This window comes from Schistocerca piceifrons, chromosome 4 (assembly GCF_021461385.2).
Source record: "Schistocerca piceifrons isolate TAMUIC-IGC-003096 chromosome 4, iqSchPice1.1, whole genome shotgun sequence".
Taxonomy (NCBI): Eukaryota; Metazoa; Arthropoda; class Insecta; order Orthoptera; family Acrididae; genus Schistocerca; species Schistocerca piceifrons.
The window spans coordinates 337,631,954-337,704,042 of NC_060141.1; positions in this window are offsets into that span (position 1 = coordinate 337,631,954).

A 72,089-nucleotide genomic window follows, 5' to 3' on the forward strand; every position below is an offset into this window, starting at 1 on the left:
ACAACGAATAAGTTGAAAGAAGGGCGGTTCGTTTTATATTATCCCGAAATAGGGGAGCAAGTGTCACCAATATAAAAACAGAGTTTGGGTGGCCATCATAAAAACCAAAGAATTTTAAGTTGCGTTCAGATCTTTTCACGAATTACTAACCTTCTCCTCCAAATGCCAAAATATTTTGTTGACTTTCACTTACATAGAGAGAAATAACCAACGTGACAGAACAAGAGACGTCAGAGCGCACAGGTAAAGATTCGTATGTTCCCTTTCCCACATCTTACTGCAGGGTTGAACGGCAGAGAAACATTCTGAAAGATCTTTTGGAAATTTGTGGTAAGTTCCTATTGTACCAAATTGCTGAGATGATCGGTCCCTAGGCTTATACAATTCTTGTTGTTGTTGTTGTGGTCTTCAGTCCTGAGACTAGTTTGAAGCAGCTCTCCATGCTACTCTATCCTGTGCAAGCTTCTTCATCTCCCAGTACCTACTGCAACCTACATCCTTCTGAATCTGTTTTGTGTATTCATCTCTTGGTCTCCCTCTACGATTTCTGCCCTCTATGCTTCCCTCCAATACTAAATTGGTGATCTCTTGATGCCCCAGAACATGTCCTACCAACCGATCCCTTCTTCTAGTCAAGTTGTGCTACAAACTTCTCTTCTCCCCAATCCTATTCAATACCTCCTCATTACTTATATGATCTACCCATCTAATCTTCAGCATTCTTCTGTAGCACCACATTTCGAAAGCTTCTATTCTCTTCTTGTCCAAACTAGTTACCGTCTATGTTTCACTTCCATACATGGCTACGCTCCATACAAATACTTTCAGAAACGACTTCCTGACACATTTATACTCGATGTATACAATTTTTAATCTATCTTAAACAAACTTGCGCTAAGGACAACACACATACCCGTGCCCGAGGGAGGACTCGAACCTCCCATCGGGGAGCCGCGCGCACCGTAGCAAGGCGCCATCGACCACGCGGCTACCCTGCGCGGCTTTGAAAGTTCTGTGTATTTTTTGGCAAACACTTAGAATGAACTGAAAAGTAATCATGTAGATGTAAATATAAATGTAGATTAACAGTACTGTCAGACTGTTCCCTGGAAATACTGTCGTCTTCTGGAAAATGCCGTCTTTGGACCATATAAGGAGACGCAGAAAGACCGATTTTCTATTTGGACCACAATACTCCAGAAGCTCTCTCTAAATCTAAATAAACGTGAGATAATGCCCATAAAAAATAGGAAGATCACAATAGTATCTGATTACAAAATTAGTAGTGAAGGTTTTGAACATGTCATATCGTTTAAATACTTATGAGTAACGCTAAGCAGCGATATCAGATGGGACGAACAAGTAAATATGTATTAGGGAAGGCGAATGAAAGGATTAATTTTTTTTAGAAAGGTGACGGTAAACTGCAGTGTCTATGAAATGAAAATAGCATACAGTAAGTTACTGCGACAAATTCTAGAGCACTATTCCAACGTTTGGGTCATTATAAAGACGACAAAACACAGACGTCGAACGAATTCAGAGAAGCGATGCTATATCATAACAGGTTAGGGTAACAAAGATGCTCGGGGAATAAAAGAAAAGAATGATTAGAAAGCAGTCAAATGTTTTGTGAAATGATTTGTCAAAAAGTAGGAAATAAAATAGAAAGATTTGACACGTCTTTAAATGATGCTCGAAACCATTTACAGCAGTTGTGACGCTCATACCTTAGTGAACTAAGGAGAGCACTGAAAGATATTTCATCAGACAAATATCATCTACTGCTCTTCAAAATTCTAATATGGTAAGTTAATTCTCAATCGGAACCGTATTTGCTGTACATGGTTCTGAGTATCATTCAAAGGCGCGTTAAATGTTATTCTAACATAGTTTTCCTTTTTAGTTCCAAACAGATCATTTAAAAACCATTTGACTGTTTGTTTCTCAACATGCTTTTTATTTTTCAGTTTTGTTCAGAAAGCGTGGATTCTCTCTCTCTCTTTTTTTTTTTTTTTAAGAGCGCACAAACCAAGATAAGGCAGAGAATTTTCAATTAATGAGTACTCGAGTGAGCATTCGGCTCCGAAAGCCTATATCGATAATGTTTCGTTGAATGATTAGCACAGTGACGCTTGTAGATGGCCCAGCATTGAAATCTGCAGCAGTTTGAAGTAGGGTTGCACTTCCGTCACGTTGAACGATTCTCTTAAGTCGTCGTTTGTCCCGTTCTTGCAGCATCTTTTTCCGGCCGCAGCGATGTCAGCGAGTTGATTCCTGATATTCCCGGTACACTCGTGAAATAGTCGTACGGGAAAATAACCACTTCATCGCTACCTCGGAGATGGTGTGCCCCATCTTTCGTGCGTCGACTGCAACACCACGTTCAAACTCACTTAAATCTTGATAACTTGCCACTGCAGCAGCAGCAACCGATCTAACAACTGCGCCAGACACTTGTCTTATATAAGCATCGCCTATCGCAACCCCGTATTCTGCCTGTTTACATATCTCTGTATTTGAATTCGGATGCGTAAACCAGTTTCTTTGGCGCTTCAGTGTATTTGACTAATGTCGAATGCAGAACCACATTTGCCTCATACTGGTTGCTAAAGCTCATGCGACTCTTATTGAATACAAAAGCACATCTGACAAATAATTGATGTGCATCTCATTATAACTGACACTTAAACGCATCGCAGTTAATGTGTTATTTAAACAAAAGGCATTCACAGATAACGTTGCTGGCAGCACAACGCAACCAAACCATCCGCTCCATCGCCCTGTCTCTAAACATACTTTAAGCATTTCAGTGGTAATGTGGAGTGCGCGAACAATTCCCCCTTACCTATAAATTGCTGCAGCCTCCTTCACTCAGAAACATAGAGATAAAAGAAAGCGATGCTGCGCTATGCCTGGCAGCCAGTTATCGTGCAGTGGAGTAGCCTGTAGTGGGCAAGTGGTTACTAAACTTTTCTCTTATTTCATCTGAATGTTTTGCAGATTCTCCTGCCAAAATAGATTTTTAATCTTTACGTGGGAGGTCTGTTTTAACAAAATGGAATCTTTACTGCAAACGTAGACAGCACGTGATGAATAAACGGGAAAGAAGTACTAAATCCCCAATAATAAGACATTAGAAAAAAATATGACTGCAGTGTGAGCTCAGATGGAAACCCACTACTAAGCAAAGAAGGGAAAGGTGGAAGAAGTGTATAGAGGGTCTATACAAGGGCGATTTACTTGAGGACAATATTATGGAAATGGAAGAGAATGTAGATGAAGACGAAATGGGAGATACAATACTGCGTGAAGAGTTTGACAGAGCACTGAAAGACCTGAGTCGAAACAAGGCCCCGGGAGTAGACAACATTCCATTAGAACTACTGACGGCCTTGGGAGAGCCAGTCATGACAAAACTCTACCATCTGGTGAGCAAGATGTATGAGACAGGCGAAATACCCTCACGCTTCGACAAGAATATAATAATTCCAATCCCAAAGAAAGCAGGTGTTGACAGATGTGAAAGTTACCGAACAATGAGTTTAATAAGCCACAGCTGCAAAATACCAACTCGAATTCTTTACAGACGAATGGAAAAACTAGTAGAAGCCAACCTTGGGGAAGATCAGTTTGGATTCCGTAGAAATGTTGGCAATACTGACCTTACGACTTATCTTAGAAGAAAGATTAAGGAAAGGCAAACCTACGTTTCTAGCATTTGTAGACTTAGAGAAAGCTTTTGACAATGTTGACTGGAATACTCTCTTTCAAATTCTTAAAGTGGCAGGGGTAAAATACAGGGAGCGAAAGGCTATTTACAATTTGTACAGAAACCAGATGGCAGTTATAAGAGTCGAGGGGTATGAAAGGGAAGCAGTGGTTGGGAAGGGAGTGAGACAGGGTTGCAGCCTATCCCCGATGTTATTCAATCTGTATATTGAGCAAGCAGTGAAGGAAACAAAAGAAAAATTCGGAGTAGGTATTAAAATCCAAGGAGAAGAAATAAAAACTTTGAGGTTCGCAGATGACATTGTAATTCTGTCAGAGACAGCAAAGGACTTGGAAGAACAGTTGAATGGAATGGACAGTGTATTGAAAGGAGGATATAAGATGAACATCAACAAAAGCAAAACGGGCATAATGGAATGTAGTCGAATGAAGTCGCGTGATGCTGAGGGAGTTAGATTAGGAAACGAGACACTTAAAGTAGTAAAGGAGTTTTGCTATTTGGGGAGCAAAATAACTGATGATGGTCGAAGTAGAGAGGATATAAAATGTAGACTGGCAATTGCAAGGAAAGCGTTTCCGAAGAAGAGAAATTTGTTAACATCGAGTATAGATTTAAGTGTCAGGAAGTCGTTTCTGAAAGTATTTGTATGGAGTGTAGCCATGTATGGAAGTGAAACATGGACGATAAATAGTTTGGACAAGAAGAGAATAGAAGCTTTCGAAATGTGGTGGTACAGAAGAATGCTGAAGATTAGATGGGTAGATCACGTAACTAATGAGGAGGTATTGAATAGAATTGGGGAGAAGTGGAGTTTGTGGCACAACTTGACAAGAAGAAGGGACCGGTTGGTAGGACATGTTCTGAGGCATCAAGGGATCACAAATTTAGAATTGGAGGGCAGTGTGGAGGGTAAAAATTATAGAGGGAGACCAAGGGATGATTACTCTAAGCAGATTCAGAAGGACGTAGGTTGCAGTAAGTACTGGGAGATGAAGAAGCTTGCGCAGGATAGAGTAGCACGGAGAGCTGCATCAAACCAGTCTCAGGACTGAAGACCACAACAAGATTGACGAAGAGCACACTTGAATTACTTATAATGAAGTGCACTTAGATAATTATCTTGCACATAGTGCGCCCCAATGATACCATATTCGGAAATAAAAGATATCTTATTATGAAAATAAACTCACGAAATCTACTTGTGTATATGTTTTCAGAAATACCAGAAATAACAAGTTGAACAAGATATAGTATATCTGTAATCCTACAAATCCAGACGTTGTGTCATCTTCAGTATACGATGGCTCAGTTTTCTCACAGTAGACTGAACAACAACATCTGGAAAATGACTCAAATAAATTTCGGCACAATACGAAACGGCATTCTCATTTCGTAATAGCCATAACGATACTGGCCTTGTTTATCACTACCTGGTAAGACAATAGATTTGTTGACCAATAACCACAGTGTGGTGAGTGAAATGTAAGATTTATCATATGAATTTTACACAAAATGTGAGGTGTCAGCTGAGCTCTTTCGAATACTCCTAAGTTGCTACAAACCGCTCTCGAGACGTATAGAGAAGGAAAGCCCCCAGTAAGACCATGCAAATTGAAGGGAGACGATGTCGTGCCACGAATTACGTCTTATTGAATTAAAATTACTGGGGGTGACCCATTCAAGCATGAAACTATTGCTACCACATCTCACACAGATATACGAGGGGCGTTCAGAAAGTAAGCTCCGATCGGTCGCGAAATGGAAACGACTATGAAAATCCGATAAAGCTTTGCACAGATGTGTTGGGTAGTGTCTCTAGTATAACCCCAGTTAGCATCACGTCGCTCTTCTCATTTCTGAGCTCGCAGTGAGTGCGTAAAGATGTCTAGAAAATAGTGTCTGCCGCCAAGTACGAGGGCCTGGTGAGAAATTTCGCCTGAAGCTATGCAGCTAACATTACATAACTGTCGTGCTGTTTCTTCTTCAAGACAATTCGCAGCCGCATTCTGCAGTGGCAATGAAGGTGCTCCTGCATCGTTTTCAAATGGAAATGTGAGATTACCCACAATACAGTCTGCAATTGTCTCCCCCTGAGTTGCATCTCTGGTCACATGAACCGCTGTCTTTGAAGACAACATTTTGACACAGACAACGAAGTGTAGGCCAGCGTGGAGAATTGGCGGAGAGCACTGGCGGCTGCCTTCTATGATGAGGCTATTGAAAAGTTGGTACAACGCTATGACAAAAGTCTAAGTCAGAACGGCGACTACGTAGAGAAGTAGCTGAAAGGTGTAGCTAATTGTTACAAGTAAAACATTTCTGATGTTCACTGTGGTTTCAATTTGGCAATCAATCGGAGCTTACTTTCTGAACAGGCCTCGTATAAATGAAAGGATCCATCGAACTACAGAGAGAACTAACGGTCACTATAACAATCTGGTTTATTGCCATAAGGCATCGAATAAAATAATTTAACCAGTGAATCAAGCGTACCAATATCTAATAAGTGAACAAGATAATAGGACACAAGCTACACACTAGGCATATGGTGGCTGGCCATTTGAAAGAATAATAAGAAACTTTATCTTGGGTAAGGTCAGTGCCTGCGAGAAAGGTTGGTGATTTGAAGAAATACCCTGCAAAAGCAAGAACGGACACTACTGCTTCCGCAAGCTGTATGACAGGTGCAACTACATGTCTCTGAATATTGAATGTGCACAATGATACCCTGACGCAAAGTAACTAGTTCGCACCCCCTTGCCTCAGTGGCTGCATCAACAGCGCATGCTTAGCGCTCTCGAGTGGTGCGAGTGTGGAGAATTGTTGTAGTAGTGGCTGGAAATTATAAGTGCAGCTGAGCCTCTGTATCTTGCTCTATGTCGAACACATCTCTCTGCAAATATCTTCGGCTGCTGTATAACGTGAAGAGGAGCGAGTGTCTTCCTTAATCTCTATGCCGCAAGTTTGCTCTCTGGCCTTACTCTACGAAGCTTAGCTGATCCTGCCAGCACCGGAATCTCGCCATTCATTTGCAACAGATCTTGCAAGTTCCAATCAATAATAATTTTATGAATAAGTCTATCTACTTATTACTCGCATGGGATTTTGCCATGGTTAACGAGTAAGGAATGGTGCAGGGAAGAAGCCAGAACATCTCTTCAAGATTTCCAGCCAAGACCGACCAAAAGCATTGCATGTATGCATGCGAAGGGACTCGCCTCTTCTACCAAAATAAGTACTGTGAGCCACTCACGAAACCGTTTACTAGGATTTGAACAAAGATTCCTGCGTACCACAGCTTTGCTCAACGGCTGGTTCGTTGGCTCTGAGTACTATGCGACTTAACTTCGGAGGTCATCAGTCGCCTAGAACTTAGAACTAATTAAACCTAACTAACCGAATGACATCACACACATCCATGCCCGAGGCAGGATTCGAACCTGCGACCGTAGCTGTCGCTCGGCTCCAGACTGTAGCGCCTAGAACCGTACGGCCACTGTGGCCAGCCAACGGCTGGTCCCACACACTGAAGCCCTGTTTTAATCTGGCCTTCAGGTCTTATCTAGCTAAAAACGATTCCTTCTCGTTTCTCCCACAGTGTACTTCGTACAATGCACAGCCTAACCTCTTCAACACTTCGGCTGTTCTGGCGCACCAGACTGTGATTCCCTGTTATATACCCACTGGGAGACTACTTTCAGCATCAAACAACTGTACGATACTCCTGTTCCCCTAAGTTAACTTACCCCAAAGGCTGCGGAAATAACAGGCCTCCTTCACCGTATCGAAAAGAGATGAAGAAGTAATTATCAGTATAATCAATGGCAGCAGTGAATATTGTTTACAGCTTTCATGTGGCGTTAAAGAATTGACTATAGCGACTATTGGGATCTACATATTAAGTTAGAAAATAGGTTATGTGACAGTGTGGGCATAAACTGCCCGATAACAGGAGCAATATAACAAGAACCCCCCAGTCAATGTCTTGGCAAGCTAATTTATGAAACACCATACCAGAACACTGTAAGGCACAGCATCAATGTATGAATGAACCGGTAGTATTAAAACTCACTAGTTGGCTGAGGGTCATATGGACTTTGACTTTGGAGAAGAACAGCACAAGAAAAGATTTTAATTATCAATTTCATGGACTATTTCCCAGAATATTACTCAAATAATTAAACATAGGAGATCCATGATGATAAAAATCATCCTCAGCTAATTCTAGCTCTTCTGTGCAAGCTCAGCTTGGCAACACAAATCACCCAAGCACTGCAGCGGTGGTGGCAAGATCTATTGAAAGCAGTAACTCTGACACTAGTGTGTCCACAAGGGTCTCTCCACTAGACCGTGTATCACCGGTCCTTTTTGAAGCGTTTCTACTAGGTCCTTTACCTCAGAGCCCGAACCACATCACTTGACCTGTTTCACAAATTGTGCTCATTTCTACAGTCATTTGCCTTCCTGAACCATAAGTAAAGTTATATGCTTGACCAACATGAAAGTCAGAGTACACACACTAAACGAAAATTTGTTTGGAATTCATGGAATGCTCTCTCATTGCACGAGCGTGTCAAATATGCAAGCAGTTTGCTTTAAAATAGACACAAATACTAAAATGTAACATAAAAAATCTAATTATACAGTGTTACGACCTCATATGGGGGGAATCTTTCAAGATATAACTTTTAAACAGCAGAAAAAATTTATATCTAATTAACTTAATTGTTTATATTTAAATGTGTTTTGTCATATAACTGGAAATTGTGTGTGTTTGTATGTAAATGTGCATGTCATTAGATATGTCTTTTAATTACTGAAATAAGTTTTGCTCATTATAATTTGCAAAATATCAGTCTGCTATTTATGGATTATGTCGAGCGGGCATCAACATAAAAAAGTAGCACGTTATAAGCTTACTTACTTCTGTAAGATAAGAAAAGGTCCTGACGAATTCTGGAGAGTAGGAAGGAAGCAGGAAAAAATAGAAAGTGTGAATTTAGAGCGAGCTCTGCTCGCTTCCCAAAATAGCACCAGACACAGATTGGCAACAGAGGCAGTAATCATTTAAATACTTCTAGTTAGGAAACAATTACGTTTTATGACTCGTATCATTTCTTTTCACGCAGAGGATCGTAACAGATACATTAGCACCATCCTGAGCGCTTGTGCTCTCGTTTCAATCTTCTTTCATGATCTTATCAAGGCTTAACACTGCCACCACCATAAGTGGATGAGAAACGATATCTTTCGATCTGCAGCCTTGAAGTGTTCTATATGAGCAAAACCAGGCAAAAAGTATGAATAGTATTATAAATGCTAATAACGCCTTGAAGATAGCTACTGGCCATATTAACGTGCGTTGTCATGATGTTGTTCATGAGCTTTTATTTTACCGCATAACTGGACGCCACATAAACAGAGTACAGAGAACGACCTATATCAGATGATCAACAACGTTTCTTCTTAAATTCTTCTCCTGCCATGATTGTCTTTCGCATCACCTATGTATCTCTTTCTTGCTCTTTCTATTTTTCCTTCTCTTGGTCCCTAATCAGACACCAGTTTTGTGTCCCACCTGATATCCACTCTTAAGAGATGAGCCATCCTCACTATTCTCGTGGTCTTTGTTGAACTCACGGTGTCAGCTACATCCACGAGGCATAATGTTTTAATTATTATACCGAAAACGTCAAGATCTGTTCCTGAAACTTTGTGGTGGTGTTAGCGTTTGTCTATATATTCACCCTTCAAAGCGACACATTATTCCCAACGATTGATGACTTGGTGGAGACCTTGGCTGTAGAAGCCTGCTTTTTTGTTATGGTGGAGAAGTTCCCGCTCGAAAATCATCTCATAGACATTCTGGAAACGCCTGGCATAGGAGCTCTAGAAAAAAAAGAAGTAAGACTTTTATCCATTATGGATGAGGAGCACTGCGACTGTGATGAATAAAGGTTTCCAAAAATTACTGCAACCAGTCGCCTTTTCTTTGTTCTTCATTTTTTTTTTATTATTCCTTTACTGCTTACGAGCTGCCTAGCGATTCATCATTAGATGGAACATATTTATTAATTGTCTGCAGCCGTGTGGGAATCGTGTAGCTGTAACAAGTTCTATAAACGAAACATGTAAGCACTGAGTGCGGCGAGAATTACATTTTGAGAGAGATCTCGTTGCTTTACATACAGTGATTAGTATCCGTCGGTGGGATGTTAGTGTTCACAGTATACTGGAAAACGTAATGCATGTTTTCCAGTGACGTTAATTGTAATGCACTTTACACACTTAGCCGTAGGTAACACGTTCCACATTCTTCACGTCCCAGCTATACGACTCCCTCGACTCCCTCACTGCTGCAGACAATTAATAGTTATGTACCACCTGATGATGAATCGCTAGACGGTTCGAAACAGGTACTCGAATAATAAAGAAACTGAAGAACGAAAAAAGGCAACTGGATGCCGTAATTTCAAGAAACGTTTAAAGAAAGACGTTCCTGTATGATATGCCAGGAGAGTACGGGGGTTAGGCAAAATTTTATGCCCTAGAGAATCTTTTGTGTGACTCTGCCTTGCGGAGAATGAGCTGGAGCGATGTCGTGGAGCAAGGACGCCACTTTGGACGTCTACCAGTTTCCCTTAACTTTATTAGGACATTTCAGTAGTCTGCTACTGTGACGCTTTGCCCCTTACAAATATAATTTGTTACCAACACGCCATGGCAGCCCCAGAAGACACTCTGCGTCGTGTTGACCGATTGTTGCATCTTCGCATTTTTAGGCGATGATGAATCCAGTTTTCTCTGCTTACTAAGTTCCTTTGCCTAGGGATCTTAATGATACGTTTAGCACTCGTCTATGGTGATTAGTCGGCTAAGGATGTCATGTGGATCGCTTTCACACGGCTGCAAAATTTCCGCTCCTGCCTCGGTTCAAGGAGTTTTTTGAATCGATAAGAGCTATTTGCAGAACCCAGTAGGCGGTGAAGATGACCTACGTAATGTTCAGAATGACGTACGAGATGTTGAAATCTGATCTGTCAGTGAATTTCATTTTCTCCACCATCGGCTCGCCTCGAGTGTGGTACGCCAGTCTTCGATCAATAAGGTCTGCACTTCTCATCAGTTCTTCACACAGAGATCGTTTGCCAGTTCGTTCTCCGCCATTCAGATTTATGTGTCCACAATGAATGCGACGCGTCAACTAAGTACTGTGTGATACGATGGTACACTGTTGCCGTTCATTTCCACCGACTTAGCGTGGACTCGTGAGGCGTTGTTCCCCTCCGAACGCAGAAAACGAATTGCCGCACAACGGTCCAGTTTATCAACTGGCTGCTTAAATTTTACTTTGGCTTCTGTAGCGCCTTGTTACGGTATAGTAGCGTGTGGATTTCAACATGTGTCACGACTGCAGACATGTACCTGAAATCTAACAAAAAATTATACACGTAACTTTGTCATTTCGGATGTCATAGCTTCATGATAACCCTGAAACCAGATTGCTCGGTTAAAAATTGGATTACTAGCAAAAGTAAATCGTTACATGCACTGACTTTGAAAGCTGAGACCTATGATTTACGGATTTTTGGCCGGTGCTGTTAATTTAGAATCGGAATCTTACTGCAGCATGATAAAAGAAAGTTACCTGAGCAATTCACGCATACTATCACAGCGCAAAGGTAGACAGCAGGTATCGCAGCTGGAAACTGAACTTACGTGAATATGAAAAACCGTCTCTAGTATTTCAGGAAGAGTGGATATGTTTTAGCAACTTGACTTATGGTTAGTTACTGCGCTGTGAACCCGATCTGTAATTATTACAGTCAAATATGATGGTTTGAAGATATACCCTTCGCAGAACCAAGCAAACGTCTCTGGAAGTTGCACCACCGACGTGACATACTCATTTGATGAAAAATGAGTGCAAGGAACAGGATACTTAGTATTCAGAGTAGTGACTGCTATCTTTGATGTGAAATATCAAATGAAAATCAGGAAACGTACCAATTATTACAGCCCAGGTTCAAATATGTCACTGTACAGTCGTACAATGCCTGCAAAGTATCAGTCACTAACGCTTTTAAATAACAAATAAATGATCTCGGAAATCGAAATCCCAGAATTTTTAGTTACCACTTTACAGAATTGACTTGATAAATCGAGTAAACAGAATAGTATATGTCCTAATAGTGCACAAATGAGACGTGGTATGAAAAATTCCAGCACCAGAGCAACATTTCAATAAAGTTTACATACAAGTTAGTAGCTATTTAATAAGCTAAACGGATGGGAAGAGTGACTGAAAGACTGTAATACTCTACCGGTTCATCGACCAAAGTCATATTCCGTACTACGCCTCGTAACTACTACCTTCAATGATAAGCAAGAAGTCAGCAGTGGCACACAGAACACAAGTCCACTCGCTGTATTCATAGCAATTTCACAAAGTGAATTACTGATAGTTTTACAATGAAATGGAAATAGGTCCTGTATGGCCAACGAAATAATATTGCAGAACACAGTAAACAAACCATCTCACGAAACAGCAACTCAGCGACTAGCTGCATTCCACTCGAAGCACGTCTTGTCCGCCCTACAGCACAAGATAGAGCAGAATATTCGAAAACTAGCAACTCCGTAGGTGCTTCAGTGGGCGAGCTCCATATTCATTGGCCTGTACACTTGTAATAGTGGAACAAAGTATATTCTACACTACATTGTGGGTTGCCTACATCAGGGGTAAGTATACATTCAGGGGCAAACCTATTGATCTCCTTTGACTGCCAGGTCCCTAACCTAGTGCTCTGCTATGAGGATTAAGACCCCAAGGGACAATCCATTTTTTTCATTGACAGGTTATGATCTCCTGCGGATAATCCTTTCTTTTGGTAGACAGGTTCTTAACCTGTCGATCCCCCACCCTCCCGCTGCTCCTCCTCCCCCTACTCCTCCTCCACCATCCCACAAAGAACTCCCCCAATCGACATGAGCAAACTTTTGATATCAGTTTGAATGACTAATTAATTAAATCCAGCAATTTTTAAATTCCCCTAATGGGAACCCCCCGCCCTCCCATTCCCGGAAATTGGCGGGAAAATCCTCAGTTGATCGGTCTTTGAAGGGAAATTGATTGCTGTGTATGGAATACTGTTTAAACAATTTGGACAATGTAAGGAACATTGTTTATTTAAGCAATTTATGGGATTCAAGGTTGTGTAAGGGATATACATTATTTATTTAGTTAAAGAATTTGTCAGGAAATCGATTTCAGTGTATGGAATATAGCTCAAAAAATTTAGAAAATTTGTAGAATATTGTTTATTTAAACAATTTACACTATACAAGGCAGTGTTTGGAATATAATTTATTTAGTTAGTCAAAGAATTTGTTGGGAAAATGACTGCAGTGTCTAGAATACTGTTTATTTAAACAATTTACAGGATACAAGATGGTGGAATATAGCTTATTTAACGAATTAGTCAGGAATTCGATCGCAGTATGGAATATTTAAACAAATGCGCCACTTTTTTATTCTGATCGCACTTGGAAACGCAGAGTAGGCTTAGTTTATATTTGCTGCTGGAGTCAAGGATGTTAAGGCTCTTATTATTTATTTTTTCCACTTTCTGAAGCACACTGGTGTCTGAGCACCGATGGGAAAATCAGAACAGTTCTACATGGGTTGCAGACTTCGACTTCCGTTCAGTTCCGGCTAAAATTGGGACGATCACATGGACGAAGCTGCAGGAAGGCCGAGACAGAGACTGAGGAACAGTTACAAGATGCAGAGGAATTACCTAAAACCACGGTGGAGTTTCGCTGTAGCAGACAGTTCGGAAAAGGTGACTCGTTTCGAGATATGAGAGTGGCACGAGTATTTTTCGCCTGTGGTTGTAATCATTCAAAAATGTCTCCATAGGATCCAATGCAAGTATGTGGTTGAATGGAGAGATTTGATTCCAAATCGCTAACAGTACTTCTACCAGAAAGTGTTCACTATCCTCGACTCTTGTGTGTACTTGTAGAACAAAGACCACTTTTCATGCATGGTGACGGTAACATAGTCTCTGTGATTGAGTTTTCAATAGCGCGGTTCTTATGCGTAATGTATGTTACTGGCGGTAGAATCCTTCTGTTGTCAGCTTCAAATGTCGGTGCACAATAGTGTTCCTCAGAAAGATCATCTCTTCCCTCCAGGTATTCCCATTTGAACTACCTGGTGAGTGTAATCTGACTACTGGAAAAGAAAAATTACTCGCCGTGCAAAGTGACTCTCATGATCAATTTTATTAATTATCCTATCATTTTGATATCAATGACATGCCGCCTGGCGAGTTTAGGCGATGGCTAGGGCTCCATGGATATGATTCTTCACTTGGTGTCTTTCGTTTCGTTGCGGCGATATCTTTTAAAGATATTTCAGTCGTACACCTATACACGGACAACCATCATATTAAATCAGACGTGTTACAGAATTTATAAGTGATATGTAGTAGAAAACATATACACTCCTGGAAATTGAAATAAGAACACCGTGAATTCATTGTCCCAGGAAGGGGAAACTTTATTGACACATTCCTGGGGTCAGATACATCACATGATCACACTGACAGAACCACAGGCACATTGACACAGGCAACAGAGCATGCACAATGTCGGCACTAGTACAGTGTATATCCACCTTTCGCAGCAATGCAGGCTGCTATTCTCCCATGGAGACGATCGCAGAGATGCTGGATGTAGTCCTGTGGAACGGCTTGCCATGCCATTTCCACCTGGCGCCTCAGTTGGACCAGCGTTCGTGCTGGACGTGCAGACCGCGTTAGACGACGCTTCATCCAGTCCCAAACATGCTCAATGGGGGACAGATCCGGAGATCTTGCTGGCCAGGGTAGTTGACTTACACCCTCTAGAGCACGTTGGGTGGCACGGGATACATGCGGACGTGCATTGTCCTGTTGGAACAGCAAGTTCCCTTGCCGGTCTAGGAATGGTAGAACGATGGGTTCGATGACGGTTTGGATGTACCGTGCACACTATTCAGTGTCCCCTTGACGATCACCAGTGGTGTACGGCCAATGTAGGAGATCGCTCCCCACACCATGATGCCGGGTGTTGGCCCTGTGTGTCTCGGTCGTATGCAGTCCTGATTGTGGCGCTCACCTGCACGGCGCCAAACACGCATACGACCATCATTGGCACCAAGGCAGAAGCGACTCTCATCGCTGAAGACGACACGTCTCCATTCGTCCCTCCATTCACGCCTGTCGCGACACCACTGGAGGCGGGCTGCACGATGTTGGGGCGTGAGCGGAAGACGGCCTAACGGTGTGCGGGACCGTAGCCCAGCTTCATGGAGACGGTTGCGAATGGTCCTCGCCGATACCCCAGGAGCAACAGTGTCCCTAATTTGCTGGGAAGTGGCGGTGCGGTCCCCTACGGCACTGCGTAGGATCCTACGGTCTTGGCGTGCATCCGTGCGTCGCTGCGGTCCGGTCCCAGGTCGACGGGCACGTGCACCTTCCGCCGACCACTGGCGACAACATCGATGTACTGTGGAGACCTCACGCCCCACGTGTTGAGTAATTCGGCGGTACGTCCACCCGGCCTCCCGCATGCCCACTATACGCCCTCGCTCAAAGTCCGTCAACTGCACATACGGTTCACGTCCACGCTGTCGCGGCATGCTACCAGTGTTAAAGACTGCGATGGAGCTCCGTATGCCACGGCAAACTGGCTGACACTGACGGCGGCGGTGCACAAATACAGCGCAGCTAGCGCCATTCGACGGCCAACACGGCGGTTCCTGGTGTGTCCGCTGTGCCGTGCGTGTGATCATTGCTTGTACAGCCCTCTCGCAGTGTCCGGAGCAAGTATGGTGGGTCTGACACACCGGTGTCAATGTGTTCTTCTTTCCATTTCCAGGAGTGTATTTACAACGCCGCATGTGCTCAGATATTTTGTTACCTTAAGAAAGAGTTCGAAAGTGAGGAGGCGTCCTGTGATGGTGGTAGAACTTAGAACTCCATCAAGAGTCAAAAATGACTTTAATATTCTAGTGTTGTGATACAGGACGTGACATATTTTTCTACTTGGTGAAAGAACACTTAGAGGGAATGTAGCCTATGCCATAGTCCTGTACGGGATTTTCACAACAAGTAACGATACTTGAGCGACTTGAAAACGGGTGTGTTGTCTTATTTCTTCTATCTTCCAAAATCACTCAAATAAAAGGGAGTAATCTACATTTTGCGTGAGAAATCCGAGGCGTATGGTCAACAACATTGTTATCTCCGATTGGGTGAAGTAGATTTTTTAAACTGGTGGGTCTATGCCAGAGTGCAAATGGTTAGAACTACTATATCAGTCCAAGCTGCAGTTCTTGTTTCGCAGTCCATCGCGGCTATCTGCAAGGGTGGTCACGAGGAGTCTCTAGTACCGCGCGCCACGGAATTTGAATCCCCGCCAGACGGCATGGACGTCGAAGACACCTAGAGGTCTCTGCACCATCGCGCCGTAACCCGTGGCAGCGAGCAGTTCCTGGCCCACATTCAGTGTGAGGGCGCCACAGTGGAACACGTGGTCCCATCGGCCAATAGCGGCGCCCCCGATCCTGTATTTAAGTGTCTGTCTCTCGCTCAGCCAGCACATCTCCGGCGGTAATTCGTTTGAATACCGCCCTTCGATTGTGCTATTACGGTACCAATTGAAGCGATAGGTGTTACAGGTGCCAGCCAGCCCGTCTACGTGCAGCAGTCCAGCCAGCAGCCAGCAGCCAGCAGCCAGCAGCGGTTCCTGCCAGCAGCCAGCAGCGGTTTCTACCAGCAGCCTGCAGCCAGCGTCCAGCAGCCAGCAGCGGTTCCTGCCTGCAGCCAGCGTCCGGCGGCCCGCCGCGGTTCCTGCCAGCATCCAGCGTCCAGCAGCGGTCCCAGCCAGCAGCCAGCAGCCAGAAGCCAGCAGCGGTTCCTCCCAGCAGCCAGCGTCCAGCGTCCAGCTGCGGTCCAAGCCAGCGTGCAGCAGCAGCAGCAGCAATAGTGTCCCCACCGGCCGGCCAGCCAGGTCGCCTCCCCGGCCAGCAGCAGCAGAGTGGGACTTCGGCCCCAGTCTCCTACATAGTTTCTCCGTCCCTTCTACTCTGTGTTTCTCGTCGCCTTCTTTGTCCTGTCCTGTGCTTTTCCCCTTCTCGTATGTCTACCCCCACCACCGCCACTACTGCCACCACCACTGTCATCATATACACATCCCCATCCGATGCCGCCACCACTATCACGTGGTGTGCCGCATCACTTCCCCCTCAGTCCATCTCCCTATTCCTCACTCTCCCATCTCCCTCACTATTTGTCGCCCCGTCCCCAGTTCCTCCCTCCAGTGCCTCCTCTGATCCCTTCCCTCCACTCCCTCCCTTTGCTCCTTCTGTTTCTGCAGCCCCCACTAGGGTGGTCGCCCGGAGGGCTACGGCCCACGCTCCACTCTCCCCTTCGCCTTCATTGTCATCGTCTTCACCATCGCCTTCGCCATCGCCCTCACCATCTCCGACGCCGCCTCCAGCACCGGAACCTGCCACTCACCGCCACCTTCCAGTCGCTCCCATCCCCCACACCTCCTCCGTCGCCGTCAAGCGCCCCAGTAGCACCCCTGCCTCCTCTGCTCCCAAAAAGGCTCCGCCTCGTCCCCCTTCCCCCACCCATGCTGCCATGGATGTCTCCCTGCCTGTCTCTGCCCCTTCCTCCTCCTCCCCTACCCCCTCCTCCTACCGCTACCTCATCTCCTGTCCTGATCCCTCCCTTCATGAAGCCTGGAACCTCACCCTCTTCCTTTGCCAGAATTTTCCTGGTGCCCCCATCTCCCTCCTCACTCCTCACCGTGATACGGTGCTCATCTCCTCCCCCAGCGCTACCCTCCACACAGACCTCCTTTCCCGCATCCCTGTCACCCGCTTGGGCCCTAATGCCTCCCTAACGCCTGCTCCTTCCCCACCTCTCTCCCATCAACACCAACCCCCGCGTCGCCCGCCGACCCTCACCGCTGTGATCACTCAGCTTAGTCCGACGATCATGGAGGAGGAGGTGTTGGTGGAGCTTCAGGCACATCCCCATCTGGAGGTGCGTGCGGTTTGTCGCATACAAAACGCTGCCAGCCCCACCCGCCTTATGAAGGTCTTTTCCGAGCACGCCCCCTCCATAGACCGTTTCCTGAAGGAGGGTGACCTCCTTTTTAACCAACGTTATACAGTTGACCCTCCCGTTCCCCTCCTCAATCGCTCCGCTGTCAAAGGTGCTTGCGGTATAATGCACACCTGACATCTGAGTGCCGCGAGGCCCCCACCTGCCCGCAATGTAGGCAAGCCCACTTTTTATGGCAGTGCCCCAATCTCCAGTCCCCCCCCCCTCCTGTAATACCTGTAACCTCCCTCATCCTACCTACTCCCAGAAATGTAAGGCCTGACCCCCTCCTACCACTCCTGAACTCACCGTTCCTGTCCGCCCTCTGGACGCCCCCACCCCTCCCAGCAATTCCCTTTGCCCACCCCCTACCGCTGAGGACATCATCAGATTCCTCACCATCGTCTTTCAGAATGTTCATCCTTTTCAGCACCCGCACACCCTCCAACAGATCTCCCTCACCGCCCATTCCGTTTTCCTACTCAAAATGTACGCCACCTACTCCAACAACCAGGCCCGTTTCACCTTCTCCCGTCTTGACACCCTCATTCAAATCCCTGTCAGCACCGTATCCTTTTTAACAACATCCGCTCCCTTCCCGCCAACAAGAACTTCTTCCTGCACACCCTTGCCACCCACCGCGTGAATGCCTTCCTCCTCAATGAAACCTTCCTCCAACCCCACCACACCGTCCACACTTCGCCCTACCTCCTCCACCGCTCCGATAATCCCCTCCCGATTGTGTGTGGCAGAGTTGCCATTGGTCACCACCGAAAGATCCCCGTTCGGCTCCAACCTCTCCTTCCCGACCCCACCGAACACCTGATCCTTAGTCTCTTCTTCCCCGGCCTTACCATTACCTGCGCCACCATCTATGCCCGCCCCTATTCCCTTCAACTTCCTCCCCCACATTGACCGTACCTTCTCCTCCGACGTGATCGCCGCCGACCTCAACATTCATAGTCGTTCCGCCGCCCAGTTACAGCGGTGGCATCGGTTCCTCTCCTCCCTTCAAGGCGACCTCATCCCCATCCCCCAGCACACCCGTCCCAAATCCAACTCCACTCCCGATGTTATCCTTTCCTCCCCCAACCTCCTTGGCCGCATAACGGAGGATGTCCTGGAGCCTATTGGTAGCGACCATCTCCCTGTCCTCCTTATCGTTTCAGACGGTCGTCGCCCCCGCCCTGACCCTCGTAATGACCCTCCCCCTAAGTACATCCATGACTATTCCTGTGCTAACTGGAATGCCTACTGGGATACCCTTTCCACCCAGGTCGATCGCCAGCCCTTCACCTACCACCACCCTGACGATGTAACCCATGCCGCCTCCTTTCTCCAGCAGAGGCCGTGAAGGCCCACGTCCCTACTGTCGCCGTCCACCCCCACCGTCCTAACTTACGCCCACAGGCCATCCTCCTCCTCCGTGAATCCCGCCGTCTCTACCGTGCCTTCCTCCGCGGACACACTACGACGCCACCGGCAACTCCAGCGACACATTCGTAATTTGCTCGTGGCTAAGAAACGCCAGGACTGGCGACAGACATGCACCCGATTAAATGCTACCCTACCTATCTCATTGCTACACTCCGCACGAAACGCAACACCGCTCCTGGTCACGATCGTGTCACCTACCGTCACCTTCGTGAAGCTCCTGTCTCTTTCCTCTCCATCCTGGCCAGGCTCTACAATGTAGTCCTGTCCACCGGTTACCACCCCAACCTGTGGAAAACCTCCCATATCCTGATGTTCCTTAAACCTGGCAAACTGCTGTCCACCGTCTCCTCCTACCGTCTCATCAGCCTTACCTCGGTCTTGAGCAAGGTCCTGGAATCTATCCTCACCTGCCGCATCCACCAGCATCTCTGCCAGCACCGCCTCCTTCCCGTTACCCAGTGTGGCTTTCGGTCGTCCATCTCTTCCGATGATCTTCTCCTTCACCTCACTCATCTCCTTTCCGACCAGCTTAATTTCCGTCGCTCCACAATCTTCCTCTCCCTGGACCTCGAACGAGCTTATGACCGCGTATGGCATTCCGGTCTCCTCTTGAAGCTCCAAACCTTCGCCCTTCCCATTAACTACGTCCGTCTGATCAGCTCCTTTCTCTCCCACCGCCCTTCCTACCTCACCATCCATAACACCGACTCCTACACCTTTTTCCCCTCCGCCGGTGAGCCCAAGGCTCCGTCCTCTCCCCTCTTCTGTACCTTTTGTATACGGCGGACATGCCATCGCTGTCACCCCCGTCCACCTCCTCCAGTTTGCCGATGACACCGCCTTCCTTGCCCTTGCCCCCACCCAGCAGCGCTCCCAACACCTTCTCCAATCCCATCTTGACCGATTCACTGCTTGGTGCAACCAGTGGTTGCTCAAGGTCAATCCCTCCAAAACCCTGGCGATCATTGTGGGCAAAACCACCCCTTCCTTCCACCTCCTTGATTTCTATCTCACCATCTATGGCCGTCCTATCGCCCTCACTCCCACCCTTAAGTACCTTGGCGTCACCCTCGACCGTCGCCTCTCCTGGACTCCCCATCTCCGGACAATCCAAGCCAAGGCATGCTCCCGACTCGCGTCTCCTTAAGCTCCTTTCTGGCCGTACGTGGGGTCTCGACCCCTCCACCATCCTCCACACCTATAAATCCCTCATCTGCCCTATCCTTTGTTATGCCCATCCGGCCTGGATCTCCGCCCCCCTACCTTTTATAAATCCCTCCAAATCCTTGAATGCCATGCTCTCCGCCTCACCTATCGCATCTGTCTCCCCTCCCCCACGTGGATCCTGTATGATCTCATCCCCTTCCCCCACCTCCTCCTCTTACTTGAAAGGATGCGGATCCTGTACACCTCCTGCAAACTCGATCCTCCTCATCTGCTTGTCTCACCCATCCTCTCCCACCCCCGCCCACTGCCGTGCCTGTATTCCCACGTCCCACCCTGTCTCCATCTCTCCACCCTCCTCACCTTCTCCCAAGGTGGCTTCCGCCAGCTCCCCCTCCCTGATGATGTCCTCCTCCCCTCCATCTATCCCTCCTATCAACTTTGATCCTCCCCCCCACTTCCTGTGTCCTTTCCCTTAGGCACCCTCCCTCCCTTCTCTTTCCTTTTCCCCATCCCCTCCCTCCTTCCCTCTTCCCCTGGGGTTCCTCTCCACCTTCCTCCCTTCCCCGTATCTCCCCTGCCCATGGCATCTGCTCTCCCATCTCCCTCTCCCGCCCTCCCCTCCTCCTCTCTTGGCAGGTCCCCGGACTCGTGCACGGTTAGTGAACATTCGCGCGCCTGAGATCAACGCCTCGTGTTCTGTGTGTGACGTCGTTTTGTGCTTAAGTGTTATTCGTTTTGTGCACCTACGTTCACGTGTGACAATTTTCGTCTGTCTGTGTTCAATTGTCTGAACAATTTTTCTTGGACTCTACGCCCGTGAACGGCACCTTGTATTTTAAACAGTGTTTGTCTCCGTTTCTATGCCCACCATGTTTTTTCTCTAAATGTCTTCATTTGTATATTTGTGTTTCTCTGCGGTCAAAGAGCGGCGTAGTATGCTGCTGCAGGCCTGCCTGTAATACAGGTTTCAAAATAACAATAAAGGGAAAAAAAGCTCAGCCAGGTAGGCTGTAGAGCAGCGTACTAAGCTGCTGCCAGCCCGCCCCCTTCGGGGGGAATTGAAAATCAATAAAGAAAAAAAAAAATAGCTCAGCCAGTCAGGCTAATCTTGCTTACGTCTCTGGACATATCGCCTCGCCGTAGACAGTGTATTCACTTTGTTGTTCTGTGTGCGAGTGGTCGTGGTTGTCTAGTTAGGTTTCCTTGTGAGTCTGTGGTTTCGATATTGTTGTTATTCGTAAGGTCCTTCGTTGGTCGTGTCCGTCCTCTCTCGTTTGTGTTGTTGTCCGTGGGCCGCTCCGTGGGTCCCGCCGCGCTTACCGTCACGTCAATCCCGCGACTGTTCCGGTCGCAGTTACAACAAAGTTGGCAACTGGAAGTAAAGAATTAGCTCAGCCTTTGACATGTACAAAGAATGCACCTACCTGTCTGATATTGCTTACGGTTGCGAGGGCTGGGAAAGTGACCAGTGTAGTCGGTGAGTGCGACAGAAGTGGTCGTGTGTGTGTTACGTGAGAGAAGATTCAAAATGATGGGCTTTGAGATGGAGGTATTGATAACATGCGAATTCCTACCACTCCAATCACTCCTGGATGCCCTCCATGGCCAGGGGTGGTGCCCTCTGGCATACATGCTAACCCATGAGTGCGGATGTGGCCGCAGCGGTAATTTTTCACCGACCTCTTTACGCCGTACGGGCAGTGTGCATGGGGGTGGGCCCACTGCATGTGGACCTCGGGAGAGGAGCGGGTGATGGGTGTGAGTGCGTTGAGCTATCTCCAACATCTAGTCGTGACAACTACTGCTACGGACTTGACCGTGGTTTAAGTGTGTCGTGTTTAGTGCTTCTCAGTACACTGCAGTGGCTCTGTCTTGCAGTGGTATTTGCTGTTGTCTCTATCCTATCATGTGGTAGGCCTTCTTCCTTCCGAATGTATCGGAGAGAACCAATTTACGAATTCTATAGTGCTTGAAATCGCAGCATCAAATTTGCGATAGATAACGATATCCGACATGTGACCATGATAACTAATACTACTTCAGACTGAATCGTGGTTTAAGTGTGTCATCGTTAATGCCTCTCAGTAGATCACTGTGGGCTCAGTCATGAAGTGGAACTTTCCGTTGTCTCTATTGTATCATGCACCTTCTGCCCTCCTTCCAAATGTTGTGGAGAGATCCAATTTAGGAACTCTACAGCACTATTAAAAACGCAAAGATGACATCAAATTCTTGATTGATGAATTTATTGTTTACAATAATTTTGTTGCATGCGCATATGCGTTCAGGTGTGGGTCTCTCTCACGGCCAATGCGGATGGGGCTACGCTGTAGGTGGCGAATGGCACGCGCCTCGGGATCGCTAGTTTGCGTGCGCAGTATGATTTGTTTAGTGGAATGTTGTGATCGGGGAGAGCGTATGTGCCCTTAAACGTTGGTGTGTACTAGACCTCGGATACATTTAGCACTACGATCTATTTGCGGTGGAAATTTCATTACTTGATTCGCATAATGCGTGTGAAAGATACTGAAACGTTGGAAATATGCTTTATTATGAAGAAGAATAATCGTAAGATGGAGGTCAGAGTATTAAGGTGTCTATTTGATTGCTGTAAACTGTTAAACAATTAATTCGAAAGGGCAGTGCCAAAGACTTATTTCAATGAGTTTTTTATATCGAAGTTGTACCAGATCTCCCTTTGTGTCCAGCATTAGCCAATAGGAACACTGTATTCTGAGGGAGACGCAAACCTCTGTCTGCATATTCAGGGACGTTGGTTCAGACAGACAATCAGGGAGTGGCCTCTTGAGAAAGACAGATATTGGAAGCGAGTTTAGAATTTCCTGATCAAGAGAATGCCGCCTCATGATGCTTTCTATGTGGACCGTGAGATCAAAGGATGTCGATATGTGGTTCACGGTAGGTGATATTCAGTAATGTAATCTGTAATTAGGACATTTGTCGGTTTTGATCTTCGTTGTGGTGCCCTGACGATACGGGGGACCTCAAACGGCGGTTCCCATACCGCACTTCATTCAGTTCATGATCTGTAGACCATTTTAGCAGATTTTAATTGTTGGTACAATATGACTGCTGTGTGTTTCGCGTTCTGTACAAAATATTTTGCTGCTGAGATTGTAGTAATTTGTCCATCTGCAGAAAGTCATGGTAGGTTTCGAAATATGTCATGAACTTTTAGATATGTCATTCTTCTGATTTTCCCATCTATGCTTAGACACCGGTGTGCTTCAGAAAGTGGGAAAAACAAATAATAAGAGCGTTAACATCCCTGACTCTGACAGCAAATATAAACTAAGCATACTCAGCGTTTCCAAGTGCGTTTAGAGTAAATAACCGCAGCATTTGTTTAAATATTCCATACTGCGATCGATTTCCTGACAAATTCTTTAAATTAACTATATTCTATACACCATCTTGTATCCTGTAAATAGTTTAAATAAACAGTTTTCACACACTGCAGTCAATATCCCAACAAATTCTGTAATGAAATAGATAAACTATATTCCAAACACTGCCTTGTATCACGTAAATTGTTTAAATAAACAATATTCCACACATTTTCAAAAATTGTTTAACCAATATTCCATAAGCTGCAACCGATTTTCCTCCAAATGATCGACCAACCGAGTTTTTTTTCCCAGGAATTTCCGTAAGGGGGATGTGAGGGGGAGGGCTGGGGGGTTTCCCAGAGGGTGGACTTAATTAATTAATCGATCTGATAATTAGTCAACCATATTGATATGAACGGTATCCTTACCTTGTCGTGGTCGTGGGGCTTGCGTGGTCATATGATCCTGACAGCTATGTCTGCGGTAGCTTAGCTACCTGTAGGGCCTCTCAAGCCAGACAGGGGGAAGGTGATGATCCAGACTAAATGGGATACCCTGGTCCTCCAGGTTGGAGGTTGGGCGTGGGGCTAACAATGCCACATCGTAAAACCAGCCGTGTTACGAAAGCTAGAGAGAAGCCTCGGTTACAGAATAGACACCCAATACACCTAACTGAGCACAGAAAAGGACTACGATCTGGAACATGAAATGTGCAGCCTTTGTACAAACCTGGAGCAGCAATAACATTAGTTAGAAAATTGGAAAAGCAGAAAATGCCGGTGGTGACCCTGGAGGAAGTTCGATGGGAAGGTACAGGGACAATAGACGCGGAAAATTACGCAGTATTCTATGGGGAAGCAGTCAAGCACAGCTTTGGAACTGGTTTCTGTGTTAACAAAGATATTGTACCAATGTAAAGAATTTAATAGCAGTGAACCCAAGAATTTCAGTTCTAACTTTATCAGTGAAAAATCATCAACTCACCTTTGTGAACTGTCATGCACCAACAAGGAAAGTGAAGATCAAGTACAGGATATATTCTATGTAGAGCTGGAAGATGTTATGGATTTCATACCAAAAAACAGTTGCAGAATTCTCACTGACGATTTTAATGCCAAGACTGGAAAGGAGACCAGTTTTACTCCCACAATAGGCCTTCATAGCCTGCATGAAAATAATAATGACAACAAAATAAGGCTAATTAGCTTAGTATGTTGATCAGTAGCACTAATGTCCCACCTAGACAGATGCACGAAGGAACATGGGTATCCCCACATGGAAAAACAGTCAATCAAATGGAACGCATAGCAATTAACGCAGAAGCCAGGAATTGGATTACAGATGTAAGAAATTCCTGTGGTGCTGAGTGTGATTCCAACCATTTCTTGGTTAAAGTAAACTCAGAGTCACCCTGAAACCAAGCCAAAGAAGTAAACAAAAGGGAGTGGTACGTTTAGAAATAGAAAAAGTAGCACAGGAAGAAACCAGAAATGAACGTCGAGTTGAAATCAGGAATCGTTTTACAGTACTGCCGGAAACAGAGGTCTCAGATGTAAATCAGCAATGGGAAGAAATTAGTTATGTGGTTACAAAGGCTTCAGGAGCAGTCATTGGAAGAAGGGTGGCGAGGAAGAAGAAATGGTTCAATGAGGTCTCTGAAGAGGCAGTCAACAGGAGAAAAGAAGCCCGTTCCAAGTAGTAACACTCAGTAACTGATCAGAGTAGTAGGGCAGAATTTGACGAGTCCGAAGAGAAACCCAAGTGGTATTGCGGAGAGAAAAGAGGAAGTTCTTCTTCCAGGGAAGGAGGATGATGAACATCTACAGAAAAGTCAACTAACCGTGGAAAACATATAAACCCACTGCGAAATTAATAAAAAATGCGAAAGGAGAGATGCTGTCAAATGAAAATCAAATTGCAAAGAGATGGGAAGAATATTTCAGTGACTTGTTAAATTGTGAAGACCCAAAGACACTCTTCAACTTCCCCCTATCACAGATAGCAGGCCCTGAATAATTACTGCCAACTGTAGAAGAGATCAGGAAGCAGATGAAACGGCTTAAAAAGGACAGAAGCCCAGGAGAAGATGGCATCCATGCTGAGATAATTCAGGAAGGGGATGAAGATCTTGTCAGAAGGATTCACAAATTAATAGTGACCATTTGGAACACTGAAAACATTTCAAAAGACTGGAGGAATGCACTAATCGATGGGACCATCGATAAGAAGAATGACCGAATGCCATGTGAAAACTACCGTGGTATTGCTCAGCTCAATATTTGTTATAAGATCTTCTCAAACTGTCTTCTAGATCGAATCCAACCGTTGGCAAACACCATCACTGGAGAATATCAAGGAGGATTTCGTTATGGGAGAACTATTACCAACCAAATCTTTGTCCTAAGCCAGATCGTAGAAAAAAGGTAGGAGTTTGGCCAAGAATCACACATGCTCTTTGTCGACTTCAGAAAAGCATATGATTGCGTTCATCGGGTAAGTACGCTGAGGTGTCGATAAGAGTTCGATTTCGCCAAGAAACTAGTAAGCCTCACTAAGGCCTGCCTGATGGATACTACAGCAAAGGTAAAAATCGAAATTAAGGTGACTGAAGCATTCAAAATAAAACTGAGATATGGCAGGCACCTGTTCTTTTCAATCCCACAATAGAGAAGGTAATGCGAGAAATGTCATCTAATGAACTCAAAGGAGTCCAGACTTGTGATGTTAACATCAAGTACCTCGGATATGCCGATGATATACTGCTACTATCTAGGTAGCAAGAAGAATTAGGGGAAATGGCTGACATTCTGGAAACAACAGCGAGGAAAATTGGACTTTAAATCAATCGTGACAAGACGGTATACATGGGTCTACACTGTAGACATAATGAAACTCAAGAACCACTTCCACCCTTGCAGACTACCGAAGGTTCTTATCGACAAGTCAGTGAGTTCAAATATGTGGGCGCAGTATTCAGAGTTGAACCATCCATTAAAATGGAAATACAGGCAAGATACAAGCAGGTAATAGCTGTTACCATGGCCTTAATGCTCTCCTCAAAATCAGAAGTTTATCAAGACATTTCAAAATAAATATCTACGAAAGGTCCTACAGCCAGTAGTACTATATGGATGTGTACAAGCAGCAATATCTGAACAGACTGATGATATATGAAAGGAAAGTCCTTCGGAAAATTTTTGTACCAGTTTACGATAATGAGAGTGAAAATGGAGGATTCGTCACAATATTACAAAGAGCCGTACATCGTGGCTATAATGAAGACATGACAGCTCCAGTGGGCAGGGCATGTTGCTCAACTGCAGGACAACCGATGGCCAAAAACTGTATTCAACACCAAGCCAAGCAGCAGAATGCCCGTAGGAAGACCTAGAACTCAATGGAGTTATTGCGGATCTAAAGACCTTCAGAGAGTGGGACTTGTGGAAGGATGGCAGAAAGGAGCAGAAGACAGGCTCAAGTGGAGGTAATCTCTCAAAGCATCGCATGGTCCTTTGGGCCTGATTGCATAAAGTAAGTATGTAAAGTAAGTAAGTATTGATATCAAAAGTGTTCTTGTATTGGAGTGGGAAGTTTCCTGAGGAATGCGGGAGGAGGAGGTGAAGGAGGCGGATGACAAGGGGGCGAGGTGGGAGAACAATAGGTTAAGCATCTGTTAATCAAAAGGAAGGATTATCCCCATGGAGCCTTAACCTGTCACTCAAAATGATGGATTATCCCCAGGGAGTCTTAATAGTCTTAGCAGAACAATAGGTTACGGACCTGTCAATGAAAGGAGATCAATAGGTTCACCCCAGAATATATGCTCGTCCCTGATATAGGTAACCCACAATGTGAGCCAGAATATACTTCGTTACACTATTACCCATATGTACTGGCCACCCTTCCCTACACCTCACAGACAAACACTCCGAAGATAACTAATGTATGCAGTCGATACTAGGAAGGACCGTTTTTGGAGTAATGATGCGATAACTAGTCCGCAAAGTAATGGAAACACAGAGGAATTAAAATTAAGTATTGACAGGGGCGCTTAAGCAGCCACCTTTCAACCCATCAAGTCAGATGGTCAAGTTCAGCAAGCTGTAATTCTTCACGTGCCGCTCCTCTTGTTGGCTCTTCTAACAAAACGTAACCTTTCTTTGCAACAGCCCTTTTTAACCGGTGTAGTTCGAGTTTTCTTTTCTGTATTTGACGTGGAAACTGTCAATACGGTCGAAATTGATTCTCAGTGAATGTTTTGACACAACAGGAAAAAAGAATAGAAATAGCCGAGTACGTGACGTGATAAGCGATTTCGCCAAAACAATACGTCCACACGTTCGACTTAAAACGATTCCTTCTCTTTTCAAACAGAGGCCAGCGTCATGTTTCTCTGACATTTCAGCTGGTTCTCCGCAGCAGTTACCTTTCTCCCGTAGACGGTGGATACTCTCGAGCGAGCCGCACATTTGCGGAGGGGATCAAAGGAGAGCGGCGGCGGCGGCCGCGAGTTGAAACTCCGCCCTCGACGAGCAAATGGCAGGTCGGCGTAAGGGAGGCCGCGTTAGCTGCAGGACGTTAGAAATCGGCAGCAGCAGCAACAACAACGCTAACAGCACGGCAGCGGCAGCAGCACAGTACAAAGGGCCGGCGGCGCGCTGCAGGTATTTCCGGCGAACAAAGCGCGCGCCGTTTCGCCGACTGCGGCCGCCCGCCGTCCGTATCGTCAAAGCGATTCCGGCCGGCAGGTCCGCCGATGGCTTGACGAGAGCTGTCCCGGTCGCCCGCGCTGGCGCGCGCGCGGGCTGCGTGCGAGAGGCGGTGAACGAGAGCGCAAGTGCGCCGGGCAGCTGTCTGTCCGCTCGCCCCGGCGCCGTCAAAGCGCCGAGCAGACCCGCAAACAGCACAGTAGCCGCGGCGAAAGCTGGCTGTCCCTCGGCCTGGCCAGAGAGCGAACCTCGGCGAGGCTCCCGTGCCTGCACTGGGCACCTGTCAATCCCGCCGCATCCCTCTGCCGCGACCGCACAATGGGCTCATTTTAATACGCCGACAGCCGGCAAACACATGCTAATACACCTGCCGGCGCAATCGCGGTTATTTCGGCCGCGGCTGTCTCCCGTCGTCCTTTGACATGTCCGCTTTGTATCTGAGTAGGCTGTCCCTTTGACGTACGGACCACGCGCAGCAGCGTGTGCGCGCTTGTCTGTGTTGGCGGTTGTCCGCGGATGTCAATCTCTCATATCGTTCTCTGACTCTGAGACTCGTCCCGTCACGTACACGTGTGTCTGCCTTCAGGCTGCAGAGCTTCTGCCGTCAGTAGTTCTATCAACATTTTAAGATGGGATTACCTTTTGACAGATGTTAGGTTTTTCTTAGACTAGACTGTCTGTATATATGTTGCAAAGAAACACTGACGTACAGCAAAAGCACATTTAAAGCCAGCAAATTACGGCGATCCTGCCAAACTTAACTAACCCGTACAGGCAATGAGGGCACAACGGTACCGACCGGCCGTCGTATAGTCCTCATCCCACAGGCATCATAAGATGCGAATATGGGGGGGGGGGGGGCATGTGGTCAGCACAGGCACTGGATACACCAGTTCCCGTGAGATCACCGCAGTTAAGCACTGTCGGGCGTGATCAGCACTTGGATAAGTGACCATCCGGGCCGCCATGCGCTGTAACCATTTTTCGGGGTGCGCTCAGCCTCGTGATGCCAATTGAGGAGTTACTGGAACGAATAGTAGCGGCTTCGGTCAAGAATACCATATTACGACAGGAAGAGCGGTGTGCTGACCCCAATCCTCTCCTATCCGCATCCCCCCCCCTCCCCCTCGGGGATGACACGGCGGTCGGATTGTCTCGGTAGGCCACTCGTGGCCTGAAGACGGAGTGCTTTTATGTGGTCAGCACACCGCTCTCTTGGCCGTATGTCAGTTTACGAGCCCGAAGCCGCTACTTCGCAATCAAGTAGCTCCTCAGTTCGCCTCACAAGGGGTGAGTGCACACCCCGATTGCCAACAACAGTCGGCAGACCGGGTGGTTACCCATCCAAGTGCTAGCCCAGCCCGACAGCGCTTAACTTCGTTGATCTGACGGGAACCGTGTTACCACTGCGGCAAGGCCGTTGGCACAATGTACGCTGATGGAAGAAAATACCAACATCAAGAAATAATTAATGCAGAGTAATGAAATTTCGGCAACACCTATGTCTAGGTAACATATTGAAGTGGCTAACGTTGCAAGAGAAATGTAAGCACGAGAAAAGCCATTGCAAATGTGAAATGCTGGTACATTAACAACTGGCGTTACCTCCAGAATGTTGAAGCAAGCAAGCAAACGTGTATGGATTGTGTTGCACAAGTGCCGGACGTCAGTTTGTGGGAAGGATTTCCATAGCTGTCACACTTGGTCGGTCATTACAGGGACGGTTAATGCTGCTTGTCGATAATGTTGGGATTATCGTCCGATGATGTCCCATATGAGCTCGACTAGAGACAGATCCTGTGATTGATCTGACGGAAACTGGTCTTAGCACTGTGGCGACACCTTTTTTGGTTTCATTTTGGACTGCAAGACATCATATTATTTCCCACTCTTTTGCCTTCAAAACACCGTTTTTCAACATAATCGCCGTTCAGCGCGACGGCCTTACGTCACCTTACTGTGATGGCATGTATGCCCACATACTACCACTCTACTCGTCGACATTGGAGCCAACGTCTTGCAGCATCAATAACGTCCCCAACATCCTTCATTGGGCCAAACAGGTGGAGGTCGGAAGATGCGCTATCTGGGCTGTTCAGTGGATGGGGAAGAATGGTCCAATGACGTTTTATGAGCTGCTCTCAGATTCGCGGTAGTGAACCCCTTCAGAGGCCCTGATCATCGCCGGCCGCTGTGACCGAGCGCTTCTAGGCGCTTCAGTCCGGAACAGCGCTGCTGCTGCGGTCGCAGGTTCGAATCCTGCCTCGGATATGGATGTGTGTGATGTCCTTAGGTTAGTTAGGTTTAAGTAGTTCGAAGTCTAGGGGACCTCAGATGCTAAGTCCAATAGTGCTCAGAGCCATTTGAAACATTTGAACCAACACAGATCATCGCCACGACGTTACCGGCTGAGGGTCCGACGTTGAAGGAGAGTTGGTGCGGTGCCACTCCATAGATTGCCATTTTGTTTCCGATTCGAAATGATGAACCCGTATTTCATCGCCTGTGACGATGTTGGGCAAAGTACTGTCGTGTTCAGACTCGTAACGTGCAATTAGTTCCGCACAGATGGTCCTTCGTTGCTTTTTATGGTCATCTGTTAGACAGCGAGGTACACGTCTTTGAGCACTCCAGTTGGTGTGGACGAATGTGTCAGCACTAACAACGGAGACTTCCAGTTGTGCAGCGAGGTTTTTGATTATGATCCATCGATCACCTCGAACGAGCGTGTTCGTACGTTCCAAGATTGCAGGAGTCATGGCTGTCTGCGGTCGTCAGGCACATATGATGTCTGACAGGTTTGCGCTACAGTGTTGCGATCATGACAGACATTCTAAAATATGTCTGCGATTCTCTGGTTTACCGCTAAAGGAAACTTGACGGCAGCTCTTTGCCTGCAACTTATCTCCATTACAGACGCAATTTTGAAGGGCACTAATAGCGCAGCCACCTATTGGAACTTCACGAAACTATAGGGCCCGTAGCGGAAATATTCCACGGCGTTCCACAAAAAAATTTGCATTTTTTCAACCGAAACTGGTGGAGGAAACAATGGGTTGTATTACTCATTGAACGCCCCTCGTAATTCCCAAGACAGTTTCGAAACCATGATTTCCGGTTTTGACAGTGAATTGTTGTAACGGTACCTGAACTGTTAAGTTTCGGAAATGTGATCTGCTACAGGCTTTCTTGCAAAACGTCCAACTTACAGAATTTACTATTTTCATTATGTTAATGGACATCGTGGCAGTGATCAAAGAAAGAAGACTGAAGTCGTATCGATACTTAATGCTTCGAGAAGGCCAGATCATCAGACAGGTTGTGGAGGCAGATATTAGACGCAAAAGAACACGGGGAAGACCATGACTCCGATGGACTGATCAAGTCAGAGAGGATATGAGTGCGCTGGGACTGTGTGAAGAAGAATACATGGACCGAGGAGGCTGGAGGAGGCTGATTGGTGAGGCCAAAGACCGACTGCGGTTTGTGTGGCCAACACAGTAAGTAAGTAAGTATTACGATAATTATATTCTCGAGTAATGTCTCGTGCCTGAAAAGTTATTTGCGCGAGATGTGAGAAATTAACCAAAGCAGTTATAGGGTGACCCCAAAGTCCGTTGACCTTCCAAAACGGACTAATGTGGGCAGGGATATAAATGTTTACCCACATTCCTCAAATGACATGCAGGTTCTATCGAAATGAAGAACGAGTGCAAAAAATCGGCCACAGGTGGTGATAGATAGCAAATCGCCAGTGACGCCACATGAGAACATCCACAACTGCAGCATTCGGGCTACCGAAAATCCTAGAACTGTCTAAAAACACCATTACATGACGAGAGAGTCGCGTTGTGATGTGATCGGGCCCTTTTCCTTCGAGAAAATGTGGGGTGCTGCTTTTCAGACCGTCAGCGTGACGGGTGCGAGGTACGCTGATATATTTTTGAATCGCATCATCCCTAGTCTGAGTGGCCGGCCGCGGTGGCCGAGCGGTTCTAGGCGCTACAGTCTGGAACCGCGCTACCGCAGGGTGTGCGTGATGTCCTTAGGTTTATGTAGTTCTAAGTTCTAGGGGACTGATGACCTCAGAAGTTAAGTCCCATAGTGCTCAGAGCCATTTTGAACCTAGTCTGGCTGATAAACACCTGTTGGAAGGTGGTAGTTTTATGTAGGATGGCGCTCCAACCCATACTACTACATGATATGTATTCGCAGTTGCGAATGTGGACAACTATCAGTTGTGTAATGGAATGACGATGATGAAAATTCATGCCTCACCAAGACTCGAACCCGGATTTTCCGCTTATCGCGTGTGGTCGCCTTACGATTTGATTGTCCGAGCGAGACCCACTGCCAGACCCAAACTTCCATATGTCGTCAACGATGTGTCCACAACCTCTACTCATACATCCATTATGTGTATACCTGTACAGGGGAGACATTTTACTTGAAAGTCGCTTGCCCGGTGTTGGCGGATACATAGGATATTGCAGTGCATTTGTTATTCCGAATTCGATGCAAAGTTCCTTTGGATTTGCATTTTGGTACCATGACATCTACTTATAGTATATATCAGCAGCATTTTACAGCAAACTGGCTTCTTTATTTGTTCACCCGTCCGGGATTCGAACCCGGACCCAGTGCATGGGAGGCAAGCACGTTACCATTCAGCTAAGCAGGAGAGCATTTTAGGTGTAATCTATAATCATTCATTGTAAAGGGCACGTAATGAAACGTTTATATATTTTAAATTTTCTGCTGTTACATCAGTGCAAATATCGTAGAAAAGATCTTTGGCATTGTTTTATCCATGATATCGCCATCTTTGTACACAGTCTTGTGTGTGGAATTCGGTGTGAGTGTCGTGCTATACAATGCGTGCGTATTTCTATATCAAAAAAGTACTTTGCGTTCTTTATACTATTTCGTGAAAAAAAAACAGTCAACACTGCATCATAATGATGCAGGCATTTCGAGACACCTTAGCTACAAGGAGTAAAACAGCCGATAACTAGTGAAGACGACGTTAAATGTAATATAAACGTGAACAGTCTTCTGAAGATTAACCTATCGGTTTGAAACCGGTAACGGCTCTGTTTGGGTAAGTAAATAGCGTTTTTACTAGTTGCTGGTTTGTTGTTTGTGAGAATCAACTTGCATTTACACAACCACGGTCTCAAAAGATCATATCTAAATTGAAGGGGGAGAGGGGAAGAAAGAGAAAAGGGGGGGGGGGGGAGGAGCACTGCTGTCAGCTGCATCGTGATGTTACGCGGGAGCAGTAGCGGAGAGTGAAAATATGTACCGGACCAGGATTCGAAACCAGGATCTCCTGCTGCGTTAATCACTCTGCCTCCCGGGACACAGCGTTATAACAACTTTATGGACTACCTTGACACACCTCACGACCGAGGGCCACCTATCCGCAGCACGCTCTCCATTTCCTCCACGTTCGCTCCCAGAGATTCCCTCCGGGGGTCGGACGTATTTGTGCATCCGCACTGAACAAGGTGGATACATTGCCCAGCTAGGCCTATCAACTTACATGGAGTGTGGTGTGTCCGAAAGAACGAACGCCACGCTTTCATATAATTCAAAATGTCAGTTTGGAATAAACAGCATTGAACTGTCAGTTCTGAACACAGGAATGAACATATTGCTGCAAAACTTCCATATATCGATCATGTATTCAACAAGAACGTCATAATCGAGAGTGGGCGGGATCGGATTACCGAAAATCCGGATTTTATGGAATTCAGAAAAGAATTGGAGTAACATTGGTTAAATGTCGTGACCAGATATTAAAAGAAGGTTATTGCAGTGAGTTTTACGCACTGAAATACATATCTTTGGAGATAGATCCGTATTTCGTTTATGTGTAGCACGTCTACGCAAGCGTTTCAACAATATTAGTTCAACCGAACTGGTTTCCGCCTGACGTTCCGAATAATCCGTTACTTTGTCCAGCTCAGTTGTTCCCAAATTCGTTAGTTAATCCAACAGCAATATCGCCATTATCGACAGACGAACAAACGGCGATAACTCCGTCGTCGGTAATCGTACCATTGTTTACGTATTTCCTCAGAACATACGGATGTTAATTTGCTATCTTTCACTTATTTCTGACAACTAATATAAACACGTATAATTTTGCTTTATAGCTTCTTTGTAAGCTACAGGACATATGGATCAATAAATTTTATGTGAAATTCGACTGTTCGTTGAGAAAGTGGTAATGGTGATCCAAGTTTTACTCTGTGTTTTCTTGGTTGCACCCATAACTCTGGGACATGTTTACCTTGGGACTGCTACACGGAAGATAATAGAAACGCTAAGCTTCGGAGTTTATAAGACGCATTCACTAAGTACTGAGGCTAAACAGCCATTATGAGTTTTCCAAATATCACGTATCTCCAGTTCCTTTATCCATATTTATAAGTTAATATATTTTCGCGATACGGCACCATGGTAAGCAAAAAGACCCTCTGATTAGCTGTTCCACCAACAATGCAGCCATCTGATTATGAACAAAACTGCGAAATCGGTAATGGCATACAATGTGTCAAACAAAAACGTTTTCAGATTTGTGGGTGGTAGCTGTTTTTATAATACGTCTTACAATACAACCATTGAGCCCTCACGCCAACTGCTGACAGATCGACATTGACACCAGTTTCTTTATGCAGTGTCCAAACTACGTCAGTTGACTCATAAATGGCTAGCCGTAGCACATTTAATTCTTTCTCTGTGATATCATTCCACGTTCGCAATAAACGGAGACAGTATAAATATACTGTCTCGTCAAATTTTAGCTCACAGACTTATACATAAGTAGGATCTGTGTGTGGCAGAATTAAAATTTAAAAATTTAATTCTTTTCGCTATTAATTGTTCCCATTATTACTTCCACAGTATTATAAACTGAACAATTACTGTAGGAAAAGGGGACAGTCTCGATAAACCAGAGATCATATAGGTTACTAATCCAGATGATAATTGGTTCGTCACTCTTCACGTGGATTATTAATACAGATGATCTCTCGTTCAACTCCAGTTCACCTGGACTGGCTCTTTCTTTGCTTTTTACAGTAACTGTACAATATCTGATACTCTGGAAGTAATGGTGACTACAACTGACTGTAATCATCATTAACTGTCGAAAATATAGTTAGTCTTCATAAACATTCGTATAACAGTAACAGTTACCTTGATCCGGTAAACTATAAATTCTACAACTAGAAAGATACCCAGCCATCTTCCTAGTGAATTAAAACTTGCCACGAATAATACAAACAAATCTAACAATAAGAGGGGCGTCCAATAAGTAAGCCAACACTTTTATTTTCTCGGCCGATTTCGGCTGAAAAAAATGCTGAATTTGTTGTGGGACATCGTGGGATATTCCTGCTTCTGCCCCAATTAAAAAATGGTTCAAATGGTTCTGAGCACTATGGGACTTAACTGCTGTGGTCAGCAGTCCCCTAGAACTTAGAACTACTTAAACCTAACTAACCTAAGGCCATCACACACATCCATGCCCGAGGCAGGATTCGAACCTGCGACCGTAGCGGTCTCGCGGTTCCAGACTGTAGCGCCTAGAACCGCTCGGCCACCCCGGCCGGCTCTGCCCCAATAGTTTGGTGAAGTTCCGATAGGTGGCGGCACTATACGTAGCCTACGAAATGGAGTCTGTAACGGACGTGTGTTCCAAGTCGAGATGAACTGATCGTGATGAAAATAATTAATCATTTGTCAATGTACGCAGTAAGGACAGAGAACCTGAAAGAGTTCTGCTTATGTGTAGCTGTCAATAATCAGACTCTTCTATTTCACTCAAAAACACGATGACTGTCGTTACTACCCGTAGCTGAGAGTATAATCAAGCTTTGGATTCCATTAAAACAATTTTTTTGGTGTCGAAGACAGGCGACCTAAAATAATTTCAGATTTTTTCAGTAGCCCGATCACTGAAATCTACTTCACGTTTCTGCAGTCAAACTTGGCTCTGTTTGAAATATATATACAGAGTAGAGAAGAATAAAATCTCGATAACTGAGATAATAAATATATTAATCGACAATCAGATATGTCTGTATGAAAGGAAGACTGCCAATTTTATTGGCAAGCAAACCGAGATAAACTTTAACAAATAATTTAATTAATAAAGAATGAGAACGTAACTACGACAAAATTAGTTTGATTTCGAAATTTAAGGAAGAGACAATGGCTTTCTATACCATAGCGTTTGATCAGAGAAATAATAAATATCAAGTATTTAACTGAATGACGCTATCTGAAACCCAGATTGGGTGATGATTGAAAACACTGTCATATACCCGACTAAAAATCGTGTGTAGATTTCAGACGACAATTGCTTTCAGGATTATATGTATCTAAATAGCTTTATAGAAATTAAGCGTGACTCGGAGGAATGGAAATTTAAACACTCCTTGAAAAAACGATTGATTTACTATCTTAAGTAAACCGAAAATCCTGAACGCAAATGGCGATCGCTAAAATCACGCGAGTATTTGTTTTCTATTTCCGCACACAATGTCACTGTGGATGGCAGTCCAGTGGATTGATGAAAGACATCGACTGCTGTCAGGGACTGAAGTGTCACTTTAACTACAAGCTGACTTGGAGGTTTATCAGTATGTAAAAGAGAAAAAAAGACTTGCTGAAAAAGGTGAAATCTTCCAAAAAATCTGATGGACGAACTACTTCTGCCGCAACCTGTGCCGGCCGCGGTAGTCTAGCGGTTCTAGGCGCTCAGTCCGGAGCCGCGCGACTGCTACGGTCGCAGGTTCGAATCCTGCCTCGGGCATGGATGTGTGTGATGTTCTTAGGTTAGTTAGGTTTAAGTAGTTCTAAGTTCTAGGGGACTGATGACCATAGATGTTAAGTCCCATAGTGCTCAGAGCCATTTGAACCATTTGAACCGCAACCTGTAGCGCGGATCTCGCACCTTCCGATTTCCACCTGTTTGGCCCCATGAAGAATGCACTCCACTGGCAACACGTCGATGATAGGGAGGTTGCTGATGCAACAAGACTTTGGCTCTGACGTCCACCAGTAGTGTGTCACCATGCGGGCATCAGGTCCTACCAGTAAGATGCCGAAAGGCCGTCGCATTAAGCGGGGACTATATTGAAAAATAGGGTTTTGTAACGAAAAGAACGGGGAACAGTATTGTTTATTGGAACTCTGAGTAAAACCAACCTGCTTTCAGAAAAAATGTGCTTCATAACTTACTGAGCGCCTCTCGTAAATCAAAATGTCTTACTTGATAACTGCAGCCACAATGTGTATTTATTTTAGGATATACAGTGTTTCTGTGTGCATACTCCGTGCTTTTATGTACAATAATTAAATATAAATAAAAAACAGTTATGAAAACTGTTGACATAATGAGCTTACAATTTCTCTGAATTAGAGCTGTTTCTGTATGTCAGATGGAGAAATTTCGAAAGCGAATTAAAGTTAAAGGAGAAGAAATATAAACTAAGTTTTGTCGAGTGTAACTTTATCAGAGATGGCAACAGATTAGGGACGTCAGTTGAACGGAATTTATAGTACCTTGAAATGAGGATATAAGGTCACAATTAGAAATATTAAAACGATGTTGATGGATTGCATTTGAATCGATCAGTTGGTGCCAATGGAATTGAATTAGAAAATGAGATATTAAAAGTAGTAAATGGGTTTTGCTATTTGGGGAGCAAAATAAGTGACGATGACCAAAGTAGAGGTAACGCAACATCCAACAGTTAGAAATGTGTATGTGGAAAAGAAAAATTTGTCAACATCAAATATAAACGTAAATATTGGGAAATGTTTCCTGAAGGTATTTGTCTGGAGTGTAGCGTTATGCGGAAGTGAAATGTCGACGGTAAACATTTCAGACAAGAAAGAACAGAAACTTTTGAAATGTGGAGCAACAGTAGATTGCTAGTGAATAGATTACAATCACCCCTTTCCCTGCAGGAGTAGGAGTCCTTCAGCTCCCATAATAAATACTAAAGTATACAGTTTGTTCATGCAACTATTTTTGCTTGCACTGTGAGTGATAAGACAAATGCATTGCTTACTTCGACTCTCTTCTTTTGTATAATATATATATCGTTGAAAGAAACAAAGAAATAAAAAGGAACCAATTTAGAATTAAGAGTCTGACTGGGAATATCACAGAAAGCAGAAATAAAATCTTGCTTAAAATTTCTTTAAAAGCAGGTGCGTTTCCAGAAGAATCGACAATTCATGTATGATCAACACAGAATTTATACAAAACAGAAATAAATGGGGAGCTGTAAATTAACGTACTGACAACGTTGTTGAAGTCTGAGCTTCATCTTATCAGATACACACGTTTAGCTGCGACGGATACTGTAAAGGGTAAATCGGATAACCAATGACAAAGTACTTAAATGGGGAGAAAAGAAGTTTGTCGCACATCTTGACTAAATGAAGGAGATGGTTGATAGAATATATCTTGAGGAACAGTCAATCGTCGTAGGAAGAAGGGTGTTTTTTTGCAACAAAGAGTGTTTGTGCGGGGCAAGGAACTGTTTGAGGGAGACCAAGGTCAGAATACAGAGCAGCAAAATGTAAATGATTTAAGTTTGGCAATACTGTCCAAAATCTCCTACGTACTTTCCAGAAACTGATGCAGCAAGAATTAAATGTTGTGAGTTTGAAATGACAGATTTTAGGGTCGTAAATACCAACTGCGTGTTTATGGCCTCTGATGAGGTCTCCAGCAAAAAACTGTATTCTATGATCAGACGCGGCTGTATGGAGAATGTATCGTGAAAAGTTTAACTTTTAGAAGAAACAAAGGAGAAGAGATATCGTTTGTTTACTTAGTTCTCTTACCTTCCAACTACGATGAAGACACACCTCGAGTACATGAAATGTAACATTGTTTATAATTTCACATTGTCTCCCAGTTCAGCATACTGAGTCAAAATGTCTTCTAGCTGTAGCAAATTCTTTGGTTATAGCGTACCACATGTTTTCTCACTTCATAATTTTTGTGAAAAGTTACATGTTTTAAAGACTTTTTTCTCTTAAAAAGTAAATAACACTGACAGAAAGAAAATCAAACACTGGAGGGATATCTAAGCAGGTTGGTATGTCTTCAGAGATAAAACTCAATGCATAGACAAATGATGTCCTAGTGTAAGAATCTTCCTTGGTTTGCGTGCCATTTTCAGAATTGTTAGCGACTTATTAATATGAACATTACTAACAATGGAACAAAACTGATTTTCGAAACAAATGTCGCAAAAAATAAATATTTTACACTTTTAAAACTGTTAATCGATAGGGTCTTGGATTTTCCGTTCATTGGTAGCTCTAGCACAGTCTCAGTCCAGACATGTCTCTATAATTCGGATTTCACAGTAATTAGTTCAAGTCTTGGCATTTTGCCAAAAATCTAAGTCATTTCTAATCTGAGTACTTTCTTCAGACTAGGCTGCTCGTACAATGCATAAACCTAAATTTGCTGTCTTTGTGCCTTTTCGTTATCTGTAATGGGCTGAAAATTGGAGTTCCTTATTGCAGTTCAGACTTCAATGAAAAATTTAACTTACAGTCTTCAGATTTGCATAATTTAACAAATGGGTGACTAAAATGCTTTCCATTTATGAGTTACAGAACAATTATCACCAAAGAGTACAGCTTTTACCATTAAGCAAAGCGTACTCAAAAAGTAATACTTCAATCATGAGGGATATCCTACTTTTAACGTATTGTTACTACTAAGAAAACATTTTTCAGATGCCTTTCTTCTTCTCTTCATGTGATTATTTATATATGCGCTTCATTGAGAAAGAAGGAGTTAAATACCTAGTGGTAACTTGCTAAATCTGAAAGACATCATCGATTGCCAACATGTTAGTTGCAAGATAATATGAGACTTCTTTATCACTCTCTAAGGCCTTACATAAATTTTCAGGGTATTAACCTAAAAGCATGGTATATTAAAGTAAACGGCTTGACAAACGCTGTACAGTGAGTTTTGTAGTTTAAGTGAAGCTGTAGTTTCTAAATAATTTGAAGTAAAGCACATTCCTTCAAAAAATAATGAAGTACAATTGGCTTGACAATTCAATTCAACTACATTTCAGTGCTGCACTCCTCTGTCATCTCAGGAAATAAAAATCACTTTATCCACCATGAAATGGATGTTAATAAATTCACAGCTATACTGATTACAGGTATATTTTCCGTGTAATGTTGGATGATAAAAATAGCAAAACGTGGATGACATCTGCAACTATATTTGCTGTACATACCCTACACCTACATCTCCAGAGCCCGCAAACCAAAGTAAAATATTAATACATAAATATATAAAATGTTAGTACGTAAACATTAGTATTAGTGATTTTATGTGCTATCACACTCACGTATTGTGCGAGGGAAAAATTACTACGTAAAAGCTGTTGCACGCACCCTTATCGCTCTTACCCTATTCTCACTAGCCGCACGAGCGAGATGTAGTTGTGATAGCAGAAGTGCCACACAATCGTCCCTGAATATTAGTTCTCTAAATTCGACAAAGAGGGTTTCGCACGAGAAACATGGCCGTTACATATTCGTAAGTGCCATATTGACCTGTTACTTTTTTATCAGTGCGTCTCTGATTTCCTTCCATGGCTGCTTTCATCTGTACTTGATGAGGGTATTAACGATAATCCCAAATTTTTTCAACAAAAAAAAGCTAGTCACTATGCAGGACTAAAACTTTGAATGATAACTTAAAATACATCATTTAATTAAAGAAAACAGAGCACTGAACATTAAGCTGGACATTTACAAGGTACATCAGTTCACATGGATGCTTAAAAGTAGCCCAGTATGTTAAACTGGCAAAACCTGAGAATTTTCAATATTTAATGTCTAGTTTACACACACACACACACACACACACAAACACACACACACACACACACAGACACACACACTCACAGACACACACAAAAGAAATTTTTAGTCTGGGTTTTAGTGTGCGTAATTAGGAACAGCAAATATACGAATAAAAATGCCACACTTTTATATTTGTCTACATTATTACTTACCTACAGTTCGTTGTGCTATCAACCTTACCGCCCATAAAGTCGTCGCCACATACTGTCGCTTCGTACTTTTCCTTTCTAGACCCTCGCTAAAGCGAAAGTAAAGAACATAAGCAAAATTGCAGCGAAGTGGTCTGCGAATAAAACATTTTTTTCCTATCGTTGCCTAGTGGATGTAGCAAAAGAAGATGTACAAATTTTAATATAATACCAATATACTAAAGAGCATTTATTCGTAGTTTTTGCATTTTATATCGCCCGTTATCTTGTGAGTTTAAAGCAGGTGGCACGTACCACAACCGTTAAACTTCCATCTGACACAACTGTACGCAACTAGACTAGATTCTGGCAGCATAAAAATTTCTACTGCAGATAAAACTAACATTTAAATTCAAATAATGGAATGAATTTTCTTCTGTCACTAAAAACAAATTCCACTGTATACCTATCTACAAATGATCAAAATCAAATGAGAAAGTAACTAGAGGAGACACCATCATTGCTGTGGGAGGTTGTTGCTTCTTCATAAAAACCCGAGTCTTTCACCTATGGAAGCTTTATAAAGACTATACTCTCCACTTAGCACTGTATTGTGCGTTTCTGAAAACTAGGATCCTGACTACAACGCGGTTTTTTTACTATGTTATGTACCATTGCGACTGTTAAATCACCAGCATGAATAGGAAGTAATTCTTAGCCATATTCTGTTATGTAGAGATACACGAATCATATTCTAAGAATTTAGTACGTGGTTTACAATATTACATTTTGGTGTAACACTTGCTACAAACTGTGCTCAGTTGAAATAAAAAACTCCTAACACGATAATGTGACCAAAGTAGTTCATCCTACGTAGTAAGGTTATTTAATTTTCAACGGCGCACTGCATTTGTGTTTCTCTATGCACTCCGTTACTTGCTCCACTATCGTCGGAACTGCTGCTCTGATACTCCATATTTTGCACACTGTCTGTCGTTTCTCTTAAGACTAGTATTATTAGTATTACTATTAGTGATTTTCTGTGCTATCACACTCGCGTACTGTACGAGGGAAAAATTACTACGTGAAATCTGTTGTACGCATTTGCATCAACTGTTGTAGTGACACATACCAGATAGAGTTTCCGGCGCTATTCAGATCACCTGACTATAGTTGGGTAGACATGTCGTCGTGAATCTACTATATATATTACACCCGGCTACCTAAACTGAAGCCAAGACTACTTCCTTAAACGTCCATCTCTCTCTTTGACTCAGAGTGAAGTGGGTTAAGGATCATGACCAGTTATGAAATGAATCACGTCAAAATAAGGGGTGTTTGTTTCGTGCTAAAACGCTTCGTAAATTCTACAAGAAACGAATATAAGCGACTATTACACGAACTATTACGCGAACCAGTAGATTAATGTGTAATCATCTAAGTAGCGGCGTAATTATTACAAGTCGAGATCACAAATATTTTCGTTCCGTACCCCATTTTCGCTGTTTCACGAATGCTTCGATCACATCCACTAACACTTGTCAAACAGAAGGTGTATACAGAATGTTTCCAAGCATAGGCAAAAACCACTGTCAACGACTGCTAGGACCAAAACAAGTAGGGAGAAAATTGCAACACCGAAAAATAATTGCTGTAGAGTAACGAAATTTCGGGAATACGTTTCGCTAGGTAACATATTTATGTGATTAACACTGCAAAATTACGGTTTAATGTAAGCACGAGATAAGGCAATGCAAATGTGAAATATTAGTACATTAACAACTGGTGTAACCGCCATAATGTTGCATGCAAGCTTGGAAAAGTTGAAAGTCGCGTGCTCTTTCTTCTTGTCTCGTGTTATCTACTGAAAATCTCGTGCTTGCACTCTTGTTAACTCTTCTATTACAGAGATCGCCTAAACTTTATTATTTTTTTAATTGGTCCTGTGCGCAACAAATAACTTACTTGTTCTCTCTGCTGCCACTGCTTGATCTGCTGCATTCCATTATTTAACAAAAACATAAAAAAACCTATTATTCATGCTGAGTGGATGTTCTGTATGGCGGCTCCTGCTGTTGCTGCGGCTGCTGCTGCTTTCTACAACTACATATAATTCAAGAGACAGGGTTTGGTCTAATCTAAACTCGATAAATGATAACCCAAACAAGTATTTATATTCTGAAAGCGATTCTTTCTCATTCAATTAACAAAACCCTAGAAGCTCTTTGAACAATCGCTTTGTATGTAAATCTGCCTCCAGTGGCATTAAAGCAATATTACAAATTAATCAAACTCTTGAAACAGACTGAAATACTTCTCAGTTAAATGGATAGTGAAACAATCGCTGACAATTACAAAAGAAATCAATGACAAAAATCAATACTTAATCTATTTGCCTAACAATGGTTTCCCTTAAGAATTCAACACTTGTCATTATCAAAATTACCGTCTGCTGCTACGCACATACACAAACCCTTTTCTTTAAATTAATAAGCGCGCTGCAAATTGTAAAAAAAGTGAACTAAATACCAAATCCTGTGTCGCTGCTGGCGGACACGGCAGTACGGCATCTCGGCGACGACTCCTCGCCGAATACACGTGCGCACCACAGCAGGCGGGCTCCTACACTGGCTTCAAAACTGCAACTAGTTAATCCGTGCACTGCGAAGCGCGACAACAATTCCAGAACTTGTTTATGCGCACTGCAGCCAACCTTTAAATCATAAGAGAGTATTGCCAACTCTCATAACCCCCAACCTCATATTTGAAAATTTTGCGAGGTAATTCTTGCCTAACATATTGGCAAGGAATAAACAGTAAAATTTTTTACAAAACGACGAAAAAATTAGCCAAAGAGAAAAATGTTAAAATTTATATCCAATGACTAAAAGTATTTCTTGCTTAGCATCGAAGTAAATTTTTTTTTACAAAACGACGAAAATTTTCTTGCATGGAATACAGGCAAGTGATAAATGTTAAAATTTTATACAAAATGGCAGAAATGTTGCTTGCCTAATTCATTGGAAAGGAGAAAACATGGCTCCTGTTACAAAAATAATATGAAAATGTTGCTAGCCTAGTATGTATTAATAAGAAAACATCAAAGGAAGTATAACAAGTTTCTTATATAAGTAGATAAAAAAGATCATATAAGTTTTAACAGATGTCTAACAATAACTACTTGAGCACTGAATAGTCCTCATAAGCTAACATAACCTAATAACCAGTAAAAAATAATATTTTATTTTCTGCATTTGGGCACCTACGTTTCCACGACATTAATCAGTAGTGGTCTGACTACATGATACTTTATGTTTTTATGCTCGCAGTTCCCTCTGGACAAAAGAAACCAGGTCTACATGTTTTAAGTGCAGCAGACTCAGGGACTTCGTATCCACTGACAACCACACTAATATTCCAACATTAGTTAATTTACAGTGTAAGTAGACTCAGGGCTTTCGTATCCACTGACAACCACACCTGTTTTCCATCATCATTTAATTTAAGGTGTAGGTAGACTCAGGGACTTCATACCCACTGACAACCACTCCTGAAGTCAAATTTTCCTCTGGTGACACAGTTTGGCAACGTAGGCAGACGCAGTGACCTTGCGTCCACTGACAACCATACGTAACGTCCATTCTCCCAGGATAACACAGTTTGACAGTGTTGGCAGACTCAGGGACTTCGTGTCCACTGACAACCACACGTCACTGCGTTATTGCATAAGTACCTCCACAAACGTATGTAGTACAAGTCTCGGTCGAGTATTTCTGTATACTGGAAACGTCATATTTTATAGAAAATAGATTCTCCCTTTAAAATACGATATCTCTAGCCTAATTACAGAAATTAAGCAAGGAATAATATTACATCGTATAAACAGGCATGTGAACTCTGAGCTCATTTAAATGTTTTCTTTAACTCTATTGCCACAGCAATTACAGATTAGTGGCATATATCTCAAGTCATGAATAATGTGAGGCTCACCACATGGTGGCAAAGTCAATTTTCTTTAAATTTCTCGCTACAGTAATCAGAGATTTGTGGCACGTATTTTTCAATTCAGTCATAATATGAGGCTCACCACACGGTGGCAAGTTAATTTTCTTGCGATTAGTTTGGCCAATAACAGTGGCAAAGTTTTGATTGTGACCACAAATCATTACAATTGTGGCACCACACAAAAAAATATCATTTTAATTTCAAGGCATAAATAATGTGCCATCGAACTCTCATTACCTACTATTTTTACATTACTAGTGATGCTGAAAAAGAACGTTACAATATTTGTTACAATAATTGTTATATACATTTTGGTTATAAAATATTTAAATAATCCTACAAATAGAAAAGGAATTCCATAGTGATGCTATTATATATAATAAAAGTTACAGAATCATTTAGAAAAGTCTAGCCAATGGCTTGCCAAATCAATTCATGAATATGTACAAAATTTAGTGAATAATTACGTGACTTTGCGTCAGAATTTTTACAGTCTAATTACTAAGTTATACCAAATTTATAATTATCAATCTGTAATGACTGTCATTATTTCTGATGTCAAACGTCAATGTCCGTGGTATAGCGTCTCAATCGTTTTTATATGGAGTCCTCATTGTCTCTGTTTGGAGGCCTCCCTAGTCTTTGTATGAATCTGTGTGGCCATAACTTGGATGGTCACAAAGAACAAAAAAAGAAACAACCTACAAGGTACATAATAAAAAAAAGATTATTTACAAAATACAACACACAAAACCCCTCCATCTGTCCAGTAGAAACTGAAAGAAATGGTTTATTCATCAAGGTGAGAAGAAAGAAATTTATGACACGACAAGAGAAAAATCATCACCTTCCAATTAACCTCGTGCTGGAATCGGCACTGCATCACTAAATGACAATCATGAAATAGAAAAACACAAGATAAATATTAAATTGACTTATTTTACACTCCTATTTACGCATTCACAAAATATGGCAGATACTCTCGCCTCTTGGCGTAAGAGTAATTTCACTCCAGAAAGAGAAAAGATTTTTTTTTTTCCACGGCAGACTGTTTCTGTAGAGAGGATATAAAATGTAGACTGGCAATGGCAAGGAAAGCGTTTCTGAAGAAGAGAAATTTGTTTACGTCGAGTATTGATTTAAGTGTCAGGAAGTCGTTTCTGAAAGTATTTGTATGGAGTGTAGCCATGTATGAAAGTGAAATATGGGTGATAAATAGTTTGGACAAGAAGAGAAAAGAAGTTTTAGAAATGTGGTGCTACAGAAGAATGCTGAAGCTTAGATGGGTAGATCACATAACTAATGAGGAGGTATTGAATTGAATTGGGGAGAAGAAAAATTTGTGGCACAACTTGACGAGAAGAAGGGATCGGTTGGTAGGACAAGTTCTGAGGCATCAAGGGATCACAAATTTAGCACTGGAGGGCAGTGTGGAGGGTAAAAATCGTAGAGGGAGACCAAGAGATGAATACACTAATCAGATTCAGAAGGATGTAGGTTGCAGTGAGTACTGAGAGATGAAGAAGTTTGCACAGGATAGAGTAGCATGGAGAGCTGCATCAAACCAGTCTCAGGACTGAAGACCACAACAACGACAACGACTGTTTCTGGAACGTCTTTCTTCTCGCGACCATTAACGGTAAGCGTGCTACACTCCAATCTGAAAATATCGTATACTACACAAAATTACGTCACGTTAAGTGCTTTCGTTTGTGCAATGGAGAAATCTTCTGTTGCGATCATGTTTCCTTTAAGAATTGCAATAAAGTCAACTTTAACAAGAATAAGAAGAGAAACAACACTATCATTCTTACCATTCCACAATTTCACAGAGCAAAATAAAGAAATATACTTGACACTCATTCATCACATAATTCAACACTTTGCTGTGTATTTGTATCAGAACCCCTTTCTTGACTCTTAACTTTACTGTGACTTTTAAGTAAGTGTGTACTCTACCTTAACATTACTGTGACTCAAATTTTATGCAAATGTGTATAAGCTATATCTTCCTTCATAGAATACCGTTGTGGGTTTCTTCGTTTGAAAGTTATCTTTCTTACCTTCTCTTGTTCTATAAATGTCTGCAAAGTGCTTCCTCATTGTGTCACACTATTCATGAATGGTCCATAAATCCTAATTCGCCTTACCTGGCAAACAAATAAACACGAAAAATCCAAATAAATCATCACTCTTCAAACTACCTCATAAATCAGAACAAGTGTCAGTTCGAAGGTTTCCTAACTATACTATTGCCCATCAAATATACCTTCTCAATTCAGAGCCATTTATACACTACATTTTACCCGAAGAAAATGTCAACAGTTTCTGTTATTTCGTGTTATTTCTCCCTAAAAAACACACATAGTTATTTCTTCCTTCAAATAAGTCGCGAAAATTTCATTGTTTCAGTGAACAGTCGCAAGATGTCAACAGCTCTTATAATCCTCTCGTCAGAAATATCCCTTTGCAAAGTTCTCATTCTCTCAAACAATACAAATCATTCATAATCATTCATTCTTGGTCTTTCATACAGGATAGATTGATGGTAAAAGATTAACAGATAAACAGGTTAGTCAAAGATTATGAAACAGTACTGAAAATTAAAATCGGAGGAATATACTGTAACGGCTGGGGCACCTATGATCGCCAAACATATATTTACTAAAGATCAGTAAACCCCCTAGGGCCTTATTCCCTGAAAATTTTAATGTGTGATAAGTGATGAAGACCTCGCGATTTATGTGTTCGTATTGTCTCAAGTTCCACAGCGTTTGTGTGTGCCATGCGTCGTATATGGAAGGGTCCTTCATACACCAAGAAAAACTTCCTACTCAAATATTTTCCCTTATGAGATAGTCGATGTGATCTAAGCAATACTTTGTGACCTACCTGTAAATTCTTTACGTTGACTCGTGGATTATGCAGCTTCTTTTTTCTGTCTGCAGCTTTCTTGATGTTCTGTAATGCTATACTTACCACTTCATGATGTTTTTGCAATAGTTCATCTAGAGTCTGTTGTCTATCGGTTTCATGTTGGATTACTGCGTTAATTTGTCTGGAATCAAGAACCAGTCTAATGGAATTATCCCTTTTCTTAACCACGTGTAATGGGCTGTTACATTAACTCACAACAGGTTCGATGATTCCTTACTCTAACATGGATTGTATTTCCTGTTTGACGTTGTCTCTGTATGTCAATGGGATGACGTATCGTGGTGCAAAAAATTTATTATGTTCCTAGACCTTGAATTCATAAAGAAAGTTATTTATTGCTGCTGTCGTGTGAGAAATGACTTCACAACTTGTTTGTAATATTTCAAATAACTCATCAGTGCCTGCATTAGGATCTACTTCGTCTCGGTAAACTTTCCTTTTAATTAATTGTTCTGTACTAATGGGTTGCTCTGTTTCACAGTAAAACGTGTTATCTTAGCAACTATTAGACAAATTCAGTGATTGTTGTGCCTCAAGCGGAAAGAGAAAACGCAGATAATTTACCTCCTCATCTTCCTTTGTTAGCCATCCTTGAAATTTATGCGTGACTAGCATTTGATTTACTCGTAACATGACTTCAGCATTACAAAAGTTTAACATTGCTTTATATTCACGTAGGAATTCCACACTCAAAATCATATTTGTTGATAAAAGAGAGACTACTAAGAAATTTGCCGAAAACTCGTGTCCTTGACACCTGAAAACTAAAGAAGTCTGGTTGTGCACGTCTACACTCTTTCCTTGAATGACTCCCTTTAACTTGGTCTTTAATAATGGCAAGGTTGGACAAACAGATGCCTGTTCACACTTCTTAAACATTGTCTCGCTAATTACATTCACAGGGCTGCCGGAATCAAGTACAGCTGAAAGTAGGATATTTCCTACCGAGATTTTTATAATTGGATTATTATACATCATTTCGCTGTTGTCATTTTGTTGTAATAATGGGTCCTCCAGTCCAACAAAATTAACATAATTTGTGTGTCGGCTTTCCGCCGCTACAAACGGTCCGTCTGTAGTCCTTGTTGTTAGTAATTGTTGTGCCAGCTCGTGTTGCCGCGAATTACTGCTTGGGTTGGGTGGTCTGATTTCTACATTGTTGTCACGCTCTAAATTGGTATTTCTGTGATTCTGCCAATGTTGATTTGTCCCCTCATCATAACTGTTTTGGTTCTCATAATCGTTATGACCATAATTATCACATGGGCTCGATGCTCTGTATTCTGCATGAGCACAGCGTCCCGAATTGTAATTTGCGTGTCCGCCCCAATTTCGGTTGTCTCTACCGCGACCATTCCTTCTAAAATAATTTTCATTTCCATAACGCCTTTGCTCTCGCCATCCGCGATCCCTATTACTGTACTGAGAGTTCCTATGATCATAAAAATCATTTCTCTGGCGTCTATGATCTGTGTTATACGGTTGCTGCCCGCATATCGCGCCTATCTTCTTCCGCCCTGTACTCGTGAGCTTCGTCCGAGTTCCATACGCGTTTACGGTCATGCCGCGGATTATTATTTTCCCAATACTGATTACTATTATCTCTTTGTGTGTTTTCATAGTTGTCAAATTCTAATTCTTGCAAAAGAGCTTGGAATGCCTCCAAATCATCTTTGCACCTACCTGCCAAAATTATGTGGCGTAATCTGATCGGCAGTTTTGTCAAACAGATACTAATTAATTCCGACTGACTGTACGGATTCGTTAAATATCTGTTCATGCGCATCATGTTTTCAAAATATTGCACTGGAGTTGAAAATTTCGACTGCTCATAATTTTGCATCATAATGATGTAATGTTTTACACGATCTTGTGTAGTCTCTGACCAGTAATCAGATAAGAATGCGTGATAAAAATCACCATATGTGTGATATTCACGTACTATTGAGCGCATTCTTGTTGCCGGCTCTCCTTCAAGATAACTGCAAATGAATTCCAGTTTTTGGCCAATTGGCCATGTTGGTGGTAAAGAATAGTCAGATTGTAGTAACCAGTCTCGAGGGTGGATTTCGTGACTAGCATTCCGAAAAATTTTAAATTTCCTAAATGTGAGAAAATGTTTATAGTCAAACTCGTCATTTTTCTTAGCGGATGAGTTTTCTTTTACAGCATGACTCACGTTTCCTTCATTACTTCCCGCAAATGTGTCATATTAACGAGAAAAGTGGTCGGCATTTCCATAATTAACGCGCTCATTGTCGTTACCAATTTGGTAATTATCGGATCTACCAGTGTCATTGCTGCGATCGATCTTTTCTTCGATGCTGGCAAGTTATTCCTGTATATTTTTTACGTCACGTTTGATTTGCTGATTAATTGTCATCTGCCCTTGTTTAAAACGTTGCAGAGACTGAAATTCTTCGGTATCCGCGATCGGCACCGGCTGAGTGTCATCTGACGTCGTATCTAACCCGCTACTCAGTTCCGTCACTTTCATGGATAATTCATCTACCTGTTTAGCTACTGTCGTTAATTGAGTTTCTATCTTTGAAACTTCATTTTTGGCCTGTAATTGCAATGACTCAACATTTTTCGCTAATTCCTCTACTTGCTGTTCTTGTTGTCACGTCTGTCGTTTCACTTCAACAATATCAACATTTTGTACGTAATCAAGTCGGGATACAATATTATTAATATCTGATTTGAATTCTTCACGTAGCTGACTTTTCAACTGACTGGTCATTTCTTCAAATTTACTATTTAAATTGTCATTCACCTCACCCCGAAACAATGTGAGATTCTCGTTAATTTCGTTCTGAAGCGATTTGAAATACTTTGCATCATTGTTGTTAAATTCAGTGAGTTTACTCTCCTGTCTACCATTAGATTCAGTGAGTTTACTCTCCTGTCTGTTATTAAATTCAGTGAGTTTACTCTCCTGGCTGTGATTAAATTCTGTCAGTTTACTCTCCTGTCTGTTATTAAATTCAGTGAGTTTACTCTCCTGACTGTTATTAGAGTCAGTGAGTTTACTCTCCTGTCTGTCATTAAATTCAGTGAGTTTACTCAGTAATAATTGTAAAACATCATTACTGGGGGCAGGGAGTACAACGTTACTCTTCTCTGTTAAAGCAGAAGCAGTACCTGCAATTCCACTAACCGAAGGAAAGGCAAAATTACTCCGCTCTACCGGACTGGCAACCAGACCTGAATTTCCACCGAAAGTGGGGAAAATAAAATTACTCTGCACTTTTGAGGCGGAAGCAACGCTGTAATTTCTCATAATGAGTTCGGTTTGCGTCACTGTATTGTCATGTCCTAAGTTGCGTGTAGCACACAGTTGTTCATCACGCACTGTTGGCAAATGATCGCCTACATTCCGATTCTCCGCAGTATTGTTCGAAAATTCCCGGATCTCAATATTCTCAAAAGAGTTTTCTACTCACTGTTCCGAATTTTCGGAAACTGCGTTTGAAACCGCTCCTACATTCATGTTCGCAATCGTATCTACGTTCGCGTTTGCAGTAGCATCTGCATCATTTTCCATTTTCTTTTGTGCTCGTGTCCTCATTGTCGCAATACGAATGAAAACATGTCACTAAAATACACCGCTATCATAAAAATTCCACTGTTCAATTAACTATTACACAATGCAACAACAAATACAAAGACAAAACTGCTGAAATAAAATTTTGTGTTAATGCAAAGCAGTGCGCAAGCGATCAAAATGCTGTGCCTGCACTAATGATTACTGTTGCGTAAGCTTGCAGTTGGCAGTAGAAATATGAAGCATATCTAACTACGACTCATCCAAAAAAAAAAAAAAAAGTATCCTGGCAGGCATGTCGACAGGTGAAAGTCGCGAGCTCTATATGATCTTATCTCGTGTTTTCTACTGAAAATCTCGTGCTTGTACTCTTGTTAACTTTTCTATTACAGAGATCGCCTAAACTTAATTTTTTTTAAATTGGTCCTGTGCGCAACAAATAACTTACTTGTTCTTTATGTTGCCACTGTTTGATCTGTTACATTCCGTTATTTAACAACAACATAACAAAAACCTATTATTCATGCTGAGTGCAAAGCATGTTCTGTATGGCGGCTCCTGCTGTTGCTGCGGCTGCTGCTGCTTACTACAACTACATATAATTCAAGAGAAAGGGTTTGGTCAAATCCAAACTCGATAAATGATAACCCAAACAAGTATTTATATTCTGAAAGCGATTCTTTCTCATTCAGTTAACAAAATGCTAGAAGCTCTTTGAACAATCGCTTCGTATGTAAATCTGCCTCCAGTGGCATTAAAGCAATATTACAAATTAATCAAACTCTTGAAACAGACTGAAATACTTCTCAGTTAAATGGATAGTGAAACAATCCCTGACAATTACAAAAGAAATCAATGACAAAAATCAATACTTAATCTATTTGCCTAACAATGGTTTCCCTTAAGAATCCAAATCCTGTCATTATCAAAATTACCGTCTGCTGCTACGCACATACACAAACCCTTTTCTTTAAATTAATAAGCGCGCTGCAAATTGTAAAAAAAAATGAACTAAATACCAAATCCTGTGTCGCTGCTGGCGGACACGGCAGTACGGCATCTAGGCGACGACCCGTCGCCCAACACACGTGCGCACCACAGCAGGCGGGCTCCTACACTGGCTTCAAAACTGCCACTAGTTAGGCCGGTATTACACTATCAAATTTCTTTGTCCAATATTTGATCAAAGATGTGATCCAATATTCCGTCCAATATATTGGACAAAGATCTTTGACGTAGCGCTAGAAGGGGTATTACACTGTCATCAAATTTTTCGTCAAAGTTCAAGATGGCTGACAACAACTTGTTATTAACCGCAGTAGTTCTACGTACTCCAACTGCATTGTGTGCACATGCGGAAAAGAAGTGGGGGGAAAAAATGGAACCATACACACGAGGTTGACAGTCTTAAAAGTCCTGGGATTACAACTTGATAATAAATTCAGTTGGGAGGAGCACACCACAGAACTGCAGAAACGCCTTAACAAATCTGTATTTGCAATTCGAGTGTTAGCAGACATAGGCAACATAAAAATGAAAAAGCTTGCATACTTTCATTCCATAATGTCATATGGGATAATATTTTGGGGTAAATCTTGAAGTCAAACAAAAGTTTTCAAGGTCCAAAAGCGTGTAATACGTATTATTTGTGGAGTAAATTCACGGACCTCCTGCAGAAACCTCTTCAAAGAACTGGGTACTTCAGATTCTTGCATTGGTACTGGGGGAAAATAAGAAAGAAAATGAAACTGTTGGCGGGCCAGAAGTACAGTGAGACTGTCGTTTGGACGTACGAGATTTGCAGGTTAGCTTTTTTTGTTTTGTATTTCATGCCTAGATACTTCCGTAGAGATATTGTTGCATGTGGATCATTATATGTAATGATTATTACAATACATGCAACAATATGTTCGTACAGTTATCTAGGCATGAGAAACAAACAAAAAAAAACTATAACTCTCGTAGGCCCAAATGACAGAGTCTCACTATACTTCCGGCTCGCAGGTTAACTACTGCCTCTCAGTATATTTACTTCTTAATAAAATTTGTCGTAAATAATATATCTCTTTTTCCAACAAACAACTCAGTTCATACATACAATACCAGGAACAAAAATGATCTGCACAAGGACTTAAAAACACTTACTTTAGTTCAAAAAGGGGTCCACTACTCAGGAACACTCATCTTCAATAATTTGCCAGGAAACATAAAAAATTTAGTTAGAAATAAAGATCAGTTTAAAAGGAGCCTGAAAGACTTACTACTGGCCAACTCCTTCTACTCCATTGGCGAAATTTTTGATAGAAACAAATGATGTATTGTATTTATTCATACCATTAGTATTTTTATTTCAGCTTAAAAAAAATCGACATATTCCACATCCACGAGGATCTCCTCAGCACGGATCTATGGAACGAAAAACTAATCTAATCTGGGTGAAGCCGTGGGTTTTACGACGACACGATAAAAGCATTCAACAAAACTTGTTACGTGAGCTTACAGTGGAAGACGTCAAGTCGTACATCAATTACTTAAGAATGGATGAGCATACATTTCTGTATGTGCTCAATGAAGTGTATCCTCATATCACAAAGCACAATTTTCACTTAAGAACTGCTATATCTTCAGAAGACAGGCTCACTATAACACTCCGATTCCTTGCTACAGGAGAGGGTTATGTTAGGTTAGGTCAGGTTAGGTCTCCAATCTTCTTAATGTATTTTTGTATTCAGGGTGCCTCACGTTGTAAAGCGCCTCATAAGCTTCAGACATGTCTATTAATTCTGTAGTTGTCGGCACACACCAATTGTATTTACCGGCAATGGTTATAAAAACACTACAGACGACAGAACGCTGCAGCGATGCTAGCGCTCCGCGTGGTAACATTTCGCATTGCAGTGAACAGAAGACAAGCGATTTCTTTGATCAAATATACGGCCTCGGCCTAGATTTGATCAAATACTGGACGACATTTGTCAAAGATCCCTATTACACTATCAAAAATCTTTGACAAAGATATTGGACAAAGATATTGGACAAAGAAATTTGATAGTGTAATACCGGCCTTAATCCGTGCGCTGCGAAGCGCGGCAACAATATCTTAGATTCCAGAGCTTGTGTATGCGCACTGTAGCTCACCTTTAAATCCTAAGGGAGTATTGCCAACTCTCAATGCGCATACATTGTGTTGTACAAGAGCCGGATGTCAGTTTGTGGGATGGGGTTCCATGCCTGTAAAGCTTGGTTAGTCAATACAGGTACATTTAATGCTGTTTGTAGATGACGCTGCAGCTGTCGTCCGATGATGTCGCATATGGTGATCGAGAAGGCCAAGGCAACATGTCAACAGCCTGTAGAGCATGTTGGTTTACAGTAGCGGTATTTGGGCCAGCGCTATCCGTTTGGAATGGATCCGATGGAATGCCGTTCATGAATGGCAGCACAACAGATCGAATCACCCAAATGTACAAATCTGAAGTATGGGTGCGTGGGATAACCACGAGAGTGCTCGTACTGTCATAAGAAATCGCACCTCAGACTATTGCTCTAGGTGTACGTCTATTGTGTCTAACACGCAGGCAGGCTGGTTGCAGCCATTCAGCTGGCCTCCTAACCAACACACGGCCCTCACTGGCATCGAGACAGATCCTGGTTTCATCAGATAACACAACAAACCTCCACGCTGCTCTCCAACGAGCTCTCGCTTAACACCATTGAAGTCGCAAATGGCAGAGGTTTGGGGTTAGTAGAATGCTCGCTACAGAGCATCTGGTTCGCAGCTGTCCTTGAAGTAACCGATCTGTAACCGTTCATTGTGTCATTGTGGTGCCAACTACTGCTCAAATCGCTGCTGCAGATTCAGTACGATGCTCCAGTGCCATACGCCGAACGCAGGGGTCTTCTTCTCTCTCGGTAGTGCCACGTGGCCGTGCAGAACCCGGTTTCTTACAACCGTACATTCTCATGAACAACACTGCTAGCAGTAATCTACAATGGCTACATTCCTGGCAAAGTGTTTCTGCAGTATGGAACATCCAGCTTCTCGTAACTGTGTTACGTGACCTCGTTCGAACTCAGTGGGATGTTATGAAACGTCCCCTTAGAAAAATTTATGAATTACTGAGCTGATAAACCTCTTACATTATTCGATTTTCAAACAGCTGAGCAGAACTGAGCGTACTCAAGACATTTCGCTCTTTACCTATTCTGATCAACACTAAACTGACACACAACATTTTTAGCGCAACGCAATCTGACTTTCAATAATCCCTACAAAAGAATGGCCCTGACTGACAATAACCTATAACTTTCATGAATCACTTACCTCACAAAAATCTTCGTTACTCGAACTAATGCAATACAGCGAGGGCCACTACTGCCAGCTAAATAAAAGATTCAAACTACTGAAGGCATTAACTACTGTTCGGCATACTAAGCAAGTGAAAGATTTTGATAGAAAACAAACAATGTATTTAACTTAATAGTGTTCCAAAGTCATTATATATATATATATATATATATATATATATATATATATATATATATCAGTTTACGACATCCAGTATTACAAATTTACTCTTCCTGGCGGACACACGTCCAGATCGTCCGCTCTTAAAATTCTGTCATCTCTCCTCCCACATCCACCACTGCTGGCGACTCACCTCCAATTGCGCAACGCTACGCGCTGTTAACAGCCAACTGCCCAACCCTACATTAGCAAATTGCAACAATGCAAACCAGCCACAGACTGCACACAGCACAGTCAGTGATTTTCATATAGAGCGCTACGTGGCGTCACCAACATAAAAACCTAAACAGCCTACTTACAGTTATAATGGTTTCTTTGTCACCTTAAAGGCATTCCTGACTAACATCAACTAAACACGTCGAATCTCAAAGGCGACTAACTCTAACCACGGTTACAGCATGTATTTATGGCAAACCTGATCTGCATCCTCACTGTGGCAACTGGCGCAAAATATCAATAGACACCATCTTTCAGATTTAATAACACGCCTGCCAACTTGGTGTTGACATTTTTTCCACGACAGTATTTTCCACAATTATAGAAGCACGTACAAAGCGTATTGTAATACGAAATACAACTTTCTCTTTATGTAACACACGTATGAAAACTGTGGTCACTGAGTGCCGTTCAGTTTGGATACACGACATTATCTTGATAACACCTTCCAGCATCGAGGTGACTTGAATTTTCTACCTTGCCTTCTGAAATGGGCCCACTGGAATTTATGTAATGTGTTCTTCTAGAAATAACTATATGAACGACTTTAAACAGTTCACTCTTTTCGGCTGTGTAGCCCTGGTACCATCGAACTGTTTCGTCGATGAACGCTGAGATTTAACAACGCCAGCATTTCCACTTACAGGGGATACGCTGAGCTTCTCATGTAACCTGTACTCAGAATTCTGAAAACGATTTATCCTTCCATGTAACACAACATCAGTTTTGTGCGAATCATGTTTTGTTTGTCACAAGTAGCAGATATTCCTCCACTAATGTAGTGGTTCTTGGAAGTCACCTCACAAGTATAGGTCAGCAGTCTGACAGCGGTGCCGCTTTTACAATAGGAGTATATCGGATTTCAACCCTAATAAGTGGCAGCAACCTCAGTGTGCCTTATAATGTCAGCTTGGTTAAAACGGCAGTTCCATAGATAAATAATGGCTACAACCAACTTTCCGCAGAAACGTACAAAGAGCGGTAAAGACTGAAAATAGTATGCGCATCATTCAATTGATCTGAGATACTATCTGCACCGCCTTTGAACACAGCGCCATAGCTTGACAGTGACGGCCTAACCTGGACACACACCTTGTAGATGATCCATCAATGTCCAGCAAGTTCGTACAGGACGTTCGTCACCGTCAATCGCAGTCCGCTTCTGCAACCGGTTCCAGAGGTTGCGGACTTGCGCCTGACTCGGGGCCGCACTATTAAACGCTCATTTAATCCCTTTGTGAGTTGCCGCCCGACGCAGCTTTTTCTGTGCTTTGCTGAGAAGCTTGACGCAGACAAGCCGCGCAGCTTACCCACAGTAGTGAGTACAAAGCGGTGCACGTGATGTGTGAGACCTTGAGCTGCAAAACGCTACACGTGGCTAAAATCGCATACTTTGTTCCGCATGCAACACGATGCAGGCCTTACTTATAGATCTACCTACGCTCATAGAAGTTTGGCGCTGCTATAGATGTAGATCTCCACAGGGCTAAAGTGCCGAAAGACGACGTGGCATGGACTCGACTAATGTCTGAAGTAGTGCTGGAGGGAAATGACACCATGAATCCTGCAGCGGTGTCCATAAATTCGTGAGAGTACGGTGTGTGTGGGGGGGGGGGGGGGGGGAAGGAGAAGGAATGGAGACCTCTTCTGAAAGCACGTTGCAGGGAATCCCAGATATGCTCAATAATGTTTACGTTTGGGGAGTCTCGTTGCCAGCGGAAGTGTTTAAACTCAGAAGAGTGTTCCTGAATCCTCTCTGTAGCGATTCCGGACGTGTGGGGTGCCCCATTGTCATTCTGGAATTTTCCAAGTTCATCGGAATACACAATGGACATGAATGGACGCAAGTGATCAGACAAGGTAACTACGTACCTGTCACATGTTAGGGTCGTATCTAGACGTATCAGGGTCCCATATCCGTCGAACTGCACACGACACACTCCATTACACAGCCTTCACCAGCTTGAACAGTGTCCTGCTGACATGCAGGGTCCATGGATTCATGAGGTTGTCTCCATAGCTCGATACAATTTGAAACGAGACCCTTCCGACCAGGCAACATGTTTCCAGACATGAACAGTGCAATATCAGCCCAGGCGAGGCGTAAAGCTTTGTGTCGTGGAGTTGTCAAGGGTAAACGAGTGGGTCTTCGGCTCCGAAAGCCGATATCGATGATGTTTCGTTGAATGGTTCGCACGCTGTCACTTGTTGATGGCCGAGTCGTCGTTGGTCCCGTTCTAGCAGGATCGTTTTCTGGTCGCAGCGATGTCGCAGATTTTATGTTTTACCGGATTCCTGATATTCACGATACACTCTTGAAATGGTAGGAAGGGAAAATACCCATTTCATCGCTTCATCGGAGATGCTGTGTCCCATGGCTCGTGCGCCGACTGTAACACCACGTTCAGACTCATTTAAATCTTGGTAACCTGCCATTCTATCACCAGTAACAGATCTAACAACTACTCCAGACACTTATTGTCTTACATAGGAATTGCCGACCGCAGCGCCATATTGTGTCCGCTTACATATCTCTGACTTTGAATACGCATACCTATAGTAGTTCTTTTGGCACTCCAGTGTAATAATACTTAAGAAATAAGATCGAGTGATGGTGTTCCTTAGCAACTCTTTCTCTCCTAACCATAATCTTCATATGAAGATTTTGCCACAATTTCGACCATTGTAAGACTGTGAGGAACTCCAAGAATCTGTGTAAATTTCTTTTTCGTACCAATGATGTAATCTAAATCATAGTTATATCGTTTGTTTCTTTTCGTTTAAATAATTTTCTCTCTGTTTTTGCAGGTTCATAGACAGTGCAACCTAGACAGCAGAAATCAATTTCAGTTAAGTTGTTTGCAATTTTAATCATCTCTGATGCAACAACTATGAACATCCGGCAATGATAATATAACTTCCAGTAATTTCGCATAATGTATTAATTAATATTCTTTCGTAGTTTTCCTCGGGATTGCTTCCCAATAATTTGAAGTTAATAGTTGCACATTATGGAATACAGACAGTATTTTAAAAATAAAATTACAGAATTCTATAATATGTTGCCACAAAAACTGTCTTGTGTCGTAGTTTTATTGAATTATAGGTGACAAACACGGCATTGCCCGGATATTCGTATTTCCAATTTCCGTTAGAAATGGAAACAAAAAATGAACTATGAGGGTGAATGAAAAATATACTGGAATATTTACTTTACGCACCTTCTTGTAAACAGAGTGTGGCGCGATGTCTGCTCATTGTTGCATTCGTTTCTTGTTCGCGTTCTCGTAAAATAGACGTGGCTGTAATAGCAGCCAGTTGCAAACTAAAACTTCGTCAGCGCCACTGTGGTCAAATTCGTGTCCTCCGGCTGCTTCCTTTAGTGGCCGAAACAAATGAATGACGCAGGACGATAAGTCCGGATTATAGGGATGATATTCTGCTGTGGTCCAGACCAGTTCCCGAGCTCCCTGTCGCTAGAAGGTTGTCATGCCGTTTCTTTAGTCAGAATTACAAAGCCAGAACAAGAGGTACCTCCATGTGTTGCACAGCGCAATGTAAGTTTCTCACAACAGAGGGTGTAAAACTGTCCGAAATTTAAAAAAAGATTGCGGTACAGTTCGTATACAACACCCTGAGAAAGATTCAAGTGTACACACGGCACAAAGAGCGCTTATGAGGACGAAAAGCTTTTGAGATTGCAACTCACCGACGTCGCCAAAACCGCTTGCGCGCGGGGAAAGTTCTTGCAACAGTCTAATTTTAAAGGAGTTCTTCTCTTAGGTTTTCACCACGATCGTCATACTGTGAACCCTGCATCCTACTGCCAATTTTTTTGCCAAACAAAACGTGCATACGTCAGAAAATGCGCTCATTTCCAATTCGGGATATGGTTGTGTTTCATGACAACGCTCCACCCCACACAGCTGTCTAAATTCGACAAAGAATTCGGGAATTGTTCTAGACCACAGTAGAATATCCTCCCTATAATCCGGACTTATCGTCCTGCGTTATTTATTTGTTTGGACCACTAAAGGAAGCAGTCGGAGGACACCAATTCCACCACGGTGGCGCTGACGAAGTTTTAGTTTGTAACTGGCTGCTATCACAGCCACGTTCATTTTATGAAAAAGAGAACAAGAAACTAGCTATCCGCTGGCAAAATGTGTTTGCCGTTGAGAAGATTATGCAGAAAATAGGTTCGTGTGTATGAGATTTACTGATGGTTTAATAAACGTCTGAAAAAAATCCTGTTTTATATTTGACTCATCCTTGTATGCTTTTGCTGTAACATCGAAAAAACAGCATTTTCACGTATTCGTAAAAACGACTTTGATATTATAGAACAGACCTACACATAAATATGCACAATGTACAAATGTATAACTACAGCTGCTTCGCGTGTCTACAACGCGACTTTGCAGCCGTCTCTACAGCAACGAGTTTTCGTAGCTCAATAGAAGGCTGTCGTTTCCGCCCACAGCCGTTTCCACTTTGCAGTTGAAAGCTGTCAAAAGCGATGCCGGTTGCCAAGGATTTTGTTAAGCTGCCTCGGCTACAGATGTGTCTAAGTTAAGAATAAATTATTAAAAATTCATACATGATGCGGCAGGTTTTCGCGCATTTGAGAGTTTATGACGTCATATCTCTTGAACTATGTGTCATTGAATGATGTATTTGTTTATATAGGCCTACATTCAGCGGCATATGTGGATATTGCCTGTGAAATATGTTGCGAGTAGAGTTAGTAGAATAGAAATAATAAATTTAAATGTCATGCATGATGCGTCAGTTTTTCACTTAGTTTATTAGTTATGATATCATATCTTCCTGAACTGTGACAGGTAGGTGTCTCTTACCCAGACATCTATAGCTACACTTGAAACCTTCCCGTCTCCTCTATATCTCTTTTGTTACGCAACCTTCCCTTCTACAATAACCTATGAAACCTTCCCTTAGGATTTCTACCTCTTGCTTAATAAAAACAATGATATCTTCCCTTTGAAATTAATTCTCTTTCTCAATAATAATAAGTGCAATCTTCGCATACAAATTTAAATGCTGCTTATTGAAAGTGATTTGCGGATTATTTCGACGAAACATAAAATGTGTCGTCGTGGTGGCCCTCAGACGTTACCTGCAATAACCCAAAGCTGTTCCTTACCTTTTTTACTGTTACTGGATCGCCATCTGACTGCTACATCGAACTGCGACATGAATATACTTACTCTGTTTTACTGTACTTTATTAACTGCCGGTGGGATGTCATCATAAGTGGCTGTATTTATCACCAAAACTGACGTTATTCTTTAATAGCAAAGCTGACGTTATTTTTTAATTAATTTGCCTGAAGTACGTCATTCATAGTTAAACTTTTTCTTGACAACAATAATTTTGCAAATTTTTACGTTAATGGTTTTTGGGATGGATTTAAATCAGTAATGCAACATTGCTGACAAAAATTAAATATATTCTGAAAACGATTCTTCAAATATTTACTGTTGGTAATGAAATGATTTTACAAACGTTCACCTGGGACTTACTTTTTTACAAAAATCTTACAACTAGCATGGCGCAAACATACACTCCTGGAAATTGAAATAAGAACACCGTGAATTCATTGTCCCAGGAAGGGGAAACTTTATTGACACATTCCTGGGGTCAGATACATCACATGATCACACTGACAGAACCACAGGCACATAGACACAGGCAACAGAGCATGCACAATGTCGGCACTAGTACAGTGTATATCCACCTTTCGCAGCAATGCAGGCTGCTATTCTCCCATGGAGACGATCGTAGAGATGCTGGATGTAGTCCTGTGGAACGGCTTGCCATGCCATTTCCACCTGGCGCCTCAGTTGGACCAGCGTTCGTGCTGGACGTGCAGACCGCGTGAGACGACGCGTCATCCAGTCCCAAACATGCTCGATGGGGGACAGATCCGGAGATCTTGCTGGCCAGGGTAGTTGACTTACACCTTCTAGAGCACGTTGGGTGGCACGGGATACATGCGGACGTGCACTGTCCTGTTGGAACAGCAAGTTCCCTTGCCGGTCTAGGAATGGTAGAACGATGGGTTCGATGACGGTTTGGATGTACCGTGCACTATTCAGTGTCCCCTCGACGATCACCAGTGGTGTACGGCCAGTGTAGGAGATCGCTCCCCGCACCATGATGCCGGGTGTTGGCCCTGTGTGCCTCGGTCGTATGCAGTCCTGATTGTGGCGCTCACCTGCACGGCGCCAAACACGCATACGACCATCATTGGCACCAAGGCAGAAGCGACTCTCATCGCTGAAGACGACACGTCTCCATTCGTCCCTCCATTCACGCCTGTCGCGACACCACTGGACGCGGGCTGCACGATGTTGGGGCGTGAGCGGAAGACGGCCTAACGGTGTGCGGGACCGTAGCCCAGCTTCATGGAGACGGTTGCGAATGGTCCTCGCCGATACCCCAGGAGCAACAGTGTCCCTAATTTGCTGGGAAGTGGCGGTGCGGTCCCCTACGGCACTGCGTAGGATCCTACGGTCTTGGCGTGCATCCGTGCGTCGCTGCGGTCCGGTCCCAGGTCGACGGGCACGTGCACCTTCCGCCGACCACTGGCGACAACATCGATGTACTGTGGAGACCTCACGCCCCACGTGTTGAGCAATTCGGCGGTACGTCCACCCGGCCTCCCGCGTACCCACTTTACGCCCTCGCTCAAAGTCCGTCAACTGCACATACGGTTCACGTCCACGCTGTCGCGGCATGCTACCAGTGTTAAAGACTGCGATGGAGCTCCGTATGCCACGGCAAACTGGCTGACACTGACGGCGGCGGTGCACAAATGCTGCGCAGCTAGCGCCATTCGACGGCCAACACCGCGGTTCCTGGTGTGTCCGCTGTGCCGTGCGTGTGATCATTGCTTGTACAGCCCTCTCGCAGTGTCCGGAGCAAGTATGGTGGGTCTGACACACCGGTGTCAATGTGTTCTTTTTTCCATTTCCAGGAGTGTACCTTCAGTAGTCTTGAGTTTCTCAGAAAAAATAATTCAATAATAGTAGTTCCTCTTATGATAATAGTTAGCTGATGTCTTTGTACATCCGTTTATAATCTCTTGTAAATCATAGCTGGTGGCTGGCAGGCACACCGCTCCTCTCAGCCTCTCGCTTCAGACCTGCTACCGACTCGCTTCACATCTCGCTTACTACTGACTTCCTACGAACGCTAAAGTGCGGTCTCTCCTGCCAACAATGCTTTCTGGTGCAGACAATCCCTGCTATCATTACAAAATGTATCAATGCGCGGTCTTTCCCGCTCTTTCGTTCGAATGGCTCTGAGTAGTATGGGACTCAACTTCTGAGGTCATTAGCCCCTTGAACTCAGAACTAGTTAAACCTAACTAACCTAAGGACATCGCACACATCCATGCCCACGGCAGGATTCGAACCTGCGACCGTAGCGGTCTAGCGATTCCAGACTGCAGCGCTTAGAACCGCACGGCCACTTCGGCCGGCTCACCCGCTCTTTTCTTAAAATGTATCCATAGGCGGTCTGTCTCGCCCTTTTTAAAATTATATCAGTTTGCGGTCTCTCCCGCCAACAATACTTTGGTGCAGACATTCCCTGCTACCACAATTATTTCCAAAATGACAAATATTAAATATTCCTACTTAATCCTATTAATAATATATAAAATCTTTCATAAATTGTGGTTTGACAATAGACAATAGAAATACACACATCTTACAGATTATAGTAAAGGATATGTGTACCAAGTTGGTTCAAAGCGTTCCAGAAGTTTAGGAGGAGATGCGGAACATGTATACATATACATACTTAACACATCCACTTTTATAATACGTATAGACTGGATCATGGGTAGACTGATTTCTGACGGTGTATCAAAATTGACAATACGCCTCTATCTTCATACAGTATTAACTTGTTGCGTCCGTTGTCAGTCTTAACTGACGTGGTACAGTTGGAAGAATTAAAGAGGGTATAAAAGGTGCACAGCACAAGAAATCAATCATGCCCAGAAGAGATCACAGTAATATCATGCAACACCATGTCTGCTCTTTGTAACGGCCTCAGTTTGGCGAAGAACAAAATCAACACGTTGCTTCAGGTATTCCATATCCAGCTGCAGCCAGTCATTGCTGAACAGACTATCAAACTGCGCGGACACTAATTTTTCCGTTTCACCCGCAGTTATAAATAATTCCAGACATTTTCTATGATACTAAGTTCGTGTGGTTAAGCGGGCAAGTAGACGCTAAGTTCGTCAAACCACGGCTGTTGTCATCTGGGAAGAAGGGAGTGTCCACAATCTACTCATCAAGAAAGTGTAAAAGGACTAAAACCGACCTCAAAATGCCACAGAAGCATCTCCGGTCTAATCTACACCGAACACACTCTGCATGTTAAATGACTTATTGTACGTCAGTGTTTTCGACTCTTTGCACCATTCGAAAAGAGGCACAATCGCGTCTCTTCTGCCCACACTACACACATCCAGTCAGCTACTGTCTAGTTTCTGTTTTTATTTAGCTCACTCAAGATGCACAGCCTTATCTGTCGTTGTGAGCAATAGTCTTTTATGACACACCCAACATAACATGTTTACTGCATTCAGTTCCCTTCGCAATGTTCGCTCAGCGACTGGTCGAGATGGACCTGCATTCGTTGAGAGCGGCAGTTCCTGTAGGTTTTAAAAGCGATTGTCACTGACAAGTCGTGACATTCGTCTCCGTTCCATGACTGTTAGGAGTCCACCATTTCTTGTAGACCCGTCGGACGTTCCACGTCGGTACCCCAGCTGAATCGGCAACTTGATTTACAGTGTGGTCAAGTGTACTTGCAACCACAATTGTTACTTTCTGCCATTCTGGTACGTCTAGACGTCACTGCACTTTAAGGCTGCTACTTGTTTTTCTTAGTGAACTACGTACATGAAAATATATGACATCAGAAAAATGCCGTGAAAACGTGTCCCTTCCATACAGAAATTTTACCCTTAAATAACTGATAACGCTGTATGAGCATAGCTTTAAAAACATGTTCAAGATCAAGAGATAGGTTGTGCAATGGGAAAAAAAGGGGCGTGAATGAATTTAGGATTACTTACTTCTCAGAATTTCGAAACCTGATTCAGTGACTGTATAGTTGATCGTCACAATGAGACTGTGAGCATCAGACTGATAAACTAACATCTGCCGCCACTTTGAACATAATCAGGGAAACATCAAGCAGTCTCAGAGTTTCAGCAGCACTACTTAACTTCCAAGCTGTGAAACGAATGCAGAGAAGTGAAAAAGGCTTCTGCTGATTGCAGTTGACATTCATTAATGTTTCTGCTGCAGGCAAACTTCACAATGAAGTCCGTGCTCAAATTAAATACTGATTTAAGAGTGAGTACGAAAGCAGGTGTGCAAACGAAATTTAGCATGAATTTCATAAGTGACTGGGAAGGAAAATAAATCGTAGAGGTTTCAATTAAATTCCTGATTACTAAGACTAAAATCAAAAAGCAACAACAAGTGAAAGAATAAGCTTGTTCTTTGATGGACGATGTTGATACAGAGGCACGATATGAGAAAACACTGAACATAAAACAATTCCATACATATTAGCAAATCCTGAACAAATTTAAATTAGCGGGAATAAGATGTAGTTAGTATGTTTACTGTATGGATGAAGAAGTGAAATACCAATACTGTACCACGAGCATGGATTACGGTTTATCTTATACAACCGATCTAGGTCGGCACACAAATGGAGACACGTTTTACGACAGGAAACTCTGCAGATAGAGTGTCACATCAAGTTGCAAAATGGAAGTAGCTACCTCACCCTAATTCTTGTAGTTCATAACCTCTGGCCAACAGAAATTAAGCTCAGTTCAAATACACAGCATCCAAGAGAAAGCTGTGACACTAGTTGTCCGGAATTCATCATAGGGAACCAGAGATATGCTCAACATGCCGACGCAAAGAGCAGAAGAGCGTAGAATCGAACAGAACAGGACAAGAATGCATTGTCCGGTGTAACCCGGGGCTCACAAACACACGACACGGCATACTCAGAAAACTAAGTGGTCCTCAAACACCGTCTCCGAGGCACTGGCTAGCAGACATGCGTTCACTCGACCAGTCAAAGACTCTAATGCCTCAAGCAATCGATAACTCCGGTGCAAAGTATCTTTGCAACAGACCTGTGACTCAGAATGGATAACTTGAAAGTTGACAATCTAACGAATGACTTTCACACTGATTCCATACAGCAGACTGGCGCATTCCCATCTCTTCACCGCCATGATTTATATCACACGACGGCCTGGTGCCAGTCCTACACTATCTACAGCACTAGTTCCCAATCTAGAGGAGAGGGTGCAGGGGGTGGGGGGTGGGGGAGTAGTTATCCTCTGAGGGATAAAAGAAAAATTTCTAAGGACTAATCATCACCAGCATCATCATCATCAGCAGCAGCAGCAGCATGAGTCATTTGGTGTCCACTGCTGGATAAAAGTCCCCTCTAGGGATTTCTATGCACTGCTATCTTCAGTGCTACGAATAAATGTTCCTCCTGCATGTCTTCTAGTTTCATCCACCTACCAACTGTAAGATTGTCTTTTCAGTATTCTCTTATGTCTTGGAATCTAGAAAACGAATTCCTTTGACCATCCATAATCTTCCTGGGTACTGTCCAACCCATCTCTGCTCCAGTTTTTCATCACTATCACAGTTCCATCTCCCGTTATAATCAGATCCTCAATCCATTTATTTGTTTTACAATCTCTTCTATAAATTTGCAACATGCATCTCTCTATTAGTGGACGAGTCACCATCAAAATTAGTGTGGTCTTCGTGATAACAGACCACGTCTCACTGTCATGAGGCAAAACTATTAATTCTAACTGTTTTTAATGTTCACTTTCATACACCTTACATGCTTTGTTCTGAAATTTTAATTATTTGACTAACGGATCTGAAAGTCAGCTTTACTCATCTATTTATTGCTTTTGCTGTCCATCCTGTGGTAGTAAACACTTGCCATCAGAAATAAATTCTAATGGTAACTACAAATTGTAGTAGAAATTATTTTCAGACTTGGAAAAAAGACCGGTTCCGGTGCTCAAAGGAATATTTTCACCGAGTGAAAAATCGTGCCAAAACACAATTTCTTGGGCCTTTCTGAAGCAACACACTACAAACAGATTTTCATACAACATAACAGCCACTATTGTAGCTAATGTTCTGCCGTTAGTAGCCTCATATCATGGGAGACGGGTACATGTAATGCACCCAGGAACACTGTCTAACATGATCGTTTTCCTTGTCCAGGCGTTTTGGTTTGGGAAGGCTTAATGTTGCATGGGCGTAGGCCTACTGACCTCCAGATTTTTGAACGGGGTACACTCAGCGGTGAACGTAAGTGTGACTGCGTCTTTCCATGTGGGCATTCGGCCCTGACTTAATTTTTGTGGACGACAATGTGCGACTGCATCGAACAGCGCAGGTTGAGAACCTCTCGTAACGAGAGATTACATTCGGTGAATGGATTGTATTGCCCGTTCCCTCCGGCTTAAAATGTAAGGATAGTTCGTTGGTCTTTTTGGTAATACGTACTCAGATAGTGCTGGATTTCGCGAAAGCAAAAGCACCGCTGCGCTAACATGAATTGAACTGTAACTGATCTGAATGCAGCTTGACTTTATATTAAATGCGCAACGGAAGTAAAACAATTATCTGACCTTAATTAAACTTTCCACTAACCTCGCGTCTTGACAATATTGTTCCAGATATCTCGAAAGAACAACAGCAAGCAGGCAGCGGCTATGCTAGAGTTCTGTTTCTAAATACACATTCAAAAACTGTTGCAATTGGTAATGCGTAATGATATAGACTGGGTTGGGGAGAGGAATTATTCCCATGAAATGATGTGCCAAGACAATGATTTTAGACTGAAATACGTATGTTCAAAAATCCTGAGTAATACAAAGCGTGATCCTGACACGTAACATTGGTCTGAACAGTACTACGCATAACAAAATTGAACAATGATTTAAAAAGGATATAAAGTTAACAGAGAATTTCTATAAAAAATCAAACAGCTTAATCAATTAATATGCATATCCGTGACTCAGGGAAGTGGGATGGTCTTTCTCTCAGCCCTGAGCAAGTTAGCTAGCTGACAAAAATCATTCCTAGCTGCGCATTGCTGCAATCTTACCTCAAACTTATTCTCTTCAAAAATAATGATATTACTAAAAATACATATTCCTTTTGTAAGTAGGCTGTTTAGGTTTTTATGTTGGTAACGTCACCTAGCGCTCTGTATGAAAATCACTGACTGTGCTGTGTGAAGTCTGTGGCTAGTCGGACTCATTGTTGGAATATTCGCTCGTGTAGTGTTGGGCGTTGGATGTGAACAGCGCGTAGCGTTGTGCAGTTGGAGTTGAGCCGCCAGCAGTAGTGGATGTGGAGAGAGTGATTCCAGAGTTTTGAGAGGTTACTATAAACGGACTATCTGGACGAGTGTCAGCCAGAAAAAAGAAATTTGTAAAGATGGTTCTCATGAATTGATAGATATATATATGATGACTTTTGAACACTATAAAGGTAAATACATTGTTTGGTCTCGATCAAAATCTTTCATTTGCTAAATATGCCTATCAGTAGTTAGTGCATTCAGTAGTTAGAATCTTTTATTTTGCTCGCCGTATTGGCGGTTGCTGTACAGCTGTAGTTCGAGTAACAATGATTTTTGTGAGGCAAGTGATCCATGAAAGGTATAGGTTATTGTTAGTCGGGGCGATTCTTTTGTAGGGATTATTGAAAATCAGATTGCGTTGCGCTAAAAATATTGTGTGTCAGTTTAGTGATGATCAGAATAAGTAAAGAGAAAACTGTTTGAGTACGTTGAGTTTTGCTCAGCTGTTTGAAAATCAAATGTAGAAGTTTACTAGCAAAGTCATTCATATTTTTCTAAGGGGACGTTTCACTTTCACATTTCAGTACGTACATGATATTTATCCTTGCTGTCCTTTCTTCATCTAACAGACACAACCACAAATCTACAAAGCACTACTAAATAAGTCCATCACCTACCACACTTCAATTGAGAACCCTATCAGACTGCGCAAAGGCAATAACTGTGCTACGACAGGACTAAAGATTTTTTAACAGTAACGTAACTTGCTCTCTCTCTAACCGCACATCGATGACGTACAAAAATCGATATGACTTCACTACCTAACAAAATCCCATAGAACACTTGTAGGACGCGTTGGGGACACGTATTGCACCACGTCCACGTGCACCATCGACCATCCAGCGGTTGTCAACTGGGCAGGTGCAGAAATAGAACGGCTCAAATGTTTCAAATGGCTCTGAGCACTATGGGGCTTAACTGCTGAGGTCATCAGTCCCCTAGAACTTAGAAATACTTAAACCTAACTAACATAATGACATCAGACACATTCATGCCCGAGGCAGGATTCGAACCTGCGACCGTAGCGGTCATGCGGTTCCAGACTGTAGCGCCTAGAACCACTCTGCCACTACGGCTGGCAGAAATAGAATGTCCTACCATGGGGGCTCCTGATCAAACTTGTGGATAGCGTGGGCGCACGTTGAAGACAATGCATTGGCCTCTGTGGTGATCACACACCCTAAGAATCATGTCCTGCCTTTTTTAGTGTCCAGAGGACCGTCATGAATCGTGGTGGCTTCATTGTAATTGCACAGGTCGCCAGATTATTATGGTAAAGCTGTAGAATCAACATGTTGTTGTTGTTGTGGTCTTCAGTCCTGAGACTGGTTTGATGCAGCTCTCCATGCTACTCTATCCTGTGCAAGCTTTTTCATCTCCCAGTACCTACTGCAACCTACATCCTTCTGAATCTGCTTAGTGTATTCATCTCTTGGTCTCCCTCTACGATTTTTACCCTCCACGCTGCCCTCCAATACTAAATTGGTGATCCCTTGATGACTCAGAACATGTCCTACCAACCGATCCCTTCTTCTGGTCAAGTTGTGCCACAAACTTCTCTTCTCTCCAATCCTATTCAATACTTCCTCATTAGTTATGTGATCTACCCATCTAATCTTCAGCATTCTTCTGTAGCACCACATTTCGAAACCTTCTATTCTCTTCTTGTCCAAACTATTTATCGTCCATGTTTCACTTCCATACATGGCTACACTCCATACGAATACTTTCAGAAATGACTTCCTGACACTTAAATCAATACTGGATGTTAACAAATTTCTCTTCTTCAGAAACGCTTTCCTTGCCATTGCCAGCCTACATTTTATATCCTCTCTACTTCGACCATCATCAGTTATTTTGCTCCCCAAATAGCAAAACTCCTTTACTACTTTAAGTGCCTAATTTCCTAATCTAATTCCCTCAGCATCACCCGACTTAATTAGACTACATTCCATTATCCTTGTTTTGCTTTTGTTGATGTTCATCTTATATCCTCCTTTCAAGACACTGTCCATTCCATTCAACTGCTCTTCCAAGTCCTTTGCTGTCTCTGACAGAATTACAATGTCATCGGCGAACCTCAAAGTTTTTATTTCTTCTCCATGAATTTTAATACCTACTCCGAATTTTTCTTTTGTTTCCTTTACTGCTTGCTCAATATACAGATTGAATAACATCGGGGAGAGGCTACAACCCTGTCTTACTCCCTTCCCAACCACTGCTTCCCTTTCATGTCCCTCGACTCTTATAACTGCCATCTGGTTTCTGTACAAATTGCAAATAGCCTTTCGCTCCCTGTATTTTACCCCTGCCACCTTTAGAATTTGAAAGAGAGTATTCCAGCCAACATTGTCAAAAGCTTTCTCTAAGTCTGCAAATGCTAGAAACGTAGGTTTGCCTTTCCTTAATCTTTCTTCTAAGATAAGTCGTAAGGTCAGTATTGCCTCACGTGTTCCAGTGTTTCTACGGAATCCAAACTGATCTTCCCCGAGGTTGGCTTCTACTAGTTTTTCCATTCGTCTGTAAAGAATTGGTGTTAGTATTTTGCAGCTGTGACTTATTAAGCTGATAGTTCGGTAATTTTCACATCTGTCAACACCTGCTTTCTTTGGGATTGGAATTATTATATTCTTCTTGAAGTCTGAGGGTATTTCGCCTGTTTCATACATCTTGCTCACCAGATGGTAGAGTTTTGTCAGGACTGGCTCTCCCACGGCCGTCAGTAGTTCCAATGGAATATTGTCT